Source organism: Saccopteryx bilineata, chromosome 3, assembly GCF_036850765.1.
Source record: "Saccopteryx bilineata isolate mSacBil1 chromosome 3, mSacBil1_pri_phased_curated, whole genome shotgun sequence".
Taxonomy (NCBI): domain Eukaryota; kingdom Metazoa; phylum Chordata; class Mammalia; order Chiroptera; family Emballonuridae; genus Saccopteryx; species Saccopteryx bilineata.
Window position 1 is genome coordinate 310,318,106 of NC_089492.1, and position 53,079 is coordinate 310,371,184.

General features: G+C 47.6%; 2 protein-coding genes across 2 annotated transcripts; both read right to left on the reverse strand.

The window, feature by feature from the left end:
• Positions 1-7,371: 7,371 nt before the first annotated feature.
• Positions 7,372-36,445, reverse strand: LOC136332217 (galactoside alpha-(1,2)-fucosyltransferase 2-like). Its single transcript, XM_066271647.1, has 2 exons — positions 36,291-36,445; positions 7,372-14,348 (listed from the first exon to the last, which is right to left on the reverse strand). Exon 2 carries the CDS (start codon positions 14,344-14,346, stop codon positions 13,324-13,326), a length of 1,023 nt encoding a protein of 340 aa, XP_066127744.1. The 5' UTR covers positions 14,347-14,348; positions 36,291-36,445; the 3' UTR covers positions 7,372-13,323.
• Positions 36,446-51,011: 14,566 nt separating this feature from the next.
• On the reverse strand, positions 51,012-52,366 carry LOC136332204 (galactoside 2-alpha-L-fucosyltransferase SEC1-like). Its single transcript, XM_066271626.1, is given in 2 exon segments — positions 51,012-52,261; positions 52,264-52,366. Coding segments are annotated over 2 exon segments (1,017 nt in total). The 3' UTR covers positions 51,012-51,347.
• Positions 52,367-53,079: the final 713 nt, after the last annotated feature.

The following is a 53,079-nucleotide window of genomic DNA, read 5'->3' on the forward strand; positions in this document are numbered from 1 at the left end:
AAAAATAGCGGTCACTTATTTGCTAAGGGAGTTGCACATAGCATAGCAACAGGGGCTGGGTCTAGCTCATTGGCGAACTTCCAACATAAATTTCTGATAAGGGTCTCTAACCAATGGAATGCAAACGTTTGTCTTCCTTTGTTCTTAGCCTTACAGGGTCCCTATCCTTACCTCCCTGTCTCTGCGTCTACACTCTAGCAATCCCAGCACACTTTCCTGAATCTAACAATTTGATCTTTTCTTTTCTTTCTTTTTTTTTTTTTTGCATTTTTCTGAAGCTGGAAACAGGGAGAGACAGTCAGACAGACTCCCGCATGCGCCCGACCGGGATCCACCCGGCACGCCCACCAGGGGGCGACGCTCTGCCCACCAGGGGGCGATGCTCTGCCCATCCTGGGCATCGCCATGTTGCGACCCTCCTGGGTGTCGCCATGTTGCGACCAGAGCCACTCTAGCGCCTGGGGCAGAGGCCACAGAGCCATCCCCAGCGCCCGGGCCATCTTTGCTCCAATGGAGCCTTGGCTGCGGGAGGGGAAGAGAGAGACAGAGAGGAAGGCGTGGCGGAGGGGTGGAGAAGCAAATGGGCGCTTCTCCTATGTGCCCTGGCCGGGAATCGAACCCGGGTCCTCCGCACGCTAGGCCGACGCTCTACCACTGAGCCAACCGGCCAGGGCCTTGATCTTTTCTTGATCCTTACAGTGCCCAGTGTCAGAAACAGGAACCAAATGGTACATCTTCACACAGCATCCTTCTTGTGCATCTCAGTTTCTGTGCCCAAATCTCCCTTTTTCATAAAGCCATAGTCATACTGGATTAGGGCCCAAACCTAGTGAGCATAGCTTAACTTAATTAAGTCTTTAAGCACTATTTTCAAATAAGGTCATATTCACAGCACTGGGGGTTAGGATTTCAACATATCTTTTGAAGGGACACAATCTAATCCATTCCAAGCCAACAAACCAGGTCAATCCTGTACAGAGAATTACTGTGCCCTCCCAGCGCAGACCCCTCCTGGCTTATAGTGTACAGCAGTGTATGTTTAAGATCATCAATATCTGTAGCGTATGGTCCAGATTAGTTTATTTACTCAGTCTGCAATTAATTTTTTAAAATCTGGAGAATGGGAACGGCATTGAGTTCACAGAGGGTGCAAGAGTCAAACTAGAATGTGGGCGAGACTGCTGTGTTTCCTGGCCCCGGAATTGAATTCTGTACCATGTCATCCATCAGGTGAGCTTCAGGGGGGAGCCAGGAGTCAGTGTGGGCTCCCTAGGAGGGTGGGTGTTGGGCAAATGAGTTTGTAAAATTTGTGTTATTTGAATTTGCTCACTTTTATTGTTAAAAGTGGCACTGGGGCCCTGGCTGGTTGGCTCAGCGGTAGAGCGTTGGCCTGGCGTGCGAGGGACCCGGGTTCGATTCCCGGCCAGGGCACATAGGAGAAGCGCCCATTTGCTTCTCCACCTCCCCCCTTCCTCTCTGTCTCTCTCTTCCCCTCCCGCAGCCAAGGCTCCATTGGAGCAAAGATGGCCCGGGCGCTGGGGATGGCTCCTTGGCCTCTGCCCCAGGCGCTAGAGTGGCTCTGGTCGTGGCAGAGCGACTCCCCGGAGGGGCAGAGCATCGCCCCCTGGTGGGCAGAGCGTCGCCCCTGGTGGGTGTGCCGGGTGGATCCCGGTCGGGCGCATGCAGGAGTCTGTCTGACTGTCTCTCTCCATTTCCAGCTTCAGAAAAACACACACAAAAAAGAAAAAAAACGTGGCACTGGGCAGCGCCAAGTTTGTGATCTGTGAAGTTGCTAATTATGTTCCTGCTTGGGAAGTGCCATTGTTATGCTAATATTTGCTGGAGGAGAGGTTTTGGTGCCAGAAAAGATTTAAAAAGAACTGAAGACGAAGGAGGAGTAGGAGAGAAGAAGCCAAGATGACAGGGAAAGAGAGAGAAGCCAGTTTTGCAGAGTAAGAAGCCATGTTCGCAGATAAGGTACCAGAGGTGAGCTCCATTGGGACTGGTGAGGCCTTTGATTCTATGAGGAACCAGAGACGATTCTCTTGGTTGTGGAACCAGATAATGTGTCAGTAGCTTAGTGAGCACTGAATGTGAGTGGGTTTTGGAGCCCAGTGTATGTTTTTACTTGCCTGCCGGGTGCAAGCTAGGATTAAAGATGATGGCCCACCAGTTTTTGGCTCCATTGTTTCTTTACCGACTGTCCGAATCCAATGTGAACCTGCATGGGCCAGGCTGCTGTGGTGGTGGCCGTGGCTACTGGCTTTACATTTGGCGTAGTCTGTGGCAGGATTCGATACAGATCAGCAAGGAGCCACCACCACCTTTGAGCAGTGGAGTAGAGGACTGGCTGGTGTTAGGGTTCCCCATGGCTGTCCTTTTGGGTATTGTAGGCTTTTACAGCCATGCGTGAGGAAACCAAGAGCTCTGTGGAAAAGGCTGCCCGGGACCTGCAAACCGAGCAGTGGAAGGAGCTGGAGCAAAAGTGGGAGAAAAAGATGCTGACCCTGGAGCTGGAGGAAGCGCTGGAGGAGGAGGCCGACCAGGTTTGTGAGATTCGCCTGGAAATGGAGCAGCTGCTGGAGAAGGAATCACAGGTTCGTGAGTTGCAGATTGCCTTGGACGTTGTGGAGAGCCAGCAGCGGCAGGAGGCCGGGGCTGAGGCCGGAGCTGGAGCTGCAAGGTCTGTGGAGCAGAAGGCGGCAGCGGCCCAGGACTTGAGCCTGGCAGCAGGAGCTGATGTTTTCAGTTCCTCTTTGGAAGATGAGGAGAATCGGGCTGGAGTTGTAATCCGCAGTCTCCATAAGATGAGAGTCCAGCTGGAAGGAACACCTACTATGGCCCCGGTAGGTCTGCGATTTTGGGACATAGGGCTGGACATGCTCTCCAGAGCAGAGATGGAAATGCTGACTACCATTGCCATGTGCTCCTCTTTGGGACAGTGTAAGACCTGCCAGGATGGCAGGGATGAGGGGGGTGGCTGAAACCCCATGTGTGTGGACTGATTTCCTGGACTATGACCGGAGTGGGCACTGGCTCCTTTGTTGAATGGACTTACGGATTTTGGACAATGTGAAATACCCTGATGGGGGTGGGGGGGGGTGTAGTGGAATAATCCATTGCATAGCCTTAGATGGGAACACAGCCAACAAGAAAAGAATGTTTTGCCAAGAGAATTGTTTTGTGACTTGAAGGCAGGTCACTGAAACAGGTCTATGTGACTGAAGGCAGTTGCTGGGCTTTTTCTCAGTAAAACATTCTCATAAGATTTCTGTACCTTCCAAGGTTATCCCTTGAGATAAAGAGAGGAATGTTGTGGAAACCATAGAAGCAATAGCAATTAATGCCTTTTGATATTATGTTGTTATTAAGCTATCATGCAGGTGTACTCCATGTATCTTTAAGTAAAAGTTACGCTTGATGTTATGCCAATTTCTCAGTAAACAAGCTTTTTGAAGTCTTGTGAATAAAAATAGGACACAGTGCGAACTCGGGGCCATTTGCCTGAGTGAGTGGTGGTCCTTTGCTAGTCCTTGATGATTTCGTTCTGCTGATCTCTCTCTCTGCACCCCCGACTCACAACAACATTTGGCGCATACCGTGGGGCCTTAAGAAGAAAGAGTTGGGAATAGGCGGAATCCTGAAAGGTTAAGTTGCATGCGCTGTGTACGTGAAACATGGGAAATTTCCATTCATTATTGGGCAATTATGTACAAGTTTTAAAATCCCTCTCAAGAGGATCAGGGATTCAGATAAAAGACAAGGTTCAAGGTTTTGTTACATCTTTTAAGTGCTATTCAGAAACATTGTTATTGGTATACTCCTGAGCATCGTAATCAATTGAATTTGAATGTTTGGCAACAAGTAGGAAAATCTTTAAGCAGTGCTCATCAGCACGAAGATCTGCTTGATGCATTGGCTGCTTATAATCTTATTGCTACAGCCCTTGGCCCTTTGCAATCAGATGGAGATTCTGTTAAAGACTTGAGTGAGGTTATTTTTAATGAGCCTGAAGAATTTGATTCAGCACAGAATGAACAGAATAATGACTTGGACAATACTGTCTCTGCTTCTGAAGTTACTGATAATGTTAATGAAATTCAGCCGTCCACAGGCTTTCATCCCTCTTTCTTTAAAAATGAGGGAGCCCCTATGGATGATGTTGCCTGTCTAAAACATTTATTAAGTAAACTACAATTTACACTGGAACAACAGGAGATTGGAAATCAGTATACTGCTTATCCTGTTCAAAGCAAGATATATGTGAGCTTATGACTCCTCCAATTCAAGGTCAAAAATTAATTGGTACTGGCAGGGGAAGAATTTTTCAACTCCCTGAAATCTCTGAAATGCAACAGGTGCTTGTGCATCATGATGATTTAGAATCTAATTTTAGTAATTTTTCTGCATCTATTTTCCCAATTATTCGACAGCCTTTTCCTCTTAATGCTCCAATCCTGGAGGAAGGCATAATATCCAATTTGACCAAACTGAATTTACTTTCTTAAAGCTAGTCAAACAATCTGTTGCTACGTATGGACCTCAGTCCTCATATGTTCAAGGTCTTATCTCTTCCTATTGTAATGATCATTTAATGATTCCTTTGGATTGGGATTTACTTGCTAGTATAGTTTCAGAACCAGGACAATATTTACAATTCAAATCTTGGTAGAGAGAGGAGGCTCTTCGAATATCTCGCATGAATGCCAGAAATAATCCCCCGGAAGCTACTTTTGAAATGCTCATTGGCGTTGGCGTTTATGCAGCTGTGGGACAACACACTGGTTATACGGATGCTGTTATAGCTCAGATTAGATCGCTTGTCTTAAAGCCTGGATGCAAATCACTGGAGATAGAGACAAGGGAAAAAAGCTTGCAGCTTTATATCAGTTGATACAAATTCAATTAGAATTAGAACATATAGAAGAATCATGAAGTCCTTAGAATTCTCTAGTCTTTGTAATAATAAATAAATACTAATTTTCTTTGGTGTTTTAGCTACAATCCTCTGAGCTATCATTTTGTTTATTTCTTATTCTTTGCCTGGAAACTGAGGCAGGGGACATGTGTTGGATCTGACTATAGAAAATATCCCAGCAACTGCCAAGAGAATTTTCTTGGGTTGTTTAGTCTTATCCATTGTCAATTCCTCTGTCAGAAAATGCCGATTAAAATCAGGCAGGCATCTTTCTAGTCTGACTGTGCTCTGAAATCCCGGGTTTCTCTTTGGTTTGTCTGGTCTGGTTTGTCTGATTCTAATTTCTGTTTAGTTTTTGTTTGATGTTGTCTAAAATGTGATTTTTAAGGCCTGAATTGTGTTTACATACAAAGATTAAACATGCCAGCTTTTAGCCTGACCAGGAGGTGGCGCAGTGGACAGAGCGTCAGACTGGGATGTGGAAGACCCAGGTTCGAGACCCCGAGGTTGCCAGCTTGAGCGTGGGCTCATCTGGTTTTAGCAAAAGCTCACCAGCTTGAGCCCAAGGTCGCTGGCTCGAACAAGGGGTTACTCGGTCTACTGAAGGCCCGCGGTCAAGGCACATATAAGAAAGCAATCAATGAACAACTAAGGTGTTGCAATGTGCAACGAAAAACTAATGATTGATGCTTCTCATCTCTCTGTTCCTGTCTGTCCCTGTCTATCCCTCTCTCTGACTCTCTCTCTGTCTCTGTAAAAAATAAAAATAAAATAAATAAATAATAAATAAATAAATAAAACAATTTTAAAAAATAAATAAAAATGCTGGCTTTTATATTGAAAAAATAGTTTCATTCATATATTTTTTGCTTTAAAATTAAAAATTATAAGGAGCACTCATATAAATTTAAATTAAATAGAATATGGATCCTTAAGACTTGCTAATTTGGTTAATACATTATAAGGTATAGTCAAAGTTTGAAATAAAATAAGAATTCAAATATTAGGATTAATTAAAGTTATGTTATACTTGTGTTTCTGTGCTGAAAATTGTCTTGTTTGTGTGTAAAATATGCTTAAATTTGTAAAACTAAGGAATTAAATAAAATTAAGTCATTTTAAGAATTTATCTCAAGCTGCTTCAGACAGTTGGCTGCTTATAAGGCAACATCCTGAAAAAGGAGGCACTGAGGAAAGCGGGAATTTAGTTCCTCTGATGCCCTATAATAGACTTAACAATACAAAAGACTTTTAGATATAGAAGCCGATGCATCTCTTATTACTAAGCAACATTAGTTTTCTTTTTAGCCCACTTAGGCAGTAGTCACTAAGCTGCGTGGCTTAGGAAAAGTCCCTAACAAAGCTCTAACATTTCTTTTACAATAGGAAAATAAGGGTCATTTGACCTCTGATAAAGAAAAACATTTATCTTTTAAATAATTAAAAGAGCAACTTTTTAAATTACAGTCTAAACTTTCTGACAAGGAGTTTTTTATACTCACTATGACCAAATTTCTGTCAAAGCTCTTAAAGAGTTAAAAACGGCTTGCTCCCAGTATAAAACTAACTGTCTTTATACGCAGGAACGGCTATCCTCTTTCATAGACTCTGAATATTTTTTTTTTTTTAATTTTTTTTTTTTTTTTTAATTTATTTATTTATTTTTTTTTAATTTTATTTATTCATTTTAGAGAGGAGAGAGAGAGAGAGAGAGAGAGAAAGAGAGAGAGAAGGGGGGAGGAGCTGAAAGCATCAACTCCCATATGTGCCTTGACCAGGCAAGCCCAGGGTTTCGAACCGGCGACCTCAGCATTTCCAGGTCGACGCTTTATCCACTGCACCACCACAGGTCAGGCATACTCTGAATATTTTATTTCAAAAAATATAGAAATTTTTTCTTGGACTGTTCTTTCAAAAGTGAAAGAGTTACAATTTATAACTTAGGAAAATCAAGTTTGTATTTAAGCTAATCAAAATGCTAATGCCAACCCTCTTATTAATATTACACAAGATGAACTTTTAAAATGGACAGTTTGCTAATTTACAATAGCAATGTAGGCAAAATATAGGGGTGAGGATTTGCTCTTATCTCTACAGATACAGGACTAGTAAATACCTTCCAGAAAATTGAAGCCTCAGCATAAGTTGGAAATAAAAAAAAGGGAAATTTGACAATTAAATAAACTTACCCAGGAGGCAAAAAATGTTTTAATTAAGACAGACTTCAAAAAACATCTTTGACTCTGTGTCTAGCAATGCTAGCTGTTGTGTCTATAACAATAAGCATAACTAACTATTCTTACTAAGTTTATATTACTTAAATAAGCAATGTTGAATAGCCCAACACTGTATCAACATTATGTAAATCAACCTTTAGAAAAAATTCATTAAAAATATCCTCAATCTTTAATAATCTATTATATAAATGACATATTAATAGCTTGTAAAAATAATGCTGAACTTTCAGTCATCCTTAAAAGTGCTTCTGAAACCTTAAATCAGTGTAGTTTGATTATAGTTAAAGACAAAATTCAAACATCCTGTCCTATTAACATTGTTAATGATTCGCAATATGTAGAACATACAATTAAACTTATAGAAACTGTTTATATTTCAAATAATAGTTGTAGATTGCACAAATTGTTTCAAGAGTTACAACTTTTATTGTAGGAATAAAATTTGCCTATCTATATAAGTCATATTTGTTCTCATACAGCTTTACCAGGACCTATGTCTACTACAGATAATGAAGTTAATCAATTATTCATTAGATCAATAAAAATAGCTACTAAGTTTTATACAAAGACTCATGCAAATAAAGATTTAATGCAAAAATTTAAAATAACCTGGCAAGAAGCTTGGAATATTGTTAGAAACTGTCCTCAGTATAGTATTATAAATGCTCCTCCATTACTGAGAGGAATGAATCCTAGAGGGCAACACAGTAATAACCTGTAACAAAAAAATATTGCTCATATTTCTTCTTTTAAAAAACTATCTTATGTATAGTTTTATTAATATTTATTCTTCCTTTCGATAGGCCACACCTTTGCTTAGAAAAAAGGCTAATTGTGTCATTCAACATCTTTTTTTTGTTGTTTAATTTTTTAAAATTTTTTATTTTATTTATTCATTTTAGAGAGGAGAGAGAAGGGGGAGGAGCTGGAAGCATCAACTCCCATATGTGCCTTGACCAGGCAAGCCCAGGGTTTTGAACCAGTGACCTCAGCATTTCCAGGTCGACACTTTATCCACTGTGCCACCACAGGTCAGGCCCTGTTACAACATCTTATTAAGTCCTTGAAGTGAACCAAGAGACTGGTTGGACTGATCATCGCCATCATTATAGAACTAATAGCTGTAACCACCGCGGCTGCTATATCTGAAGTTGCATTACATCAAAATATAACCTGTGGACTTTGTGCAAAAATGGCATAAAGATTCTGAACAACTGTGGACTTCTCAATAACGTATAAATAGTAACATTAATACTAAAGTTAATGATTTAGAACAGACTATGATTATGTTAAGAGATCAAATTGTTAGCCCTGGCTGGTTGGCTCAGTGGTAGAGCGTCGGCCTAGCGTGCAGGAGTCCTGGGTTTGATTCCCAGCCAGGGCACACAGGAGAAGCGCCCATCTGCTTCTCCACCCCTCCCCCTCTCCTTCCTCTCTGTCTCTCTCTCTTCTCCTCCTGCAGCCGAGGCTCCATTTGGAGCAAAGATGGCCGGGGCGCTGAGGATGGCTCTGTGGCCTCTGCCCCAGGCACTAGAGTGGCTCTGGTCAACAGAGCGACCCCCCCCCCCCAGGGGCAGAGCATTGCCCCTGGTGGGCATGCCGGGTGGATCCCGGTCGGGCGCATGCGGGAGTCTGTCTGACTGCCTCCCCGTTTCCAACTTCAGAAAAATACCTAAAGAAATCTAAAAAAAAAAAAAAAAAAAAAAGAGATCAAATTATTAGCCTACAAAGACAAATTAAGCTAAGATGTGATTAGAATGTAACTACTTTTTTGTGTTATCCCTATTTCTTAAAATCGTACTTATTTTCCTTAGGAAAATGTTAAAAAGTATTTGTTAAATCATGATAATGTAACTAAAATCATTAAATTACAAAGACATATTCATGAAGCTTTTCAAAGAAAATTAGAAATTCTAACATGTCAACCTATATTGAAGGGATTAATGGATAATTTATCACAATTAAATCCTATTGAATATATTAAAGGATTTGGGGGATCCACTGTAGGACTTAATAATAATATTAATTCTATGTTTTCTTTTATATGTAGTCTGTCGACAAATCAAAGCAAGAGAAATAAGGGATGAATGACAGAAGGCTGTGTTTTCTGTGGTGCTTCATAACATTCAGTATAAACAAAAAGGGGGAAATGTAGTGGAATAACCCATTGCATGGCCTTAGATGGGAACACAGCCAACTAGAAAAGAATGTTTTGCCAAGAGAATTGTTTTGTGACTTGAAGGCAGGTCACTGAAACAGGTCTACGTGACTTAAGGCAGTTGCTGGGCTTTTCTCAGTAAAACATTCTCATAAGATTTCTGTACCTTCCAAGGTTATCCCTTGAGATAAGAGAGGAATGTTGTGGAAACCATAGAAGCAATAGCGATTAATGCCTTTTGATATTATGTTGTTTTTAAGCTATCATGCAGGTGTACTCCATGTATCTTTAAGTAAAAGTTACGCTTGATGTTATGCCAATTTCTCAGTAAACAAGCTTTTTGAAGTCTTGTGAATAAAAATAGGACACAGTGCGAACTCGGGGCCATTTGCCTGAGCGAGCAGTGTGTCCTTTGCTAGTCCTTGATGACATTTTGTGCTTTGGGCAAAGTGCTCAGAGACTGGTGAAGTGTACCTTTGTGATTGTTGAAACTGTATGATTTGCCATGTTGTTGTAATTTGTGTAATGTGCCTAATTTCCTTGCACAGGGATGCCAGTGGTGTAGATTGTGGGTAGTAAAGTGAGCATAGGGGTGGATTGTTGGGCAGATAAAATATATTATGCTCACTTTGTTAAAGATGGCACTGCCCACATGGAAGTTGTTGCCCAGGTGATATTTATCTGTGTTGGGGGCGGGCTGTGGGCAGGCAGGATCCTTGTAGCCTGGGGCTTGGTTTTAGGACTAAGCCTTTCCCACCCTTTTTGATGTGGGGTGGTATAATCCCATCATGCCCCAGATAAGTGACTTTGTATGACATTAGACACTTCCCTATTTTGTATATTGTATTAAAGGTTTGGATTTCTACACTATAAAATGGGGACAGAACCAGAGCTTGCTCTCTTAGTTCCTGAGATTAGCATTAGAGCAGAGAGCAGAGAAGAGAACAGAGAAAGGCCACGTGGAGGAGGCCAGGAGAAGCAGCCAAGATGGCAGAGTGTTGAGTGAGAGGCCAGTTTGTGCAGTTTGTGCAGGGAGAAGGAAGGAGATGGGGAATAGAGGTGAATAAGTCTGGTGAGCTAGAAACCTTTGATTCTAGGAAACTTGGATAAGTCAGTAGCTTAGTGAGCACTGAATGTGAGTGGGTTTTGGAGCCCAGTGTGTGTTTTTACTTGCCCGCCAGGCGCAAGCTAGGATTAAAGATGATGGCTCACCAGTTTTTGGCTCCATTGTTTCTTTACCGACTGTCCGAATCCAATGCGAACCTGCATGGGCCAGGCGGCTGTGATGGTGGCCTTAAATACTGGCTTTACAGGGGTCCTTGTGGGAAAGGGGCTTGAATGGGGGTGTTTCGGTGGGGATTTTTCTAGGAGAAGCAGACTTTGTTAGGGGTGTCTTGCTGGGAGGGTCTGGTGGTTTTATTGAGTTACATTGACTAACAGAATCTTGGTGAATTGGTGGTTGCTATGTCTATTTATTTATTTAAAGAAGATTTTATTTCATGATTTTATAGAGAGGAGAGAAAGAAAGGGGTGGAGCCTGACCAGGCAGTGGCACAGTGGATAAAGCGTCGGACTGGGATGCGGAAGGACCCAGGCTCGAGACCCCGAGGTCACCAGCTTGAGTCAGGGCTCATCTGGTTTGAGCAAAGCTCACCAGCTTGGACCCAAGGTCACTGGCTCGAGCAAGAGGTTACTCAGTCTGCTGAAGGCCCACAGTCAAGGCACATATGAGAAAGCAATCAATGAACAACTAAGGTGTCGCAACAAGAAACTGATTATTGATGCTTCTCATCTCTCTCTGTTTCTATCTGTTTGTCCCTGTCTATCCCTCTCTCTGACTCTCTCTCTGTCTCTGTAAAAAAAAAATGGTGTGGAGGAGCAGGAAGCATCAACTCATAGTAGTTCCTTGTTGTATGTGCCTTGGCCAGCCAAGTCCAGGGTTTTGAAATGGCGACCTCAGCATTCCAGGTTGGCTGACTATCCACTGTGCTACCTCCGGGCAGGAATACACTCTATTTTTATGTATAAAAGGTTCAGTTAGTTGACAGGTGTCCAGACAGAGATGGCAGTGACTTGGAGTGAATGGTGATGGTGGGGTAGGAAAATAAGTTCACATTCACGGTATATTTTGCAGGGAAAGCCCACAACTTGCTGGTGGATGGAATGTGCAAGAAAGAACCAAGGGTAAATTCCAATTTTGGGTTATAGGGGAAGAACAGCAAGAGAGGGTTGGGCAGGAGAGGTTAGAGGGACAGAAAGCAAGGTGAGATATTGTCATTGCCGGCTGTGGAAACTACAACCAATCATCACATTGTTTTAATTTAGAAGCATGTAAAATACACATACATTAAAAAATACTAACAAAATAAACTAACATTAGAGTTATTATTTTTATTTAAATAGCAAAACCTGGTCCAGTGACCACTACCCATTCTATCTATATAAAATAAGACTGGAAATTTGAAAGGTGATTACTTAAATAGTTACTGAGGCAAAATCCTATTAGCCAGCACATCCAGTGGTATCTCATTCTGTGGGGACCAAACCAAAAGAAAAGGGCTCCAAGAGCATCATTAAGGGACTGTGGAAGTCTGTAAGATGTGAGGTAGTCATTTGGGCTATGCACAAATATTGTAGGACGTGCGGATGGGTTACTCTTGCTTGCCCTCTTTGAAAGTGGGTGTGACCTCATGACTTGCTTCTGTCACTGCAATATGAGTGGCACACATTTTTTTCCTATGTGCCCACTTCTGGGGCATCTTCCCAATCCTTACAGTCCTTCATTACCTTCTGTTGGAACCAAACATGGCTGCCATGTTTGCTTCAGGTGAGCCTTCCCCATGGCCTCAGCTAATTGGCCCATGGTGGATGCCTGACTCCAACATCAATCTCATTGAGGTGGTCAGATTGTCTCTTTCAGGAATGTGAAACTGGCAGAGAGACAGAGAGTCTCTGTTGGCCCCCTGAAAAGAGACTTGTCACTAATTCCATCATTACATCCTTGGGTCACCATCATTACTTGCTGGGAATGTTACAGTAGCCTTGTCATTGGTCTCTTTGCCTCAACCTTGCCCCTACAGCCCCATCTCCACATAGAAGCTGGGTATGTCCACACAGAAAATCAGACTATATCACTCCCCTAATTAAAACCCTCTGATGGCTTCCCATTGATCCTAGAATAAAACCCAAAGTCCTTGTCATGGTACACAAGGTCTTTAAGGGTCTGACCCTGTTTACTTCTCTACCCACATCTAGCTCCATGTGTTCTGGCCACTGGCCTTGTTTTCACATTCATGTATAACTAGACACACTCTGCCACAGGACCTTTGCACATGAGATCTCAAGTGAGGGTTTCCATGATTTGTACTCTACCACTATTCCTCTCTTCTTCCTTGGTAAGAGCACCCCAATGTTCTTTCTGCAAGCCACCATGTTCTTTACAGGAGGCAGATCAACTCCTCAGCTGCAGGGGAGGGGGCGAAGTTTTATTGATGCAAAGCTAAACAAATCCCAGGGTTTCATTTCTCTTGCCTTGTAATGGGTCACATGGACATGTGATACACTTCTGGTCAGTGAGATAAGATATGAGGGGCAATTGTTGGAGGACTTTGGAAGGTGTCCTCATTCTTCAAGAGGGACCCAAGACAAGAATGAACCTCTCTTTGCTGCCTCAGGAAGAGGTTGTCTGCATGTGACACCTGGGCATGTGACAGCCCTCTTGGGACCATGAGGGAGCCAGTCTAAGAGGAGATAATGGCAGCTCAACAAGATGGATAGAACTGGAGTCACTGATGACATTGTTGAGCTGCTGAGTTAACTAACCCTGGAGGTATGCTACCTCTGCTGACAGGAATGTGTTAATAAAACAAATTCATTGAGGCTTGTTACCTGTAGCCAGGAGCATTCTGTTACAAGAGGGAGGGGTCCTGGGACATGTTACAACGCGCTCCTCTTGCCTTGGAACTGATCGTGGAGGAGCCAGAAAGGACAAGGGGCTGCCAAGGCTAATGTCAGTGCTTCAGCAGTGGGGACAGGTCCGCGGCAATCCCGATCCACTCGGGCAGGAAGGCTGCCTCTGGCTTAAAGACTTTGAGGAAGGGAGAGTCTGGGAGGGTGTAGTTGGCGAGGTAGATGGTCTCTCCCCCCGCGAGGTAGGCGGCCCAGATCCCAAACGTCCCAATGGTCATGACGGTGTGGTTACACTGCGTGAGCAAAGCGAAGTCCTTGGTGGGCGAGCCCTCAAGGCCATTGCCAGCGAACACCACATCACCCCGGGAGGCATCAATGTTCTGCCGGCACCAGGCCATGTCGTTGCTGGTGACTACAAAGATGGGGGAGCTGTAGCGGGCCCGGAACCAGTCCAGGGCCTGCTCTAGGTACCACCTGTTGGCCACCACGCCCTTCCACACCCGTGGCATGACGTAGACGTAGTCCCCGCGGCGCACGTGGACGCCCACGAACGCGCCCGGCCGACTCCCATTCACCTGCAGACCCCGCAGGAAATTCTGGGCCTCCTCCCGCACGTGGCTGTGCAGGGTGAACTCCCGGAGGATCTCGGTGCGCAGGTGGTGGTAGAAGGTCCAGGAGCAGGGGTAGCCGGTGAGGCGTACGTACTCCCCGGGGATGTGACAGTACCGCTCCTCCATCCAGTCGTTCAGGGGGTAGTTCCGCCACGGGATGCTGCTGGCCGTGGCGCTGGGCAGGACCGGGAGGGTGATTCTGAAGATGGGAGCCAGGGTGCTGTGCATCTCGGCGGGGATGAAGGCCGGCCGCCCGTTCGTCTTGGCCAGGGCGTACAGGGTGGCGTACTCGCCCATCTGGTTCCCCAGGCGGCCTTTGGAGTTGATGGTCCACATGCCCCTGGGCGGCTGACTTGTGGCGTTCTCTGTCGTCACTGCTTCCTGCTTCCCTAACTCCCGCGGGGCTTGAATCTTCACTAGCCGCTGCTGAATGTGAAATATGGTGGAAGCCGTGAAGATGAAGAGGATGAAGTGGGCCATGGGGAATAAGAAAGGCGCCTGAGGGCTTAGCATGGCTGTCAAGGAAGGGAGAGAGGGAACATTAGCCCAGAACGTTAACCGGGGACGAGGCCCTGGGGTGGTGCATGAATGTGGCGGTGCTGCGTCAAGGCTTATTTTTATTTCTTTTTAAGAGAGAGGAAGAGACAGACAGACAGGGACAGAGAGGAAGGGAGATGAGAAGCATCAACTCATAGGTGAGGCACCTTATTCATTCATTGATTGCTTTCTCATACCTGCCTTGACTGGGGGGCTGCACTTGAGCCAGTGACCCATTACTCAAGCCAGCGACCATGGGATCATGTCTTCTGTGATCCCATGCTCAAGCTGGCGATCCCGTGCTCAAGCAGTAATCCTGGGGTGACCTGGGGCTTCAGTGTCCCAGGTCAATGCTCTATCCACTGTGCCATTGCCTGGTCAGGCTAATTGTGTGTATGTTTTTAGTCTGTGAATATACATAGTGGGTGTCTGCATATGGTGAATACAAGTGTATGGACCTACTGTTTAGTCGGGACCCAGTTTCTAGAGAAACTTTGCATGCCCTGCCTATCTGTAGCCCCTCTGAAGGGAAATTGTCTGGCCTATCAAGAACTCAACCATTTGGCATGCCTACCCTCCCGGATACAGCAGACTGAGCTTGGGATAGACACCTGGCTGGTTTGTGGTGGCTTCTCCAGTCAGTGGTGCTGGCCTACAGCAGGTGAAGGCTGGCTTGATAAGATGACTTGGCCAATTCTTTCTCTTGAGAATTTTTACTAAAAGTCTCAGAAAGCAGTTGGCACATACATGAGAGGTTTTTTTTGTTTTGTTTTGTTTTCCATTCTGACACCAACTGGGTGTTCAGCAATTCAATTCCATTCTGACACTATCTATCTGGAGTCAGTATCAGAGCCCACAAGTTAAATAGTTCAGCCCCACAAGTCTGCCCCTACTGCGGGCACCAGTCCCAAGTCCCAGGCCACTCATACTCTAACCAGCTGTAAATCGGGGCTCCCAAGACCCCCTCCTCAGGTTTCATAATGTGCTAGAATGGCTCACAGAACTCAGGAAGTCACTGCTGACATTTATAATGATGGATCGTCAGAAGAGGTGCGTAGGGTGTTGGCCCAGAGGGTCCTGGGCACAGGGCCTTCTGTCCTCGTGGAGTTGGGGCATGCAACCACCAGGCTCACGGATGTGTTTGCTAACTCAGAGGCTCTATGAACCTCATTGTTTAAGATATTTATGGAAGTTTCCTTATGTAGGCCAGACTGGTGACATCAATGACCATTGGTGATGAACTCTTCGGTTCTGTTTCGTTTCCCAGGGATGGAGGGGCGGGGCTGTAGGTTCTAATCTTCTAACCAAAACTTGGTTTTATTGATGACCGGACCCAGTCCTGAAGGTCTCTAGAGCCTTTTTATCAGAACAAAAGACATTCATATCATTATTATCACTCAGGAAAAGCTAATGATTGTATGAGCTATGTGGAAGGAACAAGGCACACATACAAAAAAATATATATCATTCTATGAGCCCACAGGTAATGTTGAAAGAGAGGGTAATGGCCCTGGCTGGTTAGCTAAGTTGGTTGAATGTTGTTTAGAAACAACAGGTTGTGGGTTTGATCCCCAGTCAGGGCACACATGGGAAGCAACCAATGAATGAACAACTGATTGGAACAACAAATGCTGCCCTGTCTGACCTGGCGGTGGCGCAATGGATAGAACATGGGACTGAGATGCGGAGGACCCAGGTTCGAGACCCCGAGGTCGCCAGCTTGAGTGCGGGCTCATCTGGTTTGAGCAAAGCTCACCAGCTTGGACCAGCTTGGACCCAAGGTCTCTGGCTTGAGCAAGGGGTTACTCAGTCTGCTGTGGCCCCATGGTCAAGGCACAAATGAGAAAGCAATCAATGAACAACTAAAGTGCCACAACGAAAAACTGATGATTGATGCTTCTCATCTCTTTCCATTCCTGTCTGTCTGTCCCTCTCTCTGACTCTCTCTCTGTCACTGTAAAAAAACAAAACAAAACAAAAACAATGCTGCCCTTCCCCTCCCCCTCTCTCCCTTCTTCTCTCTGTCTCTTTGAACAATAAGTCAAAAGAAATTAAGCCCTGGCTGGATAGCTCAGTCGGTTGGAGCCTGTAAGGCCAGTAGCCATGGCCACCATCACAGCCGCCTGGCCCATGCAGGTTCTCATTTGATTCGGACAGACAATAATGTAACAATGGAGTCAAGAACTGGTGGGCCATTAGCTTTAATCCTAGCTTGCAACTAGCGGGCAAGAAATACGCACAGTGGGAAAACGCTTCCCTTTCCATTCAGGGCTCCTGTTGGGTAGATAAAATATATTATGCTTACTTTGTTAAAGATGGCGTTGCCCACGTGGAAGCCCATTGCCCAGGTGATAATATTAGCTGCCCTTCTTGCTTGGGATGGGCGTGATTATATTAATGTGTGTTGGGGGAGGGTTTTCGCACCAAAAGGTTTTAAAGGGAAGAGAGATCACATTGTTCCGGGGAAGAGGGATTATGTTCTAGGAGGAGAGGAGAGAAAGGCCACGTGGAGGAGAGGAGAAGCAGCCAAGATGGTAGGGTGCTGAAGGAGAACCTAGTTTGTGCAGAGTTTGTGCAGGGAGAAGGAGATGGGGAACAGAGGTGAATAAGGCTGGTGAGGTTGAAACCTTTGATTCTAGGAAACTCGGATAAGTCAGTGGCTTTGGGAGCCCTGAATGGAAAGGGAAGTGTTTTATCACTGTGTGTATTTCTTGCCTGCCGGGTGCAAGCTAGGATTAAAGCTAATGGCCCACCGGTTCTTGGCTCTGTTGTTTCATTACCGTCTGTACAAAGCAAATGCGAACCTGCATGGGTCAGGCGGCTGTGATGGTGGCCGTGGCTACTGGCCTTACAGCTCCCAAAACCACTGACTTATCCAAGTTTCCAAGAATCAAATGCCCTGGTCAGGAATCTACCTCACCAGCCCTATTCACCTCTGTTCCCCATTTCCTTATCTCTGCACAAACTCTGCACAAAATGGCTTCTCCTTCAGCACTCTGCCATCTTGGCTGCTTCTCTCCTCCACGTGGCCTTTCTCTGCTCTCCTTTCTCTGCTCTCTTTTCTAATGTAGAAATCAAAACTTTTAATCCAATATACAAACCAGGAAGTCTCTGCTACAAAGGCACTTATCTGAAGCATAATGGGATTCCTCATAAGAGTGTACCACCCCCTATTATGCAACAGTCAAGGGTGTAGGGAAAAGCTTAGTCTTAAAACTAAGCCTTAGGCTATAAGGACCCTGCCTGCTTAAAGCCTGCCCCCCACACACAATGCAAACTATAAGTGAGCAAACATATATATCATATTTACAAACTTATTTGACCAACAGAGCCTCATCCTGGAGCACAGAGATTGCCGGTTTGATTCCCCAGTCAGGGCACATACAGGAGCAGCTCGATGTTCCTGTCTCTCCCTGCTTCTTTCTCTAAAAAAATAAAATAAAAATGAAAAGGAAGGAAAGAAAGAGAAAGAAAGAAAGAAAGAGAAAGAAAGAAAGAAAGAAAGAAAGAAAGAAAGAAAGAAAGAGGAAGGAAGAGAGAAAGAGAAAGAGGAAGAAAGGATTGAAGCAGCTGGGACAGGTCGTACTTGGCTGAAGCAGAGGGAGGTGGTAATGTAGTAAGGTACTGTTGGGCAGATAAAATATATTATGCTCACTGTGTTAAAGATGGCACTGCCCACATGGAAGCCCGTTGCCCAGGTGATTGCTTGGGATGGGCGTGATTACGTTAACCTGTGTTGGAGACGGGCTGTGGGAAAGCAGGATCCTTGTAGCCTGGAGCTTGGTTTTAGGACTAAGCCTTTCCCACCCTTTTTGATGTAGGGTGGTGCACTCTCATGAGGAATCCCATTATGCCTCAGATACATGACTTTGTATCAGAGACTTCCTTGTTTGTATATTGGATTAAAGGTTTGGATTTCTGCACTATAAAGAGGGGCACCCTGGCCAGTTGGCTCAGTGGTAGAGCATCAGCCTGGTGTGCAGGAGTCCCGGGTTCGATTCCTGGCCAGGGCACACAGGAGAAGTGCCCATCTGCTTCTCCACCCCTCTCCCTCTCCTTCCTCTCTATCTCTCTCTTCCCCTCCCGCAGCCAGGGCTCCATTGGAGCAAGGTGGTCCGGGCGCTGGGGGTGGCTCTATGGCCTCTGCCTCAGGCACTAGAATGGCTCTGGTTGCAACAGAGCAATGCCCCAGATGGGCAGAGCATCGCCCCCTGGTGGGCATACCAGGTGGATTAGAAACCTTTGATTCTAGGAAACTCGGATAAGTCAGTAGCTTAGTGAGCACTGAATGTGAGTGGGTTTTGGAGCCCAGTGTGTGTTTTTACTTGCCCGCCAGGTACAAGCTAGGATTAAAGATGATGGCCCATCAGTTTTTGGCTCCATTGTTTCTTTGCCGACTGTCCGAATCCAATGCAAACCTGCATGGGCTGGGCGGCTGTGATGATTGCCCTGGCTACTGGCTTTACAGTGAGCAATGAATGAAAAAATTGCATCTAGAACTGATTGGTGGGACTCAAGTCTGGACCCATACCTGGGTCATGTGGGTTTTGGAGCCCAGTGTGTGTTTTTACTTGCCCGCCAGGTGCAAGCTAGAATTAAAGCTAATGGCCCACCAGTTCTTGGCTCCATTGTTTCATTACTGTCTGTCCGAATCTAATGTGAACCTTCATGGACCAGGTGGCTATGATGGTGGCCATGGACACTGGCTTTACAAGTACCAAAAAGCTGCAAAATTAATATTGATATTCTAGGAGGAAAGGTCAGGCTTTCCTGTCCCGTCCTTCCTGTGGGGAGGGGAGGGAGAAGAATGTAGAAGTTTCTGGCTTGCAAGGACTATGGGTCATTTAGTTTTAAATCTAAAATAAAGGTTACCCAAGGAATTTCTTCTCTTTCAATAAGAGACATAATTTACATACCACCTTACATCAATTGTGGTTCCTCCTCCCTTCCTGGAATCCTGAGAGTAACATACCTCTAGGCAAAGGAGGGAAGATAGACACTAAAAGATTTGTAAATATCTTTGATTTTATTACCTTGAAAGTTTTAATGTCTCTATAGATTCCCTAAACAAATGTTATAAGCTTGTGCCATAATGTCATGCTCAACCCAGCCTATGTGTAATGAAGGGTATATAACCAGCCTCTGAAATACATTTGGCATGAACGATTTGGGTCCGCAAATGCCCCATGTTAGCCATATGCAGCGGGCATATTTAATAAATCTCCTCCTTTGATAAAACTTCTTAAAATTCATCTAGACTTGGTGTCTCTATGTAAACCTGCAGAAGTAAGGTACGGCACTTCACAGCATCTGGGGTATAGTACCTTACAATAGTAACCGCAATAGCTGAACAGATGTGCAGAGTCCTCAACAGAACTGCAGTTTCTGGCCACAGAATCCCAGCAAATCCCGGATTTATTTGATTAACTTGTTCTTATTGTAAGGCCAGGAGCCGTCATCGTGACCATTCACATGCAGGTTCCCATTGGATTCGGGTAGACGATAAAGAAATGGCGGAGTCAGAGGATGGGGGGCCATCCTATTTATTGGTGTCTCACCAAGACAGGCAAACCACAAAAGAAGACAAGGGAAAAGCAGAAAACCAGCTCTTCCCATGAAGGGCAAGGGATCAGGGGAGCCCCTGCAATTGTGATAGCAGGAACTGTGTGTCTGAGCTCCTGGTCTGTCCCACTTTATAGTGTAGAAAACCAAAATCCCTTAATCCAATATACAAACAAGGAAGTCTCCGATACAAAGTCACTTATCCAAGGCATAATTGGATTCCTCATGAGAGTGCACCACCCAGATCATACAATCAGTCAAGGGTGTGGGGAAAAGCTTAGTCCCAAAACCAAACCTCAGGCTACAACAACCTGGCCTGCTTATAGCCTGTCCCCCACACCCAATATAAGTCACAAGCGAGCAAACATATATATCATGTTTACAAACTTATTTGACCAACATTCCACCCCTTTTGCTCGCTTTACAATCTAAACCACAGGCATCTTCCATGATGGTCACTGAACAAAGAGTAGGATACATTGCATAAACAGAAATAGTACCAACTACAGCAATAGGATTAACAGATCAAAAACTATGGGCGAAATGAGAGAGCTGTCAGTGGCACCAAGAGAGGCAAATCTTTTCCCTCTGGCAGAATACAGGCCAGAGTTTTATCTGCAGACAGCACTGTAGCTGGCACCAGAGGCCGCCCTGAGCGGGCGTACCAAACCTTATTGGCCAATACACCAGCATCTGCTGGTTCTATGTGTAGTAAAATAGGGGAACTCATTATTGGCCATAAAGAAATTACAAAGGTGCCCTTCAAAATGCTGTCCCCTTGAGCACTCAAAGGATAATACACTTCTACCTTAGGTGGCCAGGTGCTGGTTGCCCAAGGAGTTAACTGGAGGTCCACCTCTAACCCCTTTCCCCATGGTGCCAACAAGGCCACCCATCTCAGATGGGGGGCCTGTACAGTCCAGGGCCAAGTCCATTGAAGCCGTTGTCCTTTAAGAAGGGCTGTTGGAGCAGGCAAGAGCACGTTGCCCTGCTGTCCGAAACCTGGCTTGAGTAAAATGTCCTTAGTGCGTATCTGCAACTGAATAGGGGCAGCTGTCCGATGCAGGAGGGCCTCTACTGGAGCTGGGCTTCCCCGTCGAGGTCGCTCATTCAAAATCTGGAGTACTGTCCATAAGCGGCGTGTCCATCCAGTAAGAGAGCCGGTGCCCCCCTCCTGTCGCAGTCCCTGCTTTAAGAGTCCATTATAACGCTCAATGATACCAGCAGCCTGGGGGTGGTAGGGAACATGGTACTTCCAGTCCACCCCCAGCTTTTGAGCCCATTGCCTCACCATTGAACCAGTGAAGTGGGTACCATTTTCACTTTCAAGGACCAGCGGTCGCCCGTATGCAGCACTCAGGCGGTCCAGAGCCTGTATGACTGCCCTCTGGTCAGGGTTATGAGCGGGGTAAGCAGCAAGCAGCCCGGTGGCAGTATCTACACAAGTGACTGCATACTGGTACCCTTCTGACTTTGGTAAGGGTCCAATGATGTCTATCTGCCATCGTGTCAGTGGGACATGACCCCTCTGGATCTGTCCAGGTGACACCAGTGGTCTCCGAGGGTGTTCCTTGGAACATACTGCACATTGCTCACAGGCTGCAAGTACCTCTGCATAGGACACAGGCAAGTTCCAAGCCTTAACCGTAGCCCACATAGTTTTCTGTCCTGCATGGAGCAGGCGCCGGTGGAGCCACTGTACCACATCACCTGCAGGTGCAGTCTCCAACCATCGCACCCTTGCCAACGTATCTGCCTCATCATTCCCAGGATGGGCTAGAGGGGCATGCCCTGTGACATGATATACTGTCACCTGCTTCTGGTGTCCTATTTCCCATAAGTCCTGCCACATGGCCTAACCCCATAATGGATGGTGCATTACCATCCACTGGTTAATGTGCCAAGTAGCAATCCAAAGGGTCAGTCCACGATAGACAGCCCAACTGTCAGTACAGATCACCAGAGGTGAAGGTTCATTATGGGCAACTAGCCAAACAGCTCTTAATTCTGCCCATTGGCTGCTTTGGCCTGTACCCGTGTCCATCCAAATAGTCTCAGTGGCCGGATGGAAGGCGATAGCCATCCATTTGGCAGGTTGGCCCCTGCTGGAACCATCAGTATACCAGGCATCTTCGGGGATGGGCACCCGCCCCTCCTGGTAAGGACTGACCTCAGGTTCTGCCTCCTGAGCCCCAGTTGCACCTGACTCTAAGGTCGCATAGATGACTGGACCCAAGACCTCCTGCAGTTCTGCCCTCAATGGTTTGGTGCTAAGAGCACAGCGTTGTTGCAGATAGGCACCCCACTTGGCCAGGGTAGACATTTGGGCCATACCACTACGTGGTTTAGTTGCCCAATCTCTCACCCATCCAGCTATAGGGTATGTTGTTTTGACTGTAACTGGTGTTGTGGTTGTAATACTCTCAGTTGCCAGGAGGGCAGCATACACAGCTGCCAGCTGCTTCTCTACTAATGAGTAACGAACTTCAGCACCTTTCCACAATTGGGACCAAAATCCAATAGGTTGCCGTAGGCGCTCTGTCCGCTGCCACAAGCCCCATCCAAACCCCTCCGAGGTTACATGAACATCCAGCTCACAGGGCCTGGCAGGATCAAACACATTCAAGGCCTGTGCCACCTTGACAGCTCTCTTAGCAGCTGCAAATGAACCTTGCGCCTGCTCAGTCCAATCCCAGCGAACCCCCTTTCGAATAAGGTTGTACAAGGGGCGTAGTAACTGAGCCAAATGCGGTATAAATGCTCGCCAATACCCCAACAAACCTAAGAATTCCTGTAACTGTTTTACCGTAGTGGGCACGGGGTATGCTTGAATCTTATCTATAACTGCGTCAGGGATAACTTTTGTCTTACCCGACCAGACAACTCCCAAGAATTTAACAGATAACCCAGGTCCTTGTAATTTGTTCTCGTTAACTGCCCAGCCACATGCTTTCAAATGGGATAGCAGGGTAGGGACTGCTTGCTCCAATTCTGAAAGAGAATCACTAGTTAGCATAATATCATCAATATAATGGTACATGCGGACTACCTCTGGCTGTTTCCATTTAGCCAGATCAGCAGCCACCAGCCCATGGCACAAGGTGGGGCTATGCAAATAGCCCTGGGGTAACACTGTAAAGGTCCATTGTCTCCCTTCCCAACTGAAGGCAAATTGGTCTTGACTCTCTGCGGCTATATCAATAGAGAAAAAAGCATTGGCCAAGTCTGCCACAAAGTGGTATGTCCCCAACTCATGGCTTAGCCGATCCATCATGTTAGCTATCGAGGGAACAGCAGCGTGCAAAGGGGGAACAACTTTATTAAGTTCCCTGTAATCTACTGTCATTCTCCAGGTTCCATCCGCTTTGCGCACAGGCCATACTGGGGAGTTGTAAGGACTGTGTGCTGGCCGGATGATCCCCACCTTTTCTAGTTCAAGGATTGTCCCTGTGACTTCTTCATAACCACCTGGCAGGCGGTACTGCTTGGTGTTAGTCACACGCCGAGGGATGGGTAATTGCAAAGGGGAATGTGATGCATGTCCCCGCAATACTGCCTTCACAACCCTGATCCGCAGCCGGAACTCCCCAGCTGTAGTTTCCAACCACAGTCCTTGCAAGACATCTACCCCCAAAATATATTCAGGAATAGGAGATACATACACCTTATATGGCTTAGGAGGCAGTCTCCCTATCCCCAATGGAATAGTTATTGGCTTCACTTGAACAGTTTGGCCCCCATAACCGTCAATGGCCACTGGGGTCCCAGCAAACCGCTCTGGGTTTCCATAGAGAAGGGAACATTCTGCACCTGTATCCACCAAGGCCAACACCTGTTGTACATTGGAAGGGGACCAGTGGATAGCCAGTTCCACATGTGGCCTCCGGTCCCCGCCCATCCCTGTTAGACGGGTCCCTTGGCCTTTTTCCTATTCAAACTGGTACAATGGGTCTTGGGAGTTCCCCTCTCCCTCGGCTGTCTCTATCATATAATCTTGTAACCGAGCTGTGCGCGCACCAAAAGTTTTATTGGTAGCTGCTGGGGCCTTTCATCTCAGTGGCTGGAACTTCTGTTCTGGTTTAAGCTGCCGCCAAAGCTCCAAAAGAATTTTATTAGACTGGCCATCCAATTTCCCCTTATCTGCTCCAGCCGCAATCAAGTCTACCCACATCTGCGTTCGGGTAACCTTTACAGGCCTGTTTCCCTTGTTAGTTGGGGGGGAAACATAGGCAGCAGCCCTCACTGCTTTATGATCCCGAGCGGCCTCCAGCTCTCCCAAATCTGCTACCATCTGTGTAACTGCATTGATGGGCTGCCCCACATAGGGGCCCAAGATAGCCACAAGTGACCCAAAAAGGGCTGATGGGGCGCTAGCAAGGACAAATTCCCTCATTTTGGCCGTAAACACTTCTTCGTCTGGCCCACGAGACCCAGGGTTGAAAACAGCATTCTTCATACCTAGTTCTCGAAGGACCTTTACTATCACTGTAGCACTGCCACTGAATCATTGCCCCCGGCAGTTCTCCAGCATTCTGCCAGACCATACGAATGGCAGCCATCACCCATTCTAATAGGGTATGGTCTCCTGGGTTGCCATGGCAGTTCTGAAGACGCTGCCTCAAGGAAGAGTGTGTGGTAATGGCGGCCAATTTCTCCATCTCTGTTCCGGAGAGCATGATGCCATCCACCCCTATATCCCATAATCGTAGTAACCAGGCTACCAGGGATTCAGTAGGTTTCTGCCTAAATTGTGCCCCCAACTCCATCAGCTCTGCCTGGGTATAGGGCCGGACCACAGAGTGTTCCATTACCTGGGCAGGAGGCTGTGGCTGCCCCTGAGGGACTCTTTGTTGCTGGGTTTTTACCTTCTTGGCGACAACTGGTCGGGCTCTCAGTGTGCGTATGGCAGCTTCAGCCTGAGCCTTCTCATCCTCAGAAGAGGAGTCGCAAGCGCCTGCTCCCGCTGACTCAAAGCCAATCCACCGGCACGGATGCTGCTGCTCCTTTGGTGACCATTTAGGCTCCTGTGGCTGCTGGCTTTTGGCCAGAAGCTGAGACTCGAGCTCTTGAATCCGCAGTTGTTTCTCCAACAACTCCCGGTGGAGATGTTCAGCTTCCAAGGTAAACTGCAACTCTCGAACCCGTAATTCCTTCTCCAGTGCTCGCTCCAGTTCCAGCCTTTTCTGCCGTTCTGTTTGTAATTCATGCTGAAGCTTTTGACCTCGGGCAGTTTCCTCTTGAGTAAAAAACATGTAGCCCATGGCCCCTAAAAGGACAGCCATGGGGAGCCAGAGCAGCAACCAGTACTCTATCCCACCCATCAAGGGTGGTGGCTCCATACCAATCTCTGAATCCTGCCGGAAACTACGCCAGTTGTAAGGCCAGGAGCCGTCATCATGACCATTCACATGCAGGTTCCCATTGGATTCGGGTAGACGATAAAGAAATGGCGGAGTCAGAGGATGGGGGGCCATCCTATTTATTGGTGTCTCACCAAGACAGGCAAACCACAAAAGAAGACAAGGGAAAAGCAGAAAACCAGCTCTTCCCATGAAGGGCAAGGGATCAGGGGAGCCCCTGCAATTGTGATAGCAGGAACTGTGTGTCTGAGCTCCTGGTCTGTCCCACTTTATAGTGTAGAAAACCAAAATCCCTTAATCCAATATACAAACAAGGAAGTCTCCGATACAAAGTCACTTATCCAAGGCATAATTGGATTCCTCATGAGAGTGCACCACCCAGATCATACAATCAGTCAAGGGTGTGGGGAAAAGCTTAGTCCCAAAACCAAACCTCAGGCTACAACAACCTGGCCTGCTTATAGCCTGTCCCCCACACCCAATATAAGTCACAAGCGAGCAAACATATATATCATGTTTACAAACTTATTTGACCAACACTTATCAACTCTGATTATAACAGAAATCCGTTCCAGGAGTGGGTTGCAAATCACAGATCTTCCAGGAACAATAGGGGACTCCCTATGGTACCACAGGAGGTAGGGGGCTGTTGGGCAGATAAAATATATTATGCTCACTTTGTTAAAGATGGCGCTGCCCACGTGAAATCCCGTTGCCCAGGTGATATTAATGTGTGTTGGGGTCAGGCTGTGGGCAGGCAGGATCCTTGTAGCTGGGGGCTTGGTTTTAGGACTAAGCCTTTCCCACCCTTTTTGATGTGGGGTGATGCCCTCTCATGAGGAATCCCATCATGCCTCAGATAAGTGACTTTGTATTAGAGACTTCCCTACTTTGTATATTGGATTAAAGGTTTTGATTTCTGCACTATAAAGTGGGGCAGACTGGGAGCTTGCTCTCTCGGTTCCTGAGATTAGCATTAGAGAGGAGAGCAGAGAGAGGCCATGTGGAGGAGGCTAGGAGAAGCAACCAAGATGGTGGAGTGCTGAAAGAGAAGTCAGTTAGTGCAGAGTTTGTGCAGAGAGAAGGAGATGGGGAAGAGAGGTGAATAAGTCTGGTGAGCTAGAAACCTTTGATTCTAGGAAACTCGGATAAGTCAGTACTTTGTGAGCACTGAATGAGTGGGTTTTGGAGCCCAGTGTGTATTTTTACTTGCCCACTGAGTGCAAGCTAGGATTAAAGATAATGGCCCATCAGTTCATGGCCCTGTTCTTTCATTACCATCTGTCTGAATCTAATGCGAACCTGCATGGGCCAGGCGGCTGTGATGGTGGCCCTGGCTACTGGCTTTACATTGGCACTGAGAAGTTTCTCTCCTGGGACATAAGACTTGAAGCAATTGTTTATAGAGTGAAGAAGTTAATCTGAAGGATGAGACGTTGAGGAGGTGCCTGCTGAGCCTGAGCAGAGCAGCCATAAGTGAAGGAAAGCAGGAATTGAACCAGCGCTGACCCACCATTATGTGTCTAGGAGCCAGTAAGGAGAGGTCAAGCAATGATCACTTGGTATCATTACTTTGTTACTGCTAAAAATTGCATCTAGAAATGATTGGTGGGACTCAAGTCTGGACCCATACCTGGGCCATGTTGCCACAGTCAAAATCCAGGTTTAGCCACTGATTGAGCAAGATGGAACCCTGAGTGACAGGTGTGAAGTGATCTGGGAGGAGTCAAAGGGATGAAGGCCTTCTGCTCTGCCCCCTTCCTTTTCAGTAAATGTGAGGCTCCCGCCCACTCTTCTGATAAGTCTTCCTCATGAGCATGCTTTAATTGGCTGGATCCCCTGGAGGCTCTGCACAAAGGTAGACTAGAGACAAAAGATTTCCAATCAGTCTGGCTCAGGGCCTGAGTTCATGGTCAAAGTATTGAACCAAGCGACCATTAAGAGAACATTGGGGCTAAATCAAGCAGGATGTGACCATTGTGGAGGTGTGGTCCATTAAGGCTAATTATGACTAATAAAAATTGGCATAGCACTTAACTTCACAACATCCCAGCTCTTATATATAGTCACCTGTTGGTCAAATAAGTTTGTAAATATGATATATACGTTTGCTCGCTTATAGTTTGCATTGGTGTGGGGGACAGGCTATAAGCAGGCAGGGTCATTATAGCTTAAGGCTTAGTTTTAAAACTAAGCTTTTCCCCACACCCTTGACTGTTGCTTGATGTAGGATGGTGCACTCTCATGAGCCTCAGGTAAGTGACTTTGTATCAGAGACTTCCTTGTTTGTGTATTGGACTAAAGGTTTTGATTTCTACACTATAAAATGGGGCAGACTGGGAGCTTGCTTTCTCTTGGTTCCTGAGATTAGCATTAGAGAGGAGAGTAGAGAGGAGAGCAGAGAAAGGCCACATGGAGGAGGCCAGGAGAAGCAGCCAAGATGGCAGAGTGCTGAAGGAGAAGCCAGTTTGTGCAGAGTTTGTGCAGAGAGAAGGAGATGGGGAACAGAAGTGAATAAGGCTGGAGAGGTAGAAACCTTTGATTCTAGGAAACTCAGATAATGTCAATGGTTTTGAGAGCCCTGAATGGAAGAGAAATGTTTTTCCACTGTGTGTATTTCTTGCTTGTCGGGTGTAAGCTAGGATTAAAGCTAATGGCCTACCAGTTCTTGGCTTATTGTTTCATTACAGTCTGTCCTAATTAAATGCGAACCTGCACGGGCCAAGCAGCTGTGATGGTGGCCGTGGCTACTTGCTCTACATTTGGCGTAGTTGGCAGGATTCGATACAGATTGGTATGGAGCCACCACCAACTTTGAGCCCTGGAGTAGAGGACTGGCTGCTGTTATGGTTCCCCATGGCTGTCCTTTCAGAGGCCGTAGGCTGGCTGACTTTTATAGCCATGCATGAGGAAACCAAAAGCTCTGGAAGAGGCTGCCCAGGACCTGCAAACTGAGCAGTGGAAGGAGCTAGAGCAAAAGTATAAAAAAGAGATGCTGACCCTGGAGCTGGAGCAAGCACCAGAAGAGGCCGACCAGGTTCACAAGATTCACTTGGAAATGGAGCAGCCACTGGAAAAGGAATCACAGGCTTGTGAGTTGCAGATTGCCCTGGACATTGTGAAGAGCCAGCAGCAGCAGGAGGCCATGGTTGAGGCCAAGGCCAGGCCTGGGCTGCAAGGCCCATGGAGCAGAAGGCGGCGGTGACCCAGGGCTCAAGCCTGGCAGCAGGAGCTGATGTTTTCAGTTCCTCTTTGGAGGATGAGGAGAGTCGGTCTAGAGTTGTGATCCGCAGTCTCCAGAAGATGAGAGCCCAGCAGCAAGGAGTACCTACTATGCCCCTGGTAGGTCTGCGATTTTGGGACATAGGGGTGAATGCCATCATGCTCTCTGGAGCAGAGATTGAAATGCTGACTGCCATTGCCACATGCTCCTCTTTGGGAAAGTGTAAGACCTGCCAGGATGGCAGGGATGAGGGGGGTGACTGAGGCCTCATGCTTGGATTGATTCCTGGACTATGACTGGAATGAGCACTGGCTCCTTTGTTGGATGGATTTACGAATTTTAGACAATATAAAATACCCTGAGGGGGGTGGGGGCAGCTTTGCTGAAGGCCCTCCCCCTGTCCCAGGAAGCTTTTCCCATGGCTAGAAAGAAGTTCGAAGACATTTTGCACTTTTGGCAAAGTGCTCAGAGACTGGTGAAGTGTACTTCTGTAATTGTTGAAATTGTATAATTTTTTTGTCGTGTTGTGATTTGTGTAATTTGCCTAATTTCCTTGTGCAGGAATATCTGTGCTTTAGATTGTGAAGCGAGCAAAAAGGGTGGAATGTTGGTCAAATAAGTTTGTAAATATGATGTATATGTTTGCTCGCTTATACTTTGCATTGGGTGTGTGGGACAGGCTGTAAGCAGGCAGGGTGGTTATAGCCTAAGGCTTAGTTTTAAGACTAAGCTTTTTCCACACCCTTGACTGTTGCATGATGTGGGGTGGTGCACTCTCATGAGGAATCCCATGATGCCTCAGATAAGTGACTTTGTATCAGAGACTTTCTTGATTATATATTGGATTAAAGGTTTTGATTTCTACACTATAAAATTGGGCAGAGAAGTCCATGCTGGAAGAGAGCAGAGAAAGGCCACGTGGAGGAGAGAAGCAGCCAAGATGGCGGAGTGCTGAAGGAGAAGCCAGTTTGTGCAGAGAGAAGGAGATGGGGAACAGAGGTGAATAAGGCTGGTGAGGTAGAAACCTTTGATTCTAGGAAACTTGGATAAGTCAATGGTTTTGAGAGCACTGAATGGAAAGGGAAGTGTTTTCCCACTGTGTGTATTTCTTTTTTTTTTTTTTTTTTTTTGTATTTTTCTGAAGCTGGAAACGGGGAGAGACAGTCAGACAGACTCCTGCATGCGCCCGAACCGGGATCCACCCGGCACTCCCACCAGGGGCGACCGCTCTGCCCACCAGGGGGCGATGCTCTGCCCCTCCGGGGCGTCGCTCTGCCGCGAACAGAGCCACTCTAGCGCCTGGGGCAGAGGCCAAGGAGCCATCCCCAGCGCCCAGGCCATCTTTGCTCCAATGGAGCCTTGGCTGTGGGAGGGGAAGAGAGAGACAGAGAGGAAGGAGGAGGTGGGGGTGGAGAAGCAAATGGGCGCTTCTCCTGTGTGCCCTGGCCGGGAATTGAACCCGGGTCCCTTGCACGCCAGGCCGACGCTCTACTGCTGAGCCAACCGGCCAGGGCCCTGTGTGTATTTCTTGCCTGCTGGGTGCAAGCTAGGATTAAAGGTAATGGCCCACTACTTTTTGGCTCTGTTGTTTTATTACCGTCTGTCCCAATCAAATGCGAACCTGCATTGGCCAGGTGGCTGTAATGGTGGCCGTGGCTACTGGCTTTACAGTGGGATAGTGAGACAGGCTTCCAAATGTTCCCTGAGTGGGATACACCTGGCAATCTCTGTTTGGGGCTGATGTTCAAATCAACCAAGCTATCCTCAGCACTCAGGGCCAATGTTTGAAACAGTTGAGCCACTGGCTGTGAGAGAGGAAGAGAGAGAGAAGGGGGAGTGGGAGGGGAAGAGAAGCAGATGTTTGCTTCTCATGTATGCCCTGACCAGGGATCAAATCCAGAATATCTGCATGACGGGCCAATGCTCTATCCACTGAGCAAACCGGCCAGGGCCATGGTACCTTTATTTAAAACAAACAAACAAAACAAAAAACAAGAACAAAGAAACCTAACATGCAGTGCATAGTGTACCATATGATATTGGCCCAAGATGGTCCATTGTTGGCCAGTCCATGATGTGTGTGAGCGGGTTCTGACTCAATAGAACAAGCTGTGCCAAGCAGATACGGTCCTTTGGGAATTTGGAATTAGAAGCACAGAGAGGGTGACATGTTGATTGTAGGCCTGGCCCCTAAAAAGCCTTTTAGGGTCCAGCTAGTCGGCCATGTTAAGCTGTTGGGCAGATAAAATATATTATACTCACTTTGTTAAAGATGGCGCTGCCTATGTGGAAGCCCGTCACCCAGGTGATAGTAGTTGCCCTTCTTGCTTGGAATTGGCATGATTATATTAATGTGTGTTGGGGACGGGCTGTGGGAAGGCAGGATCTTTGTAGCCTGGGGCTTGGTTTTAGGACTAAGCCTTTCCCACCCTTTTTGATGAGGGGTGGTGCACTCTCATGAGGAATCCCATTATGCTTCAGATAAGTGACTTTGTATCAGAGACTTCCTTGTTTGTATATTGGATGAAAGGTTTTGGTTTCTGCACTATAAAATGGGGCAGACCGGGAGCTTGCTCTCTCTCGTTCCTGAGATTAGCATTAGACAGAAGAGCAGAGAGAGGCCACGTGGAGGAGAGGAGAAGCAACCAAGATGGTGAAGTGCTGAGTGAGAAGCCAGTTTGTGCAGAGTTCGTGCAGGGAGAGAGAAGGAGATGGGGAACAGAGGTGAATAAGTCTGGTGAGCTAGAAACCTTTGATTCTAGGAAACTCGGATAAATCAGTAGCTTTGTGAGCACTGAATGAGTGGGTTTTGGAGCCCAGTGTGTGTTTTTACTTGCACACCGGGTACAAGCTAGGATTAAAGATGATGGCCCAGCAGTTCTTGGCTCCATTGTTTCATTACCATCTGTCCAAATCCAATGCAAACCTGCATGGGCCAGGAGGCTGTGATGGTGGCCGCAGATACTGGCTTTACATAAGCCATATCTACGATGACCCAGAGAAATCCATGAGCACTGAGAAGTCATCCCTGACACCGAAAAGGGAGTAAGATCACATGAGAAGAGACAGTGTCACTGTGCCCCGATGGTTCCCAAGTTCCTGTTCTCCCAGGCACGGGCACTTTCCTTCCTGTCCAGGTGCCCAGGGGGTTTCTGGAGTCCCAGCCCTTGACTTTGGCGCAAGAGAAACGGTCTGGGAACCGGGAAGCAGGAGGAAGCTGGCAGAAGAGGAGGGAGAGCTCCCCGGGGAGTGGCCTCCTTCCTTCTTCCCACTTCCGCTGGGCATTCTCTCTTCCTTTCTCCAACTAGACTGTGAGTACTTACAAGGCACAGAGTGAACTTGGCTCCTTTGTTTGGCTTCTAATTTATCAAGTACAGGATAAGGGATAACATGGCCAAGGGAAATGGTTGTGGAAAGGCAGAGGATGGAGGGAAGGAAGGTATAAAGGGATGGAGAGAGAGAGAGAGAAGAGGGAGGGAAAGAAGGGAGGAGACAGAGATGAAAAAAGAGAAAAAGGAGGGAAATAGATATAAAGACATGGAGAGCCTGGCCTGTGGTGGCGCAGTGGATAAAGCGTCAACTTGGAACACTGAGGTCACCAGTTCGAAACCCTGGGCTTGACCGATCAAGACACATATGGGAATCGATGCTTCCTGCTCCACACCCACCCCCTCTCTCCTCTCTAAAATAAATAAATAAATAAATAATCTTAAAAAAATAAATGGAGAAAAAGACAGAACAGAGCCAAGAAGAGAAAGAGCAAGCAAACAAACAAACAAACAAAAAGACAGAGATAGAAAGAATGAGGCAGGGAAAGAAAGATAAGGAGAAAGAAACAGAGAGTAATAGAAAGACAACAGTAGAGTCAGAGAGAGTGAGAAACAGAGAGAAGGAGAGAGAAGTAAGGTTGTCCCCAAATGTCCCATCTCTAGCCCCTGCTGTCCCAGTTCTAGTTTTCTCTAGTCAGCCCCTTTCAGCACCTCTCAGCCTCAGTCTGTTCACACATAGCCCTGTGAGGAAAGGGACAGTGTTTCTTCTGTTCCCTGTGTAACCCCACAGCCCTTGGAAACTGGGCTCAGCACATAGTAGGTGCTCAGAATATATATATATATGCAGAAGGAATTATTTAGGGATAGGACAACAGGCTCAAAATGGAGTTGCTTATGCTAAAGCCCCATGTCACCAAACAGAGACCTAACTTAATTCCAGATCCAGCCTCTCCCAGGAATGGAATCTTACATGGGTTAATCAGGAATCTTCTGGTTAGCACTGGCTATCCCTGTCATCCCCCTAAAGGAAGGTGACCTTGCCACAACCAACCCATTTTTGTCTAGTATATTCTATAACTCCTTTTTCCTTCTTCCTTTCTCTCTCCCTCCCTTTTCTTTTCTTCTTTTTCTCCCTCCCTTCCTCCTTCCCTCCCTCCCTCCCTCCCTTCCTTCCTTCTCTTTCTTCCTTCTTCTTTCTTTCTTTCCTCCTGTCTTTCTTTCTTTTTAATATTTTCCATTGATATTTTGAGAGAGAGAGAGAGGAAAAGAGAACGAGAGAGAGGAGCATCAATTCACCATTCCACTCAGTTGTTCCATTTAGCACTCATTGATTGCATCTTGTATGTGTCCTGACTGGGGGCTGAGCCTGCAGCCTCGGCACACTGGGATGATGCTCTATCCACTGAGCCACCCTTCCAGTGCCTTGCCTAGTATAACTTTCTTGTTCCTGTTCCTTTCTGTTTATAAGAGTCTCATTTTGGACGGCTACTCAGCCATCCTTTCTGTCTACTTGATGTGATGCTGCCCGATTCATGAATCATTGAATAAAGCCAATAAGATTTTTAAATGTACTCAGTTGAAAAAAATAAACCAACCCAAAACAGGTACCCACGGCTATCTGGTCCCTGTCTGGCTTCATCTGCTCCCCCCCCCTCCATCTCTCTCTCTCTCAGTCCCCGCCCTGCCAGCACGCCTTGCCTGCAGTCCCTCATTTCCCTACAGCCCTCTCCCCCCTTTGTGGCCTCTATCCCTGGTGCCTAGTAGGTGAGAAAAATGCATATTAGAAGAACAGATCCTCACAATTAAATGTCTTCCTCTCTGGGCTGGGAGTGGGCACCCCTGAATGTCCCTCCCAGAATTTGTTTACAGCAGACAAACAGGTAATAGGGATAGTTTCTTTTGAGTGGAAAGAAAAGCAGAATATTCTGGAACAATATCTGTCAACATCCTTAGAAGGGGGCTTCCTCTACTCACCCAGGAAGGGGGAGGGGCCTGGGCACGGGGGATTGGTCTCCGGACTTTGACCCCTGACCCTATCCAAGGCTGCGGGGAGAGGAGGCAGAGGTGGGGAGAACCACAGGGGGAGAACCCCAGTCTCTGGGAGTGAGGCCTCGCTGTGAGGTTCTTAAAAACTTTAAGCCAGGGGTCCCCAAACTACAGCCCTCAGGCCGCATGCAACCCCCTGAGGCCATTTATCTGTCCCCACTGCACTTCCGGAAGGGGCACCTCTTTCATTGGTGGTCAGTGAGAGGAGCATAGTTCCCATTGAAATACTGGTCAGTTTGTTGATTTAAATTTACTTGTTCTTTATTTTTTTTTAGATTTTAATTTATTTTATTTTATTTATTCATTTTAGAGAGGAAAGAGAAAGAGGAGAGAGAGAGAAGGGGGGGAGGAGCTGGAAGCATCAACTCCCATATGTGCCTTGACCAGGCAAGCCTAGGGTTTCGAACCGGTGACCTCAGCATTTCCAGGTCGACGCTTTATCCACTGCGCCACCACAGGTCAGGCTACTTGTTCTTTATTTTAAATATTGTATTTGTTCCTGTTTTTTTTTTTTACTTTAAAATAAGATATGTGCAGTGTGCATAGGGATTTGTTCATAGTTTTTTTTATAGTCCGGCTTTCCAACCGTCTGAGGGACAGTGAACTGGCCCCCTGTGTAAAAAGTTTAGGGATCCCTCCTTTTTTTTTTTTTTTTTTTTTTTGGTATTTTTCTGAAGCTGGAAACGGGGAGAGACAGTCTGACAGACTCCCGCATGCGCCCGACCGGGATCCACCCCGCACACCCACCAGGGGCGATGCTCTGCCCCTCCTGGGCATGGCTCTGCCTCGACCAGAGCCACTCTAGCGCCTGGGGCAGAGGCCAAGGAGCCATCCCCAGCGCCCGGGCCATCTTTGCTCCAATGGACCCTTGGCTGCCGGAGGGGAAGAGAGAGACAGAGAGGAGGGGGGGGTGGAGAAGCAAATGGGAGCTTCTCCTATGTGCCCTGGCCGGGAATCGAACCCGGGTCCCCCGCACGCCAGGCCAACGCTCTACCAGTGAGCCAACCGGCCAGGGCCGGGATCCCTGCTTTAAGTGAAGGAAACAGACTCAGAGATTGATCAGATATGGCGAGGTGGAAACAAGCTGAGCTGGGCAAGAGGAGCGGGGAGGCCGCTGGGAAACCTCTGGCCAGGTGTCCATGGGGAAATTTTGGGGCATGCCAATGGCCTGTCCTGATGTTAGGTTGCAGGGCTGCTTTTGGTAAACAGGAGGAGCCTGCTGCCCCGTAGTCCTCTGAGGTCAGGAAGTCCTTCTGGGGATCTGCCCTCAGTCCCTACAGCTGCACCAATCACTTCAGGCAGACATGGGGTACGTGAAGAGAGGACTCAGGAGGGATGTCAAGAGAGGATGGTCCGTCCCCTGGGGGGTAGGACACAGAATGGAAAGGTGGCCCAACTTTGAATGAAGAATCCGGCCTCCAGAAAAGTGAGGCCCCAACATCTGCCGGTAATTTTGATTAAACTCTCTTGTTCCATCCACTTCTCTAAACCAGATCCAGCCGCATCCTCTCCTCTCCAGAGCCTGGCCCAGCCTCATGGCTGTCCCCAAGACCTCCGCACCTGTTTACACACTCAGAGCTGGCCCTGCCCCAGGCCGCTCACAGCGCTCACAGCCCCCCAGCGCTCTTCCCCACCCCACCCTACCGCTAGGCACGGTCACCAACTGATCTTACACAATAGCCCCTCTCTCTCCTTCCCGTGCTCAGCCCCGTCACATCTCGTGATTTGCAATTGGGTTCCAGCTGCTCTGAAAGCCCCTCCCTAACTCCTTGCCAGCCCCTCCCAACTGCATTCTACCCTTCACTGCATCCATACCCCGCCCTCAAACTCAGGTCACCCAATTCCGTCCCCACCCAGCTCCCCGCTCTCCTTAACTTACTCTGGTGGTGGGAGTGGCAGCCTGGGTTCTCCGAGAAGCCCCGGGGCCTGTGCTGGGTCCTGCCCTCCCTCCCGGAGGTGGGGGAGCAGACCCTAAGAGGGGACCTGGGAACTGGCTCTGCAGACCTGCCCTGGTCTTTTCATCTGTACATTCATTCTCAAATCGGTTCCAGGAAACTGGTGACAGGAGGGAGGGAGAGAGGGAGGGAGCAGGTTGCCTCGATCGGGGGAGTAACAGAGGGGTGGGGGCTCAATAATAGATCTAAAAGGAAGGGACAGAGCTGAGGAGGGCGCTGGCTCAGAGGTTGGATGGCCGACGTGCTGGGGGCCGGATGGCGGGAGTCTGGGTAGGGAGGGACGACCCTCTGCCTGCTTGGGGAGGCCCCGGGGTGGGCAAGCACTCCAGATGGGACTAGAGACGGGATTAGGGTGGGACGACTGAGTCTCCAGTAGCCAAGTCCCTGCGTTCAGGTCTGCTCCCAACTCTGGCCCTGTGCGCCGGCGCGCGCGCGTGTGTGTGTGTGTGTGTGTGTGTGTGTGTGTGTGTGTCCCTTCAGGCTGCGACCTCTCATCATCTCTTACCTGGTTCCCGTCGCAGGAATTGGGGAGTTATCTGACAAGTGTCTTGAAGGGACGCTCAGTGGGTTACTCCCGTTGGGGTCAACTCTTCACTCAGAAGTCTCCAGAACCGGTCCTACCCTGTAGTGGAGGGGAAAACTCCACCCAGGATCTACCTGGCCTCCCGGAGCTGATGGGAGGCGGGGTGAATGGGCTACTGGAGCCAGGTGAGCCAGTCCTCCCTCCCCACCTGCCTGCTGAGAGGCAGGTCCGGAAGGCAGCCTGGAGGAGGGGGTTAGAGTCCCGCTGGGCCAGGCTTTTCCTGACTTCAAGCTCTCTCAGGGTCCGGTCTTTCTTTTTTGACAAAAAAAAAAAACCTGGTAGTACTCAGCCTCATTCCATCTTCACAGCAATCCTGTGAGGTAGAAACTTTCAGTAGCCCTGCAGTGCAGGAGTGGAAACCAAGGCACAGAGAGGTGATGGGACTTGCCCAAGGTCACACAGCTAAAAAAGCTACAGAAGCTGGAATTTGGAACCAGGCAGGACTGAATCTTGGAAAAACACCTGGCAAACAGCACATTTTCCCAGTTTCCCTTATTTCAAAAAGATTCCCGGCTTAGGAAATGAACATTGTGCATCCCCTGAGTGTGCGTCATGGGTCCGGGCGATTCTTGTCTACCGCTGCCAAAATCAGGTGCAGAATTGATGAGGAATTTTACTGGGGGCATCCTGTGGGCACCACCAGACCCCCAACAATCTTACTTTGGAGGAGGGACAAGCAGCAGCCCCTCTGGGTCCCTGAGTGAGGTGACGGAAGGTTCCCCGCATCACCTATGCATCTCTAAACCCTTTCACCCCTTCTGGGCCCCCAATCTCCAGAGCCTGAATCCAATCAAGCCTCTCTCTGTAATCTCCAGTTTTCAGAAAACAGGAGGATAAAGTTGCCTGAGAATTGACACCATGAGGATGCAATCAGCCAAGTCCAGAATGTGGGACAGTCTGCAGGACAAACAACCCGGTTTCCCCAAGCATTCAGTGACATGGGAAAAAACAACAACAACAAGGAACCTTAGAACATCCGCAAAGCAGATGCTGGTCTCACAGACGTTTAAGCAGATTTTTTTGCCTGTAAGAATGTCAGACAGAATGAATATTTAAAAGTCAAGGGGATGTAGGATGATTCTTCATGGTGTATCTCTTAGTAGCCTTGGCCCTCAGTCTTGAAAGGCGGTGATGGCTTCACAGACAACTACTATGACACCTAAAAATGCCCCCCCCACACCCTAGATTTTCCAAATGTCCCTGGGGACAGTACTCCCAAATTGAGGACTGCTGTCCAACCTTTTGCTCTCCTGTTTCAAGACCAGGGGCAGCTGGCAAACTTAACAACCAGCTGTGTGAGAAAAAAGACAACTCTGGTTGGGCTACCAATTTCCCTGGTGTGACTGCTCCCATTGTGGTCAATTTTAAACAACCAACATGACATCGCTGATGGCAGCATTAGGAAGAGATGCATAGCTAAACACAGAATATTCCTTCAAACAGACACAGTAGGTATAAATAACCTCAAGGAAGGGATGTCCTGACTCCAGCATAGCACTGCTTGGAGTCTGCCTTAGTCTTTGCTGCTTCTCATTGGAGCGGACAGTGGTTGCTCCTCATCTAGGCCCCTGGAGATAGGTCCAAGTCAAGTAGAGGGACTGGGGGATGGAGATTGATATCTCTGTCACTCTCTCTTCACTATAATCCCTAGACTATACCCTCCATGAGAGAGTCCTTCCCTCCCCCCCTCCCTTCCTCCCTCCTTTCTTTCCTTTGTTTTTCTTTTTCCTCTTTTCTAAATAAGAGTTGGTGAAATAGAGAGACAGACTCCCACATGTGCCCTGATCAGGATCTACCCAGCAACCCCCATCTGGGGCCATATTTGCAACCAAGCTATCCCTAGCACCTGAGGTGAAGCTTCGCGGAACCATTTTCAGTGCCCAGGGCCAATGTACTAGAACCAATCGAGCCATGGTTATGGGAAAGGAAGGGGGGAGGAAGAAGGGAGGAGGGAGAAGCAGATGGTTGCTTATCCTGTGACTCGGAATTAAACCTGGGACATTCACACACTGGGCCAATGCTCTACCACTGAGCCAACTGGCCAGGGCTTTTTCTTTTTCAAGAGAGGAAGGGAGGAAGAGAGAGGAAGAAAGAAGCAACAACTAATACATGTAGTTGCTTTCACTTCAGTTGTGCATTGATTGCTTCTCCTACATGCCTTGACCAGGGCTCTGAACTCAGGCTCAAGCGAAGCAAGTATCCCCTTGCTCAAGCCAGCGACCTTTGAGCTCAAGCTGGTGACCTTTGAGAGCCTGCCACTGGCAGGGCTGGAATTTGAACCCTAAACCCAAAGTCTTTTTCTGCCTGACCTGTGGTGGCACAGTGGATAAAGTGTCAACCTGAAACACTGAGGTCACTGGCCTGAAACTCCAGGCTTGCCAGGTCAAAGCACATACAGGAAACAGCTACTACAAGTTGATACTTCCTGTTCCTCCCACCTTTCTATCTGTCTGTTTCTCTCTTTCTCTTTCTCTCTTCTCTTCTTAAAAATCAATAAATAAGCCTGACCAGGTGGTGGCGCAGTGGATAGAGCCTCGGACTGTGGTGCGGAAGGACCCAGGTTCGAGACCCCGAGGTCACCAGCTTGAGTGCAGGTTCATCTGGCTTGAGCAAAAGCCCACCAGCTTGGATCCAAGGTCGCTGGCTCCAGCAAGAGTTACTTCGTCTGCTGAAGGCCCCCGGTCAAGGCACATATGAGAAAGCAATCAATGAACAACTAAGGTGTCGCAATGTGCAACAAAAACTAAATGATGCTTCTCATCTCTCTGTTCCTGTCTGTCTGTCCCTGTCTATCCCTCTCTCTGACTCTCTCTCTGTCTCTGTAAATAAATAAATAAATAAATAAATAAATAAATAAATAAAATGTAAAAAAATCAATAAATAAAACTTTAAAAAAAAACCCAAAAAAAGTCTTTTTCTAAAATATTGTGGTCAAATACATATAAAACAAAATTTGCCATTTTAACTATTTTTAAGTGTGCGATTCAGTAGCATTAAGTATATTTATTTTTTTTAATTCTTTTTTAAAGTTGATTTTAGAAAGAGAGAGAGGAAGGGGAGAGAGAGAAAATCAATTTGTTGTTCCACTTATTTATGCATTCATTGGTTGATTCTTTTTAGTTTTAAGATTTTATTGATTGATTTTAGAGAGAGAAAGGCGGGGTGGGGGGAGTGGGAAGCATTAATTCATTGTTGCTTCTCACTATGTGCCTTGACACAGCAAGCTCAGGGTTTCAAACTGACGACCTCAGTGTTCCAGGCCGATGTTTTAGCCACTGTGCCACCACAGGTCAGGCGCTGATTGATTCCTGTATGTGTCCTGACCAGGTATCAAACCCACAACCTTGGCTCCAACCAACTGAGCTACCCTTCCAGGGCTGAGTGTTAAGTATATTTAGAGTGTTGTGCAAACAATCTCCAGGACACTTTCATTTTGGAAAATTAAAACTCTGACCCAGCCTGACCTATGGTGGCGCAGTGGATAAAGCGTCAACCTGGAAACGCTGAGGTTGCCGGTTCAAAACCCTGGGCTTGCCTGGTCAAGGCACATATGGGAGTTGATGCTTCCTGCTCCTCCCCCATTCTCCCTCTCTCTCTCTCTTCCCTCTCTATAATGAATAAATTTAAAAAAAATCTTAAAAAAACTCTGACCCATATAGCCTTTGCCAGATAGCTCAGTTGGTTAGAGCATCATCCCAATATGCTGAGGATGAATGTTCAATCCCTGGTCAGAGCACATATAAGAATCAACCAATGAATGTATAAATAAGTAGAACAACAGATCTCTCTCTCTCTCTCTCTCTCCCTCCTTCCTTTCTCTCTAAAATAAAAAGAAAATGCCCTGGCCGGTTGGCTCGGTGTATAGAGCATTGGCCCAGCATACGGACATCCGAGGTTTGTTCCCAGTCAAGGCACATAAGAGAAGCAACCATCTGCTTTTCTTCTCCCTCTACCCCTTCTCTCCCTCTTCTCCTCCCGCAGCCAGTGACTCGACTGGTTCAAGCATCTGCCCCAGACAGGGATTGCTGGGTGGATCCTGGTCAGGCCCATGCGGGAGTCTATCTCTCTATTGCCCCTCCTGTCACTTAAAACAAACAAACAAACAAACAAAACAACAATAACCCCCAAAAAAAACTCTAACCCATTAAACAGCAACTCACCATTTCCCCTCTCCCCAGCCCCTGGCATCCAACGTTCTACTTGAAGTCTCTGTGATTGTGACTAGTATTTTAAGTATCTCAGGTAAGTGAAATCACACAGTATTTGCCCTTTGGGTCAGGCTCATTTCAGTCAGCATAATGTCCTCACTGTCCCTCCACGTTGTAGTGTGTGTCAGGGTTTTCTCCCTTTTTACAGCTGAAGAATATCCCTTTGTCCACACGAAATGTTGTTTCTCCTTCATCCATTGACTGGCACTTGGGTTGCTTCCATCTTTCAGCTGCTATGACGAATGCTGAGAGGGACAGGGGTGCGGCCAATGTTTTTAAAAGCAACACGTCCTGCTTCTTGGAGTCACTCTGCTGAGAATAAATGCTGAAAGGTGCACGTTAAATGAGTGTGTGGAACAGGCCTGGTACCCAATGCCTGCAGACAGCATGCCCTTGTGACCCTTTCCCTTTTATGGATGAAGAAAGTGAGGCAGAGGAGATGCACACCACTCCCCTGGGGCCCACCACAGAGGTGGGCAGAGCTGGGATTCGAACCCAGCATATCCTGCCTCATGAACCCTTGCTCCTAAATGCTCCTCCTGGCTCCTTGCCCAATCCCTTCTTAGCAAATTTGAAGGTAGTGAGGAGCCCTGAGGAGCCATTACGCCACTTCACCTGCAGGTGTTGTAAGGTACCAAAAACTATAGAATTAATATTAATATTTTAAGAGGCTTGAAGAACATTTTATTGGGTTAAGGTGTGCAGAGAAATTGTGAGAATCTCTGTACTGTGTGATTGGCATAACCAGGATGGCCCTTGGCATTGTATTGTAAATGCAAAGGGCCATCCAGACATTCCACCACACCTGTGGGGAAAGGGGTGAATGGCTAGCCAGGTGCAGGGAGAGAAAAGCCAAAATAAACCTTTTCTTATAGCAATGAGCCATTTGCGGGCATTTGTCCCCATGAAAACTACCTCTCCTATGTAAATGCGTGTGGTTAACACATGTGACTCTGGACAGAGAGATGGCAGATAAACACTAGAAAATATAGGAATGCCTTTTTTTTTTAAAGACTTTATTTATTCATTTTAGAGAGGAGAGAAGGAGGAGAGACAAAGAGAGAGAGAGAGAGAGAAGAGGGGAGGAGCAGGAAGCATCAACTCCCATATGTGCCTTGACCAGGAAATCCTAGGGTTTTGAACTGGCGACCTCAGCATTCCAGGTCAACGCTTTATCCACTGCGCCACCACAGATCAGGCTAGGAATGCCTTTTAATATGTAAAGAGACATCTTTTTACCATTGTGTTGGCTTGTAAATTTTGTTTTCTCCAAAATGATGTATGGCTTGCAAATTGAACATGGTCCTATCATGTTAAAGGACATATGACTATAACCAATAGTGGTAAAGGGCTCCTAATTACAATTTTTGCTTCTGTACTTCCCACTTACAAAACTATAAAAACTAGGTAAAACAAAGGGCTGGCGTGCTCTCCCTTAGATTTCTGTCGGAGTTGCCGCCGCTTGGCCAAGCTAGACAATAAAGCTTTGGTGTGTAATCGACGGACCTTGTTCGCGTCTTCAATGTTTCGGGTCCCTCCGGATTAGGCTTAACAGTAGCTGTCCCCTTTGTGGAGTTAGCTGCAGAGAGGTCGGCGGCAGTACAGTAGAGGGGCATGCTGGGAGTGGTGGGCCCAGGTTCGAATCCTGACTGTACCGCATGTAAGCTGAGGGGCCCTGGGTGAGAGACTGACCTTCCCCCACCAGTGAGATAGCCAGTGCCTGCTTCAGAAGGTCCCTGTGGGAGAGGTAGACATTCACTAGTAACCAAGGACAGTGACTCTGAAGCCCCCATAATGGGTACTGATCATAAGCTAGGTGCTGCACGAACACTTCCTACATATTCCTGAACACTGATACCCGTTTTCTGGGACTCCAGCTGCCACACTCCAAGGAAGTGCAGTCTACCCTGCGGGAGAGGGGCCACATGAAGTGTTGGAGGAAAGCCAAAGCACCAAGTGACTTTCTGTTCCCGTCCTGAGGAAGTGAAGGTCGAGACCAAGCATGACTGAAGGCAGTCGTGTCCAGGGAAGACCCAAGGACGTGGATGCTTGGCCCTGCTGGAGCTTTCTGCAGGTCAGGAATCAGACAGCAGATGGTGTGGTGTTATGTCTCAGAAAGGGCAAGAGCAATCTACTCAGTTTTGCAAAACTAAATAAAATTGGTGTATTCTGCTTGTTAGTTTCTCACACATGATGTCATGTTTCTGCTTAATAAATTGGATAGCTGATCTCTCCAAGGCACCTCAATCCTGGAGAGATTGAGGTCCTCCACGTATGGTATTGTTGCTGCCTCATTCCTTTGCAGCTCCTCTTCATGAGACCTTGAATACAACAACAAAGTGTCCCAACCAAGCTGCCTGCTAAAAGCAGCTGCATGAGACACCTTGGATGACACCACATGGAAAGAAAAATCACCCAGCCAATCCATATTAACTGTGAGAAAGAAAAAATTCTGCATTTGAAACTATTCTGTTTTGTAGTGGCTTGTTACACAGCATCAGCTAACTGAAACACCTCTCTCTATGATGATAATTCTGAGAGCAGGAAGCATGTCTGACTTGCTCCTTCTGTGTCCCCACTGCCTAGGACATTCCTGGTAGATAGTAGGTGCTCTGTACATATTTGTTGAATGAATGAATGAATGAATGAATGAGGGGATTTTCAGAAGTCCATGTCCTAAGATGATGTCCTTAAAATGTAGGTGAATCTGGTAACAGCCCACCAGGCTCCAAGGATGTACTGATAGTGTACATGTAGGTGGAGTACATAGATGCTACTTACCACCTCATTTCATGAGCAGGGTAGGGATTCCAGAAGTTACCTAATAAAGAATTGTTCTGCCCTGACCAAACAGCTCAGTTGGTTAGAGCATCATCCTGATACACCAAGGTTGCAGGTTCAATACCCTGTCAGGGCACATACAAGAACAGATTAATGTCCCCCCCCTTTCCTCCTTCCTCCCACTCTAAAATCAATTAAAAAAAAAAAAGAATTGTCCTGTATCACCATGACTTTTGAATATTTTGCCAGACAAGCCTATAGGTGAAAAGTTTGTTTATAGGTATCTGAGCCCAGGACATGTTTTGCTTATCACCACGGCGGGGAAAGGGGCCTGGGACCATGTGTGGGAAGGTGGATGGATTCTCCCTGTGGCCACAGCGGAGGCTCATGGATGTTGCCAAGGTGAGGAAGGTTAGAGCTTGGTTGGTTAGAACATCACCCTGAGGCACAGAGGTTGCTAGTTCAATCCCAGGTTAGGGCACATACAGGAGCAGCTCGATGTTCCTGTCTTTCTCTCTCACTCTCACTCTCCCTGCCTCTCTCGCTAAAATCAATAAATTAATCAATCATTAAAAATAAAAAGAGTGTCATCCTGAAACAACAAGGTTGCGGGTTCGATCTCTGGTCAGGGCACACACAGGAAGCAATCAATGAGTGCAGATTGAGTGGAACAACAAATGAGTGCTTCCCTTCCCCCTACCCCCCTTCCTCTCTCTGTCTTTCTAAAACTGAATCAATAAATTTTAAAGCCCTGGCCATTGGCTCAGTGGTAGAGCATCGCCCTGGCGTGTGGATGTCCCAGGTTCAATTCCTAGTCAGGGTACACAGGAAAAAAACATGTTTCTTCATCCCTCCCTTTCTTCCTTCTCTCTCTCTCTCTCTCTCTCTCTCTCTCTCTCTCTTTTTCCTCCCACAGCCATGGCTCAATTGGTTTGAGTGCATTGACCCTGAGAACTGAGGATGGCTCTGTGGAGCCTCTGCCTCAGGTGCTAAAAATAGTTTGGTTGTGCACATGGCCCCAGATGGGTAAAGCATTGGCCCCAGACCAGGGTTGCCAAGTGGATCCCAAATGGGGTTCATGTGGGAATCTCTCCCTCTATGTCCCCTCTTCTCACTTGAAAAAGAATAATTAATTAATTAATTAAAAAGTAAATTAAACCTTGGATGTATAGCTTGGTTGGTTGGAGCATCGTCCCAGAGCACAGAGGTTGCAGGTTCAATTCCCTGGTCAGGGCACATACAGTAGCAGCTCAATGTTCCCGTCTCTCTCTCTCTCTCTTTACCTCTTTAAAAATAAAAAAAGTATAACAAACACTATGCTGTTACTAGAGCTAACCATTAACAGTGATCTCTGAATATAATATGCAGTCCAAATTATAACTTCCCTGAGGGTCTCAAAGCTGTCTCTCTTTTTTTTCTTTTAACCACCACCACCACACCCTCACACAAAAGTGAAAATCCACTTGTCCCTACCTCAGAGCTCGCACATAACAGCACCCTTTGCTCTGTGCGTGGTGATAGCCAACACTTACTACATGTCTATGAGCCAGATGCTGGTTATTCTTTTTATTTTCTGAAGCTGGAAATGGGGAGGCAATCAGACAGACTCCCACATGCGCCCGACTGGGATCCACCCGGAATGCCCACCAGGGGGCGATGCTCTGCCTATCTGGGGCATCGCTCTGTTGCGACCAGAGCCAGTCTAGCGCCTGAAGCAGAGGCCATGGAGCCATCCTCAGCGCCCGGGCCAACTTTGCTCCAATGGAGCCTTGGCTGCGGGAGGGGAAGAGAGAGACAGAGAGGAAGGAGAAGGGGAGGGGTGGAGAAGCAGATGGGCACTTCTCCTGTGTGCCCTGGCCGGGAATCGAACCCGGGACTTCCGCACACCAGGCCGACGCTCCACCACTGAGCCAACCAGACAGGGCCTGGTTATTCTTTTTAAATATAACATAATCTTTTTAAGCAAACATAATCAGTCAGCAGGGTATATGGGAGGAGCAAGGATTTATAGAAGTTCTTGAACTCTTAAGTTATCACGAAAATGCCTACAGGAAGAACTCTGTTTTTAACAAAGCGTTATGGTTCTACCTTCCTCTTCTCTTATATTCCTTTTTTGCCTTCTGTAAATCACCCTCCATCTTGGCACCTAAGCCGGAGTGTACACGTGGCTCACCATGTCTGCATGCACTGGGTTGCAACCCTTTTATTTTTTCTGAATAAATCCTTCTTGGTGATGAAACATGTAGTTGATATTATTTTTCAATCAACAAGGTATTAACATTATACACATACTATAAAATTCACCCACTTAAATACACAATTCATTGGTTTTTAGTGGCCTATAGATCAGTGGCTTACAAAACAGAATGGGTGTCGAGTTGTGCACCCATAGCCACCATCAATTTCAGAACATTTTCATTACCCCTGAAGAAGCCCCATATCTGGTGAAAGAGTCACTCCCTGTTTCCTCTCAACTCTCTACCTCCCAGCCCGAGGCTACCACCAATCTAATCTGCTTTCTGTCTCTAAAGATTGGCCTTTTCTGGAAATTTCCTAGGATGTGTGGCTCTTTAGCTGAGCATTGTTTCAATCCCCAGAGAGGTGAGGTCACTTTGCCGTGATCACACAGCAAATGAATGTGGGAGCATAAAATTGGCGGCCTTGTCTTGAGCGTCACTGAGCCACAAAGTGTTGTGTTCGCCCTGAAGTACCACGTGGCACACATTCCATGTGCTTAGTGAGGAAAGAGGCCTTACCTGGAACCTGTAGGTGATAAGGCACAATCTCCTGAGTTATCAGCTGAGCTATAAAGTTAACCTTATTCGGGAACCCAGCCTCTCTGACTCCTGTCATTCAAGTCCAAGGGGACTGGAGGGGTGGTACCACCCAAGATCTATGTCTGGGTGGGCTCAACAACTGGGGGTGACCCAAGGGGCCTGGATCTCTAGTTAGGTTGGTTCAAATCAGGTCTAGCCATTCAGTCGACAGGCCTGAGTTTCTTCTAGAAAGAAAACTCTCACGTGATCCAAATGGGCTCTGAGCTTTGAGTGACTATAAATTGGAAGCAGAGATGTTGCTGTGTCAGGTCACACCTGCGCCACACTTGTTCAACCAGGTCACACCCTGCTTGACTCAGCCACTGTGCACTCTTCTGAATGAATAGTTACTGGTTCCACAGTCTGACCAGGAACACAGGCCTGGGGCCAAGGCAGCCGGAAAACTGTTGTCTCCAGTCCGCTTGTGCACTGAACCGGGAACTTCACAGCAACTCAGCAACTGCTCAACCCTGTCGGTAAATATGCCTCACACTCTGTTCATTTCCAGGGTTGCTATTACAACATAAAACAAATTGGGGGCTTAAAATAATAGAAAATCATTCTCTCACTGTTCTGAAGGCTGAAAGCCAAGCCCTGCCTCTGTCATCAGATGGCTTTCTTGTGTGTCCCTGTGTCACCACTATGTTTGAGTAAGAGCCTATTCTACTCCAGTGTGACCTCATCTTTACTAATTACCTCTGTAAAGACTCTATTCCTTAGTAACATCACATCCTGAGGTTCTGGGGGTGGGCAGAATTTCAACACATCTTTTTTAGGGGATATAATTTGACCCATAACAAATGCATACTGTGTTCCCGATACTGTTTGGAGCACCAGACCAGGAAAGCTCTGTCTTTGGGGACAGTCAGTAGTTCCATCTGGGCTTCCTTTTGTTTCAACTGGCAAGGAGCAGGTTGGGGGGGGGGGAGGTCTTTAAAGGGCTTGCCATCTTCTACTTTGTACTTGCAAACCCAGTCAGGAGCTCACTGAAAATTTTCGGAATGAACTGGTGCAATTTGTTGTTGGTGGCTGGTCTGCTTCTGCTTCGGAGAATGTGAACTTCCATTCTGAATAAGGCGATTCAAGCATGAGGGCGGGGCTGGGTCCCCTTAGGGTTTAGATGAAGCAGAACTGACTATGTGATGTCAGACGACTGCACCCAGCTCCCAAGAGCTAGCCAGTGAGCACTCTGACCACCAGCAGGGTCCCTTCTGGGTGGAGACCTCCTGGGGGAGACAACAGGGAATGGCCGTGAGGAAAGGGCTTCTGGTTGTCCCCCAGCATGTCCGTCACCCCCACGATGCTCAAGAAAAGACGTGTAAGAAACTTGAGCTCAGCCCAGCAGTTCTGGGAACTGGTGTTTGTCGTAGCTCCGTGGTTGCATCTTTGTCCCCGAAACCTACAAGAAATATCACATTTTCTATGAATATCATTATTTTCTATGAAACAACTTGAGTTTGAGACCAGCCCTCATTCCACTCAGCTGGCAAAAGATTCAGCCGGTGATTTCAGTCAAAGTGCCAATGTGGGTATTTCTTCTGTATAATACCCAAATCCTGGTGGCGCTGCTCAGGGTTCCAGCAAGAGATGGGACACCCATAGGTGGCAACAGGAGAGGAGTTTGACAGGATGATTTGCAAAGGTGTGGGCAGGCTGGATCTGGGAGAATAACTATCCCAGCTTCACTCCCTTCCTCCTCCGACTTCTGGGCTATGACTACCCCCCAGCCCCAGCCCCAGCCACCAGGAAGGCAGAGGGTGAGGGAGTCCTCAGATGCTCGCCTAGTCAGTTCATGCTGCTATAATAAAAAACCACAGACTGGGAGGCTTCCACAAGAGAAATGTATTCCTTCCAGTTCTGAATACTGAGCAGTCCAAGGTCAAGGTGCCTGCAGACTTGCTCCCTGGTGCAGAAACCACTTCCTTGTTTGCACACTGACCGAAGAAAGAGAAATCATCTCTCGTGTCTGTTTTATAAGGACATTAATCACTAATGAGGACTCCACCCAACAAATGCCCCACTTCCAAGTGAGTGCCATCGCTCTGGGGGTTAGGGCTCCAACCAATTAATGGGGGGGTGGTGGCGGCACATTCTGTCCACAGCAGACTGTCAGTCTGCCAGGGTACAGAGCAGGGCCAGGAAAAGTTGAAAAAGAGAGTTGGAGGAGTGACAGGAAGGAACATGGCAAAATATTTTATTGAAGTGTGAGATACATTGCTATCCACTTCTGTGTGCTGATGTTGTCGCATTTGAACTTGACAGAGGGCTAGGGTCAGGACTGAAGTTCTGCTGTCCTTCTGATTTGCATCTCTCTCCAAATGGGATCATTTGAAGGAAGATCCTGGCTAAGGTCTCTTATTGGGGGAAGAGGGGCTGGGGCTGAGGGCATGGAGAGCGAAGGGAGGGGGAATGGAGCGGATTGGGACTCTTTGGGGAGGGCTGGGAATAGAGGCTGGGAGCCCGGGGCAGCCAGGCTATGGGTTGAATGGTGTCCTAACTCTGAGTACCTCAAGATGTAACCACATTTGGAGACAGAATTTGTATAGGTGTAACTAAGTTAAATTGAGGTCCTTAGGTGGGATTTAATCTATTATGACTGGTGTTCTTATAAGAAGGGAAATCAGGATACAGACATGTGTGGGGGAAGACATGAAGACATAGGGACAATGTGGCATCTATAAGCCAAGGACAGAGGCCTGGAGCACAGCCTCCCTCCTGACCCTCAGAAGGAACCAACTCTGCTGACACCTTGATCTTGAACTTGCAGCCTCCAGAATAGCGAGACAGCAATTTCTGTGCTTTAAGCCCTCCTATCCATGATACTTTGTTACAGCAGCCCAAGCAAGCTATTAAGCCAGGCTCCAAGACAGCCTTCAATGGTCTTCACCTTCTGGTCTTCATACCTTTGCATAGTCCCCTCCCACACAGAGTCAGGGCTGCTCTGTGTGATCAATAGCATATGACAGAAGTGATAGTGTGTCACTAGGTGAGGCTCCGTTACAAAAGAAGCACTGCAGTTTTCACCTTGGCCTCTTGGAGTTCTCTCTCTGGGGAAACCCAGCCACCATATTGTGAGGACACCCAAGCAGCCCCACAGAGGCTCACATCAAGATGATATGACTGAGAGCCAAGTGCCAGCACCAACTTGCCAGCCATGGAAATGGGTCCTCCAGCTGCAGTCAAGCCTTCAGATGACTGCAGCCCTGGCCGGCTGGCCCCTGACAGCAACCTCACTGGACATCCTAAACAGAATTGCCCAGCCAGGCCACTTCCAAACTCATAAGATATAATAAAGAACAGATAAGAGATAATAAAGTATTGGTGTTATTTTAAGCTAAATTTGGGGTTAATATATAGCTAGTACAGGACCTCTCTCTCCAGTGCCCCTGCCCTTCCCACCAACCCTCCTCTGTTTTTTTTTTTTGTTTTTTTTTTTAATTTTTCTGAAGTTGGAAATGGGGAGGGAGTCAGACAGACTCCCGCATGGGCCCGACCGGGATCCACCCGGCATGCCCACCAGGGGGCGATGCTCTGCCCATCTGGGGCATCGCTCTGCCTCAATCAGAGCCATTCTAGAGCCTAAGGCAGAGGCCACAGAGCCATCCTCAGTGCCTGGGCAAACTTTGCTCCAATGGAGCCTTGGCTGCAGGAGGAGAAGAGGGAGACAGAGACGAAGGAGAGGGGGAGGGGTGGAGAAGCAGATGGGCGCTTCTCCTGTGTGCCCTGGCCGGGAATGGAACTCAGGACTCCCGCACCCTGCTTTAACATCAGTCACACACCCTGATGACTCCATCAAAGAATCAAGGAATTAGACTGAGGCCCAAAATGGCTCTGGGGAGATGCAGTATTATTAATACACAGATGGAAATGTGCTCATCCTCAAAAATATGCACAAAATGGGAATTCAAATAAATAAGACACTTGGAAAGTTTTAAAACAGAAAGAGATATGATCTAAATGCTTTTTAAACTGGTGCACCTATGTTCAGTGGAAACTTTTTATTTTATTTCATTTTTTTCAATTGAATTTATCAGTGGAAATTTTAAATATACATGACTAGATGTTGAGCTTTTAAAAAAATATCCAAAAGAAGAATTATACCAATAAAAATACTGGTATCTCCACACTTTAAAATAAAATACACTGAACACCTAGAAACTAAGTCACTTAATTCAATTTTTGCTCATACTGGGGTTTCTCAGAATGGCATCGAGTCCTGGGGGCACAGGTAGTGCCCAGGTAGGAGGTCACCTGCACACAAGTGACTGCTGACATGGCTGTGGTCTGGCCTCTGTGGCCCCTTGAAGCCAGCTGCTGTTTCTATGACATGAGGACTCTGGGTGTCTGCTGCTGCAGGTCGAGGCCTGGTGTTGAGGCCCGAGGCCTGCCGTCACTGTGCGGTCTCCCATCCCCACACGCATTGCAGGGGACTCTCTTCCCCAACAAGGGCATCTCCTTGAGGTCACCCACTCCTGTTCTTTCGTGAGGAGGCCCCATCAACCCCCAGACCCGAATTCTTAGCTGCCTATAGCAGTCGCTTCCCTTTAGCTGAAGGCAGGAATGGCTTCATCGCCAAACTCTCCCAGGAGCCAAGGGGGAAATCTTTGGTCTCTGTGCTCCCAGGGCTGCAAAGAAAGAGAGAGCAAAGATCTGACACCATCCTCCCGCAGTCTGAGCGTGCAGGGCTTGCTTCCCCCACGCGTGTTGGCGGCCGGCGCTCACTGTGTTTCCAGGTGGTAAAGAAACTTGTTCAGTTCTTAGGAGAGGCTGCGAGGTAAATTCTGTATCAGGCTCACTTTTTCATTGATTTATTTTTTTAGAGAGAGAGGAAAGGAAGGAGGGAGGGATGGAAAGAGAGAGAGAGACATTAATTTATTGTTGCACTTCTTTATGCATTCATTGGTTGATTCCTGTATGTACCCTGACCAGGAATCGAACCCACAACCTGGTTGTCTCAGGACAACGCCCCACCAAATGAGCTACCCAGCCAGGGCTGTATTATGTTCATTTCATAGGTAGCATTCTAAGGCACAGAGAGATTAAGTCACTTGTTCAAGGTCACCCTGCTGAGAAGCAGAGGAGCCTAGATTCAATTTGGGTGTCTGATCCTGAGCCCCAGGGCTGCACCCCATACATTGCCTGCTCCCGAGAATGCATGAGGGACACGTGCAGGCCTAGGGGCTGTTTATCCTGGCCTGCCCAAGGTCAGCAGCGATGCCCACCCACTTGGGCAGGAAGGCCGCTTGTGGCTTGAAGATCAAGTAGAAGAGGGAATTGGGCAGGGTGAAGTTGGCCATGTAGACGGTGTCTCCTCCTGCAAGGTAGGCGGCGCAGACACCAAAGGTGCCCACGGTGATGCTGGTGTAGTTACACTGCGTAAGCAGCGAGAAGTCCTTGGTAGGAGAACCCCACAGACCGTTGCCTGCGGACACCATGTCCCTGAGGGAGCTGTTGAACTTCTGCCGGCACCAGGACATGTTGTCGCTGGTGATCACGAAAATTGGGGCGCAGTAGCGGGCCCGGAACCAGTCCAGGGCCTGTAGCAGGTAGCCCCGGTCGGCCACCACGCCCTTCCACACCCGTGGCATGACGTAGACGTAGTCCCCGCGGCGCACGTGGACGCCCACGAACGCGCCCGGCCAACTCCCGTTCACCTGCAGACCCCGCAGGAAATTCTGGGCCTCCTCCCGCACGTGGCTGTGCAGGGTGAACTCCCGGAGGATCTCGGCGCGCAGGTGGTGGTAGAAGGTCCAGGAGCAGGGGTAGCCGGTGAGGCATACGTACTCCCCGGGGATGTGGCAGTACCGCTCCTCCATCCAGTCGTTCAGGGGGTAGTTCCGCCACGGGATGCTGCTGGCCGTGGCGCTGGGCAGGACCGGGAGGGTGATTCTGAAGATGGGAGCCAGGGTGCTGTGCATCTCGGCGGGGATGAAGGCCAGCCGCCCGTTCGTCTTGGCCAGGGCGTACAGGGTGGCGTACTCGCCCATCTGGTTCCCCAGGCGGCCTTTGGAGTTGATGGAGAATACATCCTCCCCGGGTAGGTATTTGGGAACCAGGACCACGCGGCCCGAGGAGGCCCAGGGGTGAGCACTATAGCCAGGGGCTGATGGCAGTGGAAGATGGTGGACGCTACAAAGATACCAAAGAGGAAGGAGATGGTAGAGAAGGTACGGAGAGTGGCCCATAATCCCATGATGGCTGCAGGGAGGTAAGAGGACTGAAGTCAGGAGGGATGGCTGGACAATCCTCTGGTGTCTCATTACTCCCCCCCACTCAATTCATTCATTCATTCATCCACACACTCAACCCATCCCAGCATGTCCAGTGGCCTCCATGATGGAGTGCTTCAGGCCTGGTCTGAATCCCAGGTTCACCCACCACTAGTGCTGTGTGACTTTAATAGAGTTACTTTACTTCTCTGAATTCCAGTTTCCTTACCTGTTAAACAAGGATGATTAAGTGAACGATTTGGAAGTGCCAATATTTGACCTTAACCCTTTGCATATGGTCCAGTCTAACAGACCTACCTCACAGGTTTGCAAGAGGGTTAAACGAAGTGGCATTTGCCATTTTGGGGACAGTGCCTAGCACATAGGTAGTGCTCTGTAAACGCTGGAAAACACATACTTTCAGATGATTGACTAATGAATCTTTGTTCCCAGGAGCTCACACTCCAATAAGGTAGCACAGCAGAGGTCAAGAGCACAGATTCTGAGGCCAGACTGCTCGGGTTCAGGTGTCGGCTCTGCGTCCTACTTGCTGGGCAACCCTGAGCACATTATTTAACTCCCTGGGCCTTAGTCTCCTCCTCAGTAAAATGGAGTTACCCATAGCCCCTCCTAAACTGCTCTTTAAAGAGCCCCTGCCATAGGAGGTGCTTCCTGCTGCTGTTAGTGGATGTGTTGG

Coding starts and splice junctions, on each gene's coding strand:
- LOC136332217 (XM_066271647.1), bottom strand. CDS start 14,346: ATGCTAAGCCCTCAGGCGCCTTTCTTATTCCCCATGGCCCACTTCATC.